The 72,089-nt window shown below is 40.0% G+C and overlaps 1 protein-coding gene across 10 annotated transcripts; it reads left to right on the forward strand.

Annotated features, from left to right (window-relative positions):
* The first annotated feature begins 11,883 nt into the window (after positions 1 to 11,883).
* LOC18436991 (2-oxoglutarate (2OG) and Fe(II)-dependent oxygenase superfamily protein) lies at positions 11,884 to 49,012 on the forward strand. 10 transcript variants are annotated; one of them, XM_020668955.2, is made up of 10 exons: positions 12,266 to 12,398; positions 13,249 to 13,329; positions 20,684 to 20,731; positions 25,650 to 25,831; positions 25,941 to 26,091; positions 26,215 to 26,301; positions 36,728 to 36,852; positions 46,622 to 46,740; positions 48,481 to 48,592; positions 48,678 to 49,012. In XM_020668955.2, exons 2-10 carry the CDS (start codon positions 13,317 to 13,319, stop codon positions 48,708 to 48,710), a joined length of 870 nt encoding a protein of 289 aa, XP_020524614.1. In that variant the 5' UTR covers positions 12,266 to 12,398; positions 13,249 to 13,316; the 3' UTR covers positions 48,711 to 49,012. The 10 variants fall into 10 exon arrangements, 8 of the variants coding, with proteins under 8 accessions (XP_088710400.1, XP_006847275.1, XP_088710397.1 ...); XR_016046250.1 differs by lacking the exon at positions 13,249 to 13,329 and having other exon boundaries at positions 11,884 to 12,398; positions 25,655 to 25,831; positions 25,934 to 26,091; XR_016046251.1 differs by lacking the exon at positions 13,249 to 13,329 and having other exon boundaries at positions 11,884 to 12,359; positions 25,655 to 25,831; positions 25,934 to 26,091.
* The last annotated feature ends 23,077 nt before the right edge of the window (positions 49,013 to 72,089 follow it).

Here is a 72,089-nt window from a genome sequence, read left to right on the forward strand (position 1 = left end):
AATATGATGTTTTTGGTCTGGTATTGTTTTGAATCCCAAAAAATAGGGTTGTATTTATAAGGTCTCTTTTCAGCATGATAGGAGCTGTATTTGATAATTGAGTTTCATCTTGATCATGTCAAATATCATCGGAATGTGATGAAAGCGTCCTTAGGGCATCCCAAACTATCCTTTTTCATGCTTGTTGAGGCCATTCCAGTGTTCTTTTCAAGGTTGCCCACTTTTAGGCTTATTTTGCAGTGTTCCCATAGTTTGGCAGTATCTTGGTACTGACAGGACTAGGTTGTTACTTGCTCTCTCCTTATACGAATCGAGAATAAAAGTACGTAAAAAATGATATATAACAGTATGCGAGTGTGTGATGTGAGTGTGAGGGTGAGAGTGTTACAATGTGTGGTGTAGGTGTGAGGGTGAGAGTGTGAGTGTGTGTGATTGTCAGTGTAAGTGTGTAAGTGAGAGTGTGGAGCCACAGGGAAAGATAGAGTTGTAGGGATGGAGCTGTAGAGATGAAGCTACAGGTGATGAAGCCGCAAGTGACGGAGCTGTAGGTGACAGAACTGCATGAATGGAGCCGTAGGTGATGGAGCTGTAGGGACGGAGCTGCAGGTAACGGAGTAGAAGGTAACGGCGCTGCAAGCAACGGAGTTGTAGAGACGGAGCTGCAGGTAATGGAGCCACAAGTGACAGAGCTATAGGAATGGAGCTGCAGAGACGGAGTTGCAGAGACGAAGCTACAGGGACAGAGCAGCAAGTAACAGAGCCACAACTGACGAAGTTGTAGGTAACGGAGCAACAGAGACGAAGCTATAGGGACAGAGCTACAGGTAATAGAGTCGTAGGTGACGAAGCTGCAGGAACGGAGCTGCAAGGACTGAGCAGCAAGCACGAAGATGCAAGTAACGGAGCCACATGTGACAGGGCCGATGGAGTCGCAAGTTTTGCTACAGGAACGGAGCTACAGAGATGGAACTGCATGGATGGAGTTGTAGGGATGGAGCTGCAGGGACGAAGCTGTATAGACGGAGCTGCAGGTACAGAGCTGTAGGTAATGGAGGTATAGGTGATGGAGCCGCAAGTAATGGAGCCATAGGTGATGGAGCTGCAGGTGACAAAGTCGCAGGTTTTGCTACAGCTCCGTGCACAGCGAAGGAGTGCAAAGAGAGAGAGAAAGAAAAAGGAAAGACTGAGGGAAAAGGAGAGAGAGTGGGCTTAGGGTGTGACCTAGTTTAGGTGCACCACCTTTGAACCCCTTTACTTGCACATGAGAGAGAGGGAGGCTAACTATAGGTCAAGATTAGGTTGTAGGGACTATGGTGTAGGCTAGGGTGTATGGGATTGAGGGTTGTAAATCCTAAGGTGGTTGTAACTTTGGGGTTCTAAGAAGTGGGAAGTCCAATGGCAATTACCCAAGGTGGTAAATTTTTCCCTCTCTTCTCTCTTAAAGTTGGAAGTTACTCACAATCAAAGGCTTGAAAGGGCAAAAACCCAATTTTTATTACACTTCCCAACTTAGATTTACAAATGACTTAAGCTCACTTACATAGAGGAAACACAAAACAAGGGTGAAATGCTCAAAACTAAGCTAAATTGTGAAAAATTATAACTTAATGGATTTAAAATAAAATCGTGTTTTTGGACAAAATTATTAAAATGCCCCTTATTTCTTTTTAGCAAATGACAAAATCATCCCTCTGTAAGGGGTCTCTTGTCATTGCTAGACTTCGGGAGTTTTTTTTAATGCTTACAACAGTGATTCGGGCGATCGATTGTCGCAGAATCGATGCTTTATTTATCACAAACATTTTGATGCCCTTTGATCGTCTTGAAATGGAATTTTTCATGAAAGGGCAAAAATCTAGCCAAGTCCATAAACTTCGACCACCAATCTGGTGCGATCCACGATAGTTCAAGTCCTCATTTTGATCACAAATTAAAGGGGACATTGTCACCATCATTTTGCACCAAAGTTTGTCCGATTTGGTTTTCGTTTGAACATTTTCCAAATTCAAGAGGTCATCAAAAAATGGGATTCCGACGACCAGGAAACTCTTACCATCTTCAGCCTTGAAATTTGTACTATCTAACTAAACATAAATATACAAAACTTGTAGCCCTTCACGATGCGGTCACAACAGATCTGATTTCGTGTCGATTCGACTTACAGATCTCAAGTTATTACTTCGCGAAATATGGGATGTATTCTTTTAAAATTCTGATTTTTATGGTTTCAGGCTGATCTTCTCTCTAGAAAATTTCTCGTCTCAAGCCACGTCATGATGCTTGTCATATATCAAAATGACCAGGTCGGCCAAACCCAGCTTGTGTCCGAATTTGAGCTTATTTCGATTCCAAATGAATGAGTTATGAGAATTTGAAAATCATCCCGAGAGGTGAAAACATAGTTTCCATAAATGGAAACTAGTTCACCGAGGCTACACTTAAATAGTGTAAAGCCCACCATTTTATGATAATTTACACCCAAAATGGTCCGATTGAGCCCTAATTTGGTCCCTGAGGGTTCGACATTTCGGATCTAATGACAATGGTTTGATACTGTTTTGAGGCTCCAAAATAGTGTTGTAGTTATAAGATCCCTTTTTAGCATGATATGAACTAGATTTGAGAAATGAGTTTCATCCTGATCATATCAAAACTTATTAGAATTCCATGAAAATTTATGATCATCCTTCAGTCATCCCAAACTACTATTTTCATGCTCTTTGAAGCCATTCCAATACTTTTTTAGAGGTTGCCCAATTTTAGGCTTATTTAGCAGTGTTCCCCTGATCTGGCAGTGTCTTGAGTACCGACAAGACCAGCTTGTTACTGACTCTCTCCTTATGAAACTCGGGGATACAAGTAAGTTAAAAATTACATATAATAGTCTTCTATAAAAGTGATGAAATTTCTTTTGCAGCTTTTGGTAGCCACATTCATAGGATCACATATGTCACTATGAATAATTTCTAAAACGTTAATAGCTCTTTTTTCCCAGTGGTTATTTTCCTTGTTAGTTTTCTTGCATACAAGACTCGCAAATTTTCTATAAATCACCCTTATAATTTTGAAGAATACTATCCTTTTTCAATCTTTCCATTCTTTTGTAATTAATGTGTCCTAAGTTCTAACCTCATATCTCATAGGGTAGCATCAAAACATTAGGGGACGAGACATAAGCAACGTTCTCTTTCATTTAAATAGAAAATAAATCATTCACAATATGTCCAGCCATAACAACATTATTACCCATCTTGACTACCACCTTCTCTCCAACAAAAGTGGTAACAAATCCTGCTTGAGCCATCTTGGGAACAAAACTAAACACTTCATCATATCAGGAGTTTAAAGTTCTTGCTTTAGGATCAAGACGTTTCTACTCTTCACTTTAAGCTCACAATCTTCCACTCCATACACATCGGTATTTTAGTTTCTTGCCATATACATATATTGCTCTCTTAACCCCATGGGAGTAAAAGAGTGAAAGCCTTCTCTGGTATTTGTGACATGAGCTGTAGCTCCCAAGTCAAGGCATCAAGAAGCTCCCTTGGGGTTGGCTAGCAAAGTCTCAAAGTCCACACAAGAAAATTCCTTGTTGGTCTCACTAAATTTGTTGAACCGACAATGCTTGGCTATGTGACCCACCTTCTTACAAATAAAACAAGTCATAGTCTCTCTCGTTCTCTTTTATTTCCAAAATCTCTCTTTTTGTTATCTCCTATATTTCCAAAATTATTTCTATCCTTTCATTTCTTAGGTTTAAAATATGGTGAAAGTTTTATCATGTATACGGCTTCCCTTGGAGTTGATGTTGTTGCATGATTTTAGTTCCTCCTTTCTTCTTCTCCTTTGATTGTCGTGATGAGCTCCTCCAACTTTAGGGCTTTTCTTCTATCTGAGAGGGAGGACACAAAAGTTTCCCATGAATTAGGAAGTGAATTCATGAGATGAATCACTTGCATGGGTTCAATAGGTTTCATGCCTGTGTCCTTCATCTCTCGAACTAATACATGAAAGGTATGCACATGATTTGAGAATTAGGTCCCTCAGCCATCTTTAAATCATTGTACTTTTTCATAGCCATGGCTTGTTTCATGGGAGAAAGATCTGCATACTCTCTCTCAAGCCTATCATAGATTCCACTTACAGTAAAAATTGACTCATACTCGGAAGCATACGAGTAGGTCATAACACATAAAAAGATGTGCTTACATCTCAAGTTCCTTCTCTTCCAAGTAGCATACTCATATTTGACTGCTTGAGATGAGTCATTGCTTAGACGATGAGGACGACGCTCACAGAGCATCTCATGCAAGTGTTCCTCATAAAAGGACATATCCAAATTTTTTTTTCCAAGAGGCATAATTGGTCCCATCAAACCTTTCAGTTTTTAAGATCTTCAAGATGAAGGTATGGGCAACCATATCATTTATTCCCAAGCTTGATCTAGGTTCAATAAAAAGAAAAGACTCGTAATGGAAACAACTAACTCGCTCTGATACCAATGAAGACAGACCAACATGATATTGCAGGGGTATTTATATATATATATATATATTTATTTATTTATTCTTTTCACCCCTTTTTGTTTCGGCAAATATCACTTATAAGTGGTCTTGTTATAATAATTCTTGCTTTAAAAAAATAAAAGTAAAACCAACAAATCCAAGATCTTAAATCGTGATGTCATTAAACTAATTTTCTTTAAACAAAGAAAAATAATCACTACTTCTCAAGCTTGGGAATGTAAAAACAATATAATTAAAAGGCAAGAAATAAAAGAAGAATACCGAAGATTACCTCACCCAATTTATTACACCCCACACCGAGTCACCACCATCCGATGGAGCAGGATCAACGATCAAACCTTAATCTCAATGGGAAGGCAAGTTTCACTGCAAACCTTTTAATGGAACCGTGAACTCCTCTTGGTCACAAAATTCGATCTTAGGTACAAACCCACAAAACCTATTTCAAGCAAGATGGCATCTACTTGCTACTGCCCAACCCTTTTCAACAAAGCAAGATGAGAGACAGAGACATGGTGCAGAAAGTGGGGCATGCTCCTTTTCATGATCTAGAGAGAGAGACCCTTTGACATGCCCCTCCTTTTCTATTAAGAGAGAGAAAAAAAAATATTTTAGAGAGAAGAGAGAAATTGGTATGCAGAGAATTATTGGCAAGGGGTCCTCTTTTTATAGTGCTAAAAATAAGATAAGGGTTTTCTATGGTTTACCTCTTCTTGTGGATTGCATATGAACCGTTGATCATGGGTGACTTGTGGGGTGAGAGATTTAAGCCCTCCATTCCATAAATGGGTCACCAGCATGCTATGGAATGTGTTGGAACCTTTATCCCTCTTTTCCTTTGACCATTATCCCATCAATAGAAATTAAATAAGATAACATTAATCATAATATTGTGCTTTATCCAAAATATACAAAAGCCTTATCAAACTTTTAAAAGATTCATTCAAATCTTCTTCAAGACAAAAACACTTGTCCAAATCTCATAATAACTTTGCCTTCAAGCCAAAGTTATCACTCTTATCAACTCATCCCATAAAATAGGAAATCTCCTAAAAGTGGACCGTGCCACTCACGGGGATAGGAAGCCGCAAAAAATTAGGGTGTGCCACCTATGTGGTGGCTTTGTTGGCGCCCACCAATTTAGGGCATGGTGGGCCCTGTGCAAAATAGGCCCCCAATGTTATTTTTTAATATTTAAAAATTAATAAATGGATTTTAGAATTATTTCCAATATTTACAATATTAAAAAATCAATATCTCTATTTTTATAAATCCAAATTTTATAAATAAAATATTCAAAGGTATATAAAAATTTAAATAATAATTTTAAAATCATATTATCATATAATAAACATAATTAAATTCATTAGATGGGATAAAGATCCATATGGTCTAAGAATAAACAATCTGGGGCACTCCACCTTCAATCATGGACTACGGTCCACACTTGTTTTATCAACCGACCCAGTGTTTTCCATGACTCACAGTCCATGCAAGGGCTCATTAGTGGGTCACCAAGGTCTGGTTAATGAGTTAAGGGGTTGTAATCCCAGTTTGTAGATTTCAGGTTCTCCCTTAGAGATATGTCAATGTCATCTAGACCTGATGCGACCATTGCTTCTATGACTTATAGGGGCATCTCTCGCATATGCATAAGATTCACCCTAAAAAGTGGTTTGTTTTTCCAAAACATCTATCATTATGGATGTTGTGTAATGGTACATAGAAGAGGCTTTAGCCCCCATCTCTGAAGGTCACCATCACACACAAGGGTCACACAGTCCCTCGGCTCACTCATCCGGGTATACTCAGACCTCATAAAGGGATGGCCTATTAGAACCCTTATGGGATAGTTTTATATGCACAGGTAACATAGGTTTTTCTCAACCGATTGGCCTAGACCGTCAAGCACAGTTCGGTATCAACAAATGTTATTTGGTTAGTATGATCCACGAGGGATCACACTCCCACTGAGTTCATGTTCCATTATATCAAATGTTTTTCATTACAAGCACTAATAGGGCCTTTAATGGCCACACTCACCCAACAATGATGAATTCTTTAAAAATCAAATCTACATGGAGCTAGGGTTTCAACTACAATCTTGATGGAGCTTTAATGGAGATTTTCTCACACTAAATTCTCGCATCTTTTCTCTTGACTTTCTCTTAGTGAAGTTTCCTCTCATGAAGTAGGAGGAAGAGTGGCTTGAGAATGGTGTGCCACTCACGAGAGAGTTTCTCACTCTAAAAACTCAAGAAGGTGGAGAGAGAGAGAGAGAGATGAGGGGCATCCCACTCTATGGAGGAAGAGTGGGATATATGGAGGCGTACACTCTTTGGAGTGTTTCTCACTAAAAGCTTCCAAATGGAAGCGAGTGTGATGAAAATAGTTGGGCATGCCTCTTGGAGAGAGAGTGAAAAACTTAAGTTACATCTTAAAATGGGCAATTGAGGGACTATTTATAGGCTTAGTGTAGAGATGCATCTAGATGAATTAATCTTAGCCACTGCAACCAATCATCTATGATATAAAGATAGGCTTGATCCTAGCCACCTATCTTTCATCATGTGATCTTGATGAATGGATTAACACTTTTATCCTCCATATTAAGTATAACTCATTCCAAATTTCCCATAATTAACATTAATCACCAAAATCAACTTTGCTTTCATAAAATCCATGCTCAATTTACATAATCAAATAAAAAACCATAGCTAGGGGTTTGTCCTTATGTATTTTGACACATTTTTTAGAAACAATGTTAAAATTGAATTTTCCCTTCACTTTGGTGAGCCAGTTCAACCAATTACATAGTGCCATATAAAATAAGTGGTTATATGCACAATTATACATGTCCTTAAGTTTTAAACAATAATATCTAACCTTGTGCCCTTTATAGAAGAATTTGCACATGTGCACACAGCCATAAATCTCACACACAAACTATTTGCCAAAATCCAAAATTTGAATTTCCATAAAACCATAAAAAGTCCCATTACAAAACTTTATTATAATAAATCCACAAATGACAAGGGAGCCCCCCATTAGGGCTGATGCCACCCCACGTCAACTCCATGTGGGGCTAATATGGATAACCAATGGTTTAAAAAACGGATCGGTGACCCGGATCGGGCTTCCAAAAAACCGATCCGGATCGGCGAATCGACGATCCGGATCGGCGAATCGACGATCCGGATCGGCGAATCGACGATCCGGATCGGGAATCGGGTGAATCGGTCAGAATAAAGCTTAAAAAAAATTCGAAAAATTTATTAAAATTCATTATAAATATTGTTTTTTAGGAATTCAATAAAAAATGAGGGTACTCTATTAAGAATTTTCATGTTTTTGAATGAATATACGAATATTGATATGTTCTTTCCCTGCATGAACCGCCATTCAGCATTTAATTTACAGTATTTCGTGCTCATCCCTACATGCTGTTGGGACTCGATATGGGAATAATATGGCTGGGATAGGGTGGCCTCAGAATCATCATCTCTCTCATTTTCTCTTTGAATAATATGGATTAAAAAAAAAAAAAAACAAATTTTCAAAAAACTCGATCATGGATTAAAAAAAAAATCACAAATTTTCAAAAAATTCTAGCATGGATTACAAAAAAAAATTCGATCATGGATTAAAAAAAAAAATCACAAATTTTCAAAAAATTCAATCATGGATTACATAAAATTCGATCATGGATTACATAAAATTCGATCATGGATTACAAAAAAAAACAAACAAAAAAAAACAAAAAATTCAATCGTGGATTACAAAAAAAGAAAAAAATAGTTCGATCATGGATTACAAAAAATTCAATCATGGATTACAAAAAACTCTATCATGGGTTACAAAAAAAGCAAAAAACAAAAAATTCAATCATGGATTACAAAAAAAAAAACAAACATTTCGATCATGGATTACAAAAAAAAAACAAACATTTCGATCATGTATTACAAAACATTCGATCATGGATTACAAAAAATTCTATCATGGGTTACAAAAAAAAAAAAAAAACAAAAAAATCGATCATGGATTAAAAGAAAAGAAAACAAACATTTCGATCATGGATTACAAAAAATTCTATTATGGGTTACAAAAAACCAAAAAATTCGATCATGGATTACAAAAAAACAAAAACAATTCGATCATGGATTACAAAAAAATCGATCAAGTATTACAAAAAAATCTATCATGGAGTACAACAACAACAAAAAAAAAAAAAAAAAAAAAAAAAAATCCGTACGGGACTCGCCGATTCACTGTTCGGACTCGCCGATTCCGTACAGTGAATCGGCGATTCACTGTACAGAATCGCCCGGTTCTCTTTAGAACCGGGCGATTTTCGATTTTTTAGGCGATCCGGTCCCCTTTTCACGAGTTCCGAGTCGAACCGGGCGAATCCGATTCGACTCGGCGTTTTTTAAAACACTGTGGATAACCATTACCCATTTGGGTGTCATGAGACACATTATGATTAGTGGCTGGATTCAAACTCTTGCCTAAGCAAGGGGCATTAAGAGGAGTGTTATGTTCATCTAGTTTATCACAAGTGCTCACACACAGAATGATTCCTGATACATCTATTGTGCATCTCGGATTCGACACGCATATTTCAGATTCAACACATGTCATGTGTGGGTCCCCCAAGTATGCCCTCAATTGTTATTTCTTGAAAAAATATATAGAATTTCTCATTTTTTGCTCAAAAGATTGAAATAAATTTTTAAAAACTCCAAAAAATTCACAAAAATATTTTTCATTGAAGTAATACATCTTGGTACCATTTTGAAAATATTATAAGGGAATTTATGATCCTATGGCGCTCAATTTGGTATCATAACACTACACTCAACTAGGCTAGAATCGACAATCACCTTCTCAGTATGATCCAACAAAGCTATGACCTACAATACTAATCAATGACTCGTTTGTGGCTTATCAAAATCAATCCAATATGTGGCTAGGGACTCTTAGGTTGTAGTGGACTATAAGTTCACCCCCAAGGATATGCATTCAAAGGAATGCGGGGGTCCTTTTTCGAAACATGTGCATATCTATCCCAAGTGGATCAACATGGTAGAGTGGCTTCCCTTTTGCGCTTCTATATGCACATGCTATGAGAAAGCTTAATGTCAGGTATTTAGGTTTATGCCCTCTCTAAGTTTTGACTTTCTCAAACATGGCTAAAACATAGAAAATACTCAAGTTCATATCATCATTAGTCATTCACATGCACAATGCCCTGGCATCACATAGTCTTGAAGCGTAAATTAAAACTGGCCCTTACTAGAGATAACTCTCAACCCTCATGGAGGCTCTCATAGACACTCATGACTCTTGGGGTTATGCCACTCTTGGTCCCAGTTCACCAAGATCTAATAATCATATCGGTCTCATATGCTCCCAGTATGGTCAAGAGCAATAATATGTCAAGGTTTTGAGGCCTTGAAAGGCTATAATTCCAACACCCAAAGCTTCTCCTTTTATCCCATGATGAAAACATAGAACTTAAAATACTCCAATAATAAGATTTACAATATAGAAGAAAAATTCAAAGTCTTCCTTAGACTCTTTTTGAGCCAAGCCCAATAAGTATGCAAAGTGACTTTCAATTTTCGTTTGAATCTTGTGGCCCCATTTGGACAGCTCAATGACTCTATTAAAGAAGAGTCATTCTGAAATAAGTGGAAACATGGGTTCTTCATAGAGTTGTAATCATAACGAGTGTGGAGATAGATATACTATTTCCGTAATTTGGCTACAACACGAGCCTGGAAAAATATGTGCCTGGAGTTTCAATTCTCGTTTTTGGATAAATTTTTTTTATCTCTGCATTTTGACTTGTTCATGCATGACTAAATGGATAAAAAGTGACCATCACTTAAAATGCCCCATGGATATAAAATTATCATCACTTAAAAATGCAGCCAAAACATTGTTTGAGGCGGCATCCAAACGAGGCCTAACGATTGTTGCATGGAAGAACATTATATGCAGCCTCGAGAAAGCTTCCACCTCATTTTTCTTGTAAAAAAAAAGAACATTATATGCAACAAGGAATGTTTGGTGTCCACCTGACGTGGATGCTCGAAGGTACACAAGCATCCTTTCCATGCCCAATATTGAATCAAGGCTAATTTGAGGGCTATACATTAATTGGTTTTTTATTTTTATTTAAATTTAATTTACAAAAAAAATTAAGGTCCACTAAAAAAAATATAAGAAAAATAATTGAAATAGAAGATTAACCACAATGGCCATTGAAACATTTAGGGATTAGTGGTTAAAACGTTTTGTTTGAAATATTGTTGTTTTATTCTACGGCCTATAACATAAAATTTCATGTAAAACTAATTCACAACAATAAAAAATAAAACAAATTTGTGGCCCTCGATTATATCGAGAGTGATCCAAACTATTGTGCACCCCTGTAGCATCTCAACATAAGCTACGACAACATATTTCCTTTTGATAACCTTTGATATGAGGGTGCAATTTCATAAACTCATTTGAAAACAGTTCGAGTTATAAATCTCTGTGATGACTTTAATATCCAGTTTCACTTCTAATTATAAAATTTGCAGCTAAAAAAAGATACAGATCTTGCCGATATGTGAACATTTGAAATAGACGATCTAAATAATGTATTACAATATTATATACTACTTTTACGACTTAAAATCTTAATTTATTTTTTATAACCTTAATGATCACGATTGAGATGATTAATTTGAAAGCCTTCCAATACGTGACCTACAATTTTGGGTGAGTTTTAAAGTGAGGCTTGACACTATTGTTTTTTGGGAAAAGTTTATATAAGGTTGCAACCTTAAAATGTAGAATCACATATGCATTTAAAAAATCTATCTGAAATGTTGATTTAATGTTGAAAAAACCTCTAATCGATTATCTCAACATTGAGATGTATGAATATGAAAAAAAAAGTTTTTGAGTATCGAAAATAGTGCATCTTGCAACGTAATATCTAGACAGTCCATTTTCAAGATTTTAATATACTTATATATCTACTTGATTTTAATTATTTTTGGAATTTTAAATTTTCTAAAGTATGGAAATAAATTTTGAGATAATACTACGAATTTTTTACAACAAAATTATATGTTATGATAAAATTTTAGGGTGCGCCTTAATTGGATTGTTTAAGGTTGCAGCTTTATAGAAACCGCACCCTTGTTTTTTTTGTAAGGCCGAGATCTTATTTCAAGTTTTACTTTGACCGTTAATTCGATGGCGTTTTTTGTGCATCACACTGCGGTTCTCTCTCTATATCGCACGTTTACGTTGTGGCCTTTTTCCCGCCAAGCTAAACCCTAGCATGGAATGAGATAGAGAAACCCTAACCGGTCGAGGAAAACCCAAATAGTAGAGCTCGGAGCTCCCCTCACCCTACAAGTTCTGTCTGCACTAATTTGTACAGTACCAAGAGTAAGATCAACACAAACCCTAGACGAAACTCTGTGTGCAGCGAGAGTGAGGAAAAGGGAAATGACAAGGGAGGAACGCTTGGGGGAGAAGAGGGGGGAGGAGGAGTCGAGGAGGAGGAGGAGCAGCACCCCGCCAGAGGAGGATCCCTTGGGTGACGATAATGACAACGAGGCCCTGCTGGTGGCATCGGTGGAGAATGAGAGGAGGCTAGCGAGGCGACTCCGGCTCAGCCCCAATCCCGAGCATGTGCCGGAGAGCTATGAGGGGATGCGGCAACAACTTGAGTTCCATCCGTCTGTATTCAGAGCTCTGGAGCGCCACCTCCCCACCTGCATGCTCAGGGTCCCCAGGGATGCTAAGCTCGACTTCATGCGCAAGGTCTTGTTCCGGTACCTTCCCAATGGGGATTTTGCAAGGGTATTATGTCTGTTCCCTCCCTATACCCCATGATGACTCCATACTCTCTCTCTCCCCTGTTCCCTCTCTTTTGGTTATTGAGTCTGGCTAAACCCAGTCCACTAAATGGAAATAAATGTATGATCTTTCAATTTAACATTGGCTCACTAGGAATTTAGAATGCGTAGTTCTGTCATGATTTGTCATGAAATAGGGCTTACTAGCAATTTGAATGCATAGATATATCACAATGTAAATGATAAGAACTGTTGCATGGTTCAATGCCTTCATGCATGCACATATGCACTTATATGTGTGAATGTACAAATAGGAGACGTTCCTACATCTTGACAGCCTGTAAAGGCCTGCTTTCACCCAAAATTAGTTGTTACGTCATTTCACAATTCCCTATGAATCTTTGCTTGACTGTGCATCTTTCCTTTTCGTAATTCAATATTGATCTTCTCATCCTGAGGGAGCACTTATTTATGACATCACTACACCTATTACCTTTTATTTCTGGATACTCTCAATGGAGCTAAAGCTTATGCCAATGCCTTGGCTAGAAGGTGTCTTTCTGGTTGCTTCTCTTTTAAGATATGTCTAATCTTTCATTGATTGTTTTCTCTTCTCTTCTTGCCCATGTCTATGACTCAACTTTTCTGCCCCTTTTGGTGCAACTCGACGCATAAACCTTCCTAGCTATGTTATTTGTTATCTATTGGAAAACAAAAGTGCATTGTGCCCATAACATGTCTGAGGTGGATGTTTGGCGTCATTTTGAAGATTTTAAGCTGGAGGTGGTGTTTATGTGCCTCATCTGATAACAACATGAACCTTCCATTGTTGAATTACTCTTGAAAATTGACAGCTTAGGTATCTTGGTTATGGTGGTGCCGATTGCAACAACATTTCCCAAGTTTGAGTCCCACAGCTTCAATGCTTAGAAAAGGTGAAGACCTCTGTATCTTGATTATGGGTTCTTAACCTTTATAGCAGTTTATTTATTACGAATTGTCTTTGACACATCACTTTGGGTGTGCACTTTATCCTGTCCAGGTCTGCAAATGGAGATCATGAAAGCTTTAGATGTTTGAACTTATTTAATTGTCTTTGACCCATCACCTTGGGATTGGAGGTGTCTCCATTTTGCTGGGCCAGGAAGTTTGAACTTATTTAATTGTTGGCAATTTAAGTTTTTTTTTTGAATAAGTTGACAATTGTATTGATTTAAAAAATGAGTGCAACAAAGATCATATATAAAAAATAGGCAACCCAAAATTTCGGTGCCCTGTACAAAAACCACCATGGGCCCAAAAAAATGCTCTACATCAGATTCACAAGAGAACAAAAAATTGCATTGGCTTCTTTAAAAACATGGCTCCAGGTAACCCTCATAGAGCTGGAAATTTGAGAGATTTCATCAAAGATGTGATCAAGTCTCCAGGGCCATGTAGCTGCTCCCAAGACCCAAGTAATTATGTTGCTGGAGTCACCTTCTACTATCAATTTAGTATTCCAGCTTGGGTCAAATCTTTGGAGCCCTTCAAGCAAAACCTTGGCCTCTGCCGTGGTGGAGTCCGTAACTCCAACAAGTAAGGAGAAGGAAAGGAGGGTAGAGCCCTCAGAATTTCTAATAATGCCCCCAATCCCCAAGGGGCTCTGGTTACCAAAAGTGCATCCATCAAAATTAAGTTTGGTTGCCCAGCTTTCTGTAGTCTCCACAGAGGGGAGCGGGAAATCCTCGGAGATCTCAGATAAAGGAGATCATGCCAATTGTGATGCAGTCTGCGGAAGATAAACTTCGAGGGGTATGTGGTTTCCGGCCCAGAAGGAGACAAAGGTGCGGTATTTGTCTATCAAAGAAGGGATGGAAGCTACTTCCCCCCTAAAGATTTTTCTATTCCTTTCTAGTCAAATAGTTCACAAAATAGTAACGATGGAGGCTCTCCAAAGGAATTAATCTAGAATTACTCCAAGGAGTATGCAAGTAGGTAGAAAAGACCTGAGGAGTGGATTGGGGAGTGACCCAATGCCACTTGAAGAGGTTGAGCACATTGGCTCAAAGGGCCGAGGCTACTTCACAGTGGATGAGGAAATGAGACTTTGTCTCTTCTATTGAACGACACATAGCGCATCTGTTTGGAAGAGTGGGCCTCTTCTTTGTAGTTGGTCAAGAGTTAAAGCCTTTTCATGGAGTGTAACCCAACTGAAAACTTGGATCTTTGGGGGGATGGAGGGGAACCATGGGTTTGCAGCTATAACGGGAACAATAGTGATGGGGGAGGGAATCAAGCTAATGGCTTGGTAGAATGCAGCAACTGAGAAGGTCCCTGAAGTGGCAGGAGGCCATATGATCCTATCTTCCCCAGACAGGGAAAGAAAAACCGAGTGTAATAGGTTTGAGACTTGAAGAGTCCTGAAAAGTGTCCAATCTCTTAATCATTGAGGGCCCTTTTAAAATTGGGATTCCAAGTTCTAGAAATTCCTAGAACGGGAAAAACAATCGGTCGCTGTAGAGTTGGGATTAAGGGCGAGCCCTAAGAGAGAGGGGAATTGCTCTTTAAGAGAGCTGCCGCCAACCTAATGTCATGCTAGAATGAAATACTATTGCCCAACCGTGGACGGTACCAGATCCATCACAAGAATAGGCTACAACAATGTTGGAGGTACCTCCAAAAGCTTGAGATATTGCTAGTAGACCTGATAGAGGGTAACCATGTGTGATCTTGGTAGTAGTATTTACGAGAGATGACCTCTCTCCAGTGGTGATTAAGTTGTGTGGCATAGTGTCGCCACCATTTTCCTAACAGGTTTAAATTGGTAGCTCTTAAGCTGTGAATGCCAAGACCACCTTGGGATTTGGGTAAACAACCTTTGCCTAAGAAATAAGGTGAAATTTATGGCCACCTTCACCCGACCACAAGAAATCCCTCGAGTTTTTCCAATCTCGCTAGAATTGATGCTTACATGAGGACGAGCGACATGAGGAAGAGTGGAATATTAGAGAGGGTAGCCTTGATGAGTATCAATCTACCAGTCGAGGATATAAATCTTCCTTTCCAAGCTACAAGCTTCCTCTCAAATTATCATTTATAAGGCTCTAAAAGGTTAAGTCATGGCAAATCGAGACAAAGAGGAAGCCCTAAATAGGTAGAAGGGATGTTGCCTACTGCACACCCCCATTGGTCGGCTAGGCTCTCGACCGAGGGATTGTCTAAAGCAACACCCATCATTTTAGATTTCTCCATATTGACTTTGAAGCTAGTGGCTAACTGGAAGCATTGAAGGAATAGAAGCAGGTAGTCAACTTGTTGCTAGTATGCGTTGCAAAAGACGAGAGTATCATCTTTGTATTGAAGGTGGGATATGGGAGGACCTGACCTTCCTATGTTGAAGCCAATAAGAAAGCTTGTTCGAGACATCCTTGACATGAAGGGACCGAACACATCAGCTACTATGGCAAAGAGGAAGGGCAACAAAGGATCACCTTGTCACAGGGCTTTAGAAGCCTGAAAATATTCCTCGGAGAAGTCGCTGATGAGCACGAAGAAAAATGGACTGGATATGCATTCTTGGATCCATTTTCTCCATCTAGCCTTAAAGCCCATTCTAAAGAGGGTCTCGATAATAATCTTCCGATCTACATGATCATACTCCTTCTCCTAGTCATGTTTGATGATAAGCATTGGGATATTTTGAAGGTGGCGAGAATGAATGCACTCATGGGCTATAACTGCCCCATCTAGGATCTGGTGATCCTTGACAATGATCCCTGGAGTTGGAGAATGGACCCAACCTAGGACTTGTCTTAGGCAGAAGGCGAGGACCTTGGCTAAAATTTTGTACGAACTGTTGATCAGACTTATGGGTCTGGAATCTTTTAGTTCTTCCACACCTTCTGTCTTGGGAACCAGCGCTATGAAAGTGGAATTCATTGTTCTGTGGATTATTCCTCTATAGTGGAACTCCTCTAAGAAGGCCATGACATCTGGTCTCATAGATTCCCAAAAGGCTTTAAAGAGGGCTATGGGGACGCTGTCGGGTCCTTAGGCTTGGTTGGAACTTAGATCATTGATTGCCCTTAGGACTTCCTCCTCGAAAAGTTCTAGTGAGTTGGTTGTTTCGGGGGGTAGGAAAGCAAAGGATAGGTCATCCATGTAGGTTTTTGGACTCCAGGGGGTGGAGAAAAGCTGGGAGAAATAACTAATGGCAGCCTGTTCATATTGGGGAGGTTGGCTCAGAATGCGCCCTCCCACCTTCAGATGGGTGATGGAGTTTTCTCTTCTTTAGCAATTAGCTATCTTGTGAAAGAAAGTAGGATTAAGTTACCTGGACTTGAGCCACTTGAGCATAGATCTCTGGGCTCAATAGATTTCCTCTTTCTTGAGGAGATTGTAATCTAGTTTAGCTTTAGACCTAAGCTCTTGTTTAGAGTGGTAGAGGTTTCGTGGTTCTTCGGTGGAGTCCCAAAATTGTATGGATTGAAGCAAAGTCTCTTCATGGGTTCGAAGGTTGCCAGGTAGCTGGGAACTCCACCACTTCAGGGAGGTCTTAAGGAGCTCAGTTTCTTCTATAGCCTGAAGTCAGCCCACCTGTGAGCTTGGGTAGCGAAGGAATCCCACTTCGAATGAGCCAGAGATGAGAAGTTGGCCTCCTCAAACCATGCAATCTTGAAGCGGAAGGGTTTAGGTCCCCTCTGAATTGCCTGAGTATAGAGTAAGATAGGACGGTTGTCTGAAGTAGGCTTGGGGAGAATGGAGGAGTGGGATCCGGGGAAGAGGTTGTCCCATTCAAGAGAAGTGAGGAACCTATCTAGTTTAAATAAGGTTGGATTGGGGGAGTGATTAGACTAAGTGTATACTGCTCCCTCTAACGGGATGTCATGAAGATGGTTTTGGGAAATGAGATCCGAGGATTGGACCATGGCAGGGGTTGTCCTATCATTGGAATTTCTCTCATGAGACCATCTGGTTACATTGAAATTACCTCTCAGGCACCAAGTGGATGGGCTCAAGGAAGCGACATGTTGAAGTTCTCCCCAAAAGTTGTCTGTTTGAATTGGATCCATGCACCACTGCGTTCTTCCACGAGACCATTTGTGATTCTAGAAAGAATTATTGGGACTGAAAATTGCCCTATGTACTGGTTAACAAGGGCGTGGATGGTTGGATCCCAGAGGACCCATATTCCACCGGAAGCTTCATGAGCTTCTACGGCCACCCATTGGCATGATCTGACACCCCAGGTTTTTCAAATGTAAGAAAGGTCCTAGAGGATCCATATTCCACCTGAAGCTCCATGGGTTTCTAGGGCCACCCATTGGCATGTTCTGACACCCCAGGTTTTTCAAATGTAAGAAAGGGAATGAGAGGGGAGCTTAGTTTCCACCAACCCAAAGAGGGAAGGGCAAAATTTGGTATTGAAGTCATGGAGACAGCTTTGATTGTTTGGGTTACCCAAGCCCCAAACATTCCAGATCAGAATCTTCATGATGAGGAAGGGGGGAGCTGGCCTTGCCGAGCGTCTAGATGGCTGTGGAGCCGAAGACGGAAGGAAGGCGGGTTGAGGGGTAGAGGATTTCCCCTTGTCATAGTTGACTCCGAAATGTAGATTGGTGAGCTCTCGCTGTCCTTTGCGAGTAGTTGCTGGAGCCTTGCCTTTGGCTTTGGCTTTGGCTTTCTTTGCAGCTTTGGTTTGGGCATCAGCCTTGATAAAGCCTTTCAATGCTTCTTTTAGCCCATCAAACGTAAGCCCCATCACTTTGAGTGCCTCGTCGTTATTACCTTGGGCACAATCGAAAGCGTTGACAAAATTAGAGTCGAGGTTGGGCAATGGTTGCTTGACAGCACCAGAATTCTGCTCGAGGAGGGCAAGGACAAGGGCAGTGCCACTGGTGAGGGGAAGGAAGGGGTCCTAGATGAAGAAGGGGCCAGAGAAGGGAGCCACTGGGAAACTTATGAGGGGGTAGAAAAGCTGGGGGTAAAGGGGTTGACGAGGGAGGAGTGGGAGAGAGAGTGATAGGGTGAAGGCGTGGGGGACAACATGGGATTAAGAGGGGTGGATGAAAGGCGGTGGAGGGTAAGAAGTGGTGGGGAAAAGGGAGGAGGAGGCTCTGATGAGGGAAGGATGGATGGGGTTAAGGGGAGAGTGGGTTGGAGGTTGAGAGATGGAGGGGAGAAGGCAGGGGGGAAGGTGGAGGCAGTGGCTGCATGTTGCTGAGAGGTACGGGCGGTGAAAGTTGGTAGGACGCTAGGATGGGATTATGTAGAGTGAGATCAGGGGAAGGGTTGGTGGAAGAAGAGGATAAGGGAGTAGGGTCAAATGGCTTGAAGTGTGGCGGCCTGCCATCTAACCCATTGGAAGGACCTTGAGACGACACGTGTAGGGCGTTCTCAAGAGGGGAAGGGGGAAAGGTCACATGGGGGGCGGGGGGGGTTGTATGAGGGGCATGTTTTACAGTTGGATCCAGCCGTTGAGTGAAGGGTCAAAGCTTGAATGGTAGCAATTGAGAGCAGGGGCAAAGGGTGAGTGGCAGCTGTATTGGACGGACGTGTGGCCTCTGGGGAAAAAGGAGGGAAGGAAGAGGCGTGTTGAGGAAGACAAGCCTCATGGATCAAGTGAGGAGGGGCACTCGCTGGCACATGATTGGACACTGAGGGGTTGATCACGTTGGCCAAGGATGACATGCTGGGGGCGAGGATGGGCGACACCAGTCTCGAGGGTTGTAGTGGATGGGGCTGGATCCCCATCCCTATTGTTGAAGCGATCTCCATAGGTGGCCCTATGATGAGCTTGTGGGCAGTTGGGAAGTGTCCTCGTTTGTGTCTACGACCATGATCACTCCGACTTCTGCGCTTACGGGATACTGTGGTCCAACCTTCCCAATTCACTGGAGGTTGGTGGACCCTAGGAGCAAGAAGCAAAGTTCTGTGGTCCAGGACATGGGGGGGGGAAGGGGGAACACAAGAAGCTAGGCTAGTGAGATGCAGAAGAATAGGCTGTCGACTTCCACCCATAGGAAACTAGGGATTAAGAAGGAGGGTTTCAACCAGAAGTTGAATGGAACCAAGAGGGAGAGAAGCTGAGGAGTTCCAGTGGATTGAGATGAAAGCCCCACAAGAATCGCAATCTTCTTAAATGTATAAACATGCCATGCTTGGACGGGAATGTGGGAGGCTCTCAACCAAATTTTCTGTGGCTTTTCTCCAATGTTGCAGGGAAAGAGAAACATCTCTGAACCGAATGGCATGGCTTGGGCTGTTAAGAACTCATAGAAGGTTCTCCTCTGAGGGGAAGGAAAATAGGATATCACCCGATGATAATCTCCGACAGGAGAGGTTAGGATTGCCTTAAGGGCTTTGCTCCATTTTTCAATGCTTGAAATGCCATTTTTGTGGGGTTTGAAATGATCCACGAGAGTTAGGCTTGTGGCCCTCTCGATATAAGCAGAATGTCTTCCCCCTACTGAAATGGAGAAAGGGGCAAGCAAGTGAGAGTGAGAAGGATGGAGAGAGGGCGTGGGGTGGGGATTGGGTTGGTGGGAGGCAAAGGATAGGCTCTAGGCGATGGGTTGTTTAGTATTATGATAAGATGAGCATAGTTCTCATAAAATGTAAGGAAGGAAGGAGGAGCGAGGGGAAGCAGATACTAGAGAGGGGCAGGGTGGGGAGCGAATGGGAGAGGGGCATAAGGATGCTGTTGGGTGGAGGGCAGATACGAAGAGTAAGGCGAATATCCCTGAGATGGTGCCATGCATACTTCCTTCATAGGAAATATTAGACTCTTCAATTTTCTTCACTTCCATTTTGCCCTGTTTCTGTAGTTGATATTGATCATTAAATTGGTGTTAAAGATTATTTTTATTTTATTTTATTTTACTTTTTAATTACATTGGTAATAGTTGGCACCATTGTCGTTAGATTATACTATGTTATCCTTTGATTATGTTGTCCCTTTTACACATGTATGGCTCTGGGCTATATATTGGAAACCATTAATTATTATCTTAAAGTAAGGGAATAGTAAGAACCATGCTCATATATCAAAACAAAAAACTAAATCAAGGGAGGCAAGTTGTGAGTTTCCTGTGATATTGTCTGATTCTCTATTTCTATGGGTTGTGATTTCTTGTTATGTTTGATTTTTATGTAATTGTTGTATTAAATTATTTGAATCATGGTAAACAAGATCATTTATCAAAAAAAGGGAGGTACTATTAGTCGTGATTCTTCTATAATATTGTTTGATTCACTATATCTATGGGTTGCAATTTACATTATTTACCACTTAATCATTTTCTTCAGGTGCAAAAAATGAAAGAATATCGGGAGAAGATCTTACAACATTATCAGGTTTGATATTCATACCATATTCTTATCATTCTTCAATAGACCCTGCATGCTACCGAATACTATCTAGTCACCATACTACTTTATCGTGCGTGTTGTAATTTTTAATTTTTGGAATAGTTCATACTAGTCTTATTGAAGCTAAATGGAGGTTTTTTGAGATCTGTCATTAAAAATGCTTTCTTTGATCCATTGTGATCATGTGTTCATCAACCAAATGGACATTGGACATAGGACCAATATTTTTAAATATGAACTTGACTGATAGTTCATCAACCACATGCTTAGTAAATGGTGTTGAGTTTGCTATGTTTTACAATTGCAAAATTGTGGCTTGTGATAGAGAAGTGACATCAACATCATCATCATATCATCTTAGCTCTATCCCAACATTTGAGGTCGGCTACACGAATCTTGTTCCTCCATTTTGCTCTACCAAGGGCCATACCCTTAGTAGGACCATAAGTCACTATGTCTTTTCTCACCACTTCCATCCATACCCCTTTATGCCTTTCCCTTGCCTTTTTAGATCCTTCTACTTACCAAATCGCAACTCCTAAAGGGTGATGTATTAGCCTTACGGGCCACATGGCCAGCCTACCCAAGTCTACTTTCCCTCATCATATCGCCTATTGAAGCCATACGTATGTTCCCTTGAATATATGCGTTCTGAATTCTATCCTTTCTTGTCTTGTCACTCATCCATCTTAACATCCTCATCTCAGCTGCATCTATCCCATGGGTATGTTGTTTATTGACCGCTCAACATTCCATTTCATAAAGTACGATTGGGCTTACAACTATCTTATCGAATTTCCTCTTTTAGTTTCATTGGTATGTAGTAGTCACATAAAACTCCGGATGCACATCTCCACTTCACCTACCTAGCTCTAGTTCTATGCGCGACATCTTCCTCAATCTTTCCATTCTCTTGGATTATCGACCTAAGATATTATGATAGCTGTGAGACCAGCTTTGCTCTATGGGGCGGAATATTGGGCGGACAAAAAAAATATACGCATAGAATGAGTGTTGCAGAGATGAGGATGTTAAGATGGGTGAGTGGCAAGACAAGAAGGGATAGAATTCGAAATGAATCCATTCTGAAAAATTTAGGTGTGGCACCAATAGGCGATAAGATGAAGAGAGTAGACTTAAGTCACCTGTTAGGAGGTGCCAGGTAGTTCAAGTGGAAAGATTGAAAAGCTCAAGGGGTTGGCCCTAAAGGACATGGTTCGAAGTAGTCCGAAAAGATATGGGGATTTATGGCCTCATTGAAGGTATAGCCTTTAATAGAGCAGAATGGAGGGCTAGGATAACCGACCCCAATTAATTGGGAAAAGGCTATAATGGTGAATAATGAGGTATGATAGAGAAGTGATCTAAGCCTCCCAAATGGGAAGCGCTGTTTTAAGCTGCACAGAAAACCAGATAATATTGTGTTAGTTGGTTAGCCAATGAAATTGATACAGTGTTGGCGGACAATTATGGTCAGTGATGTTCATTCTTCAATGCATTCTTCTTTTGGTTTTAATGCATGTATTTTCAAATTTTATTTCCAAACTATTCTTGATATTTTAGGATAGAGATTGAACATTTATTAGGTTTGAATTGTTGTTTTCTACATTTTTTGAACTGATCGTTGATGTGTTTATTGTACATATCATTTAGATAGGTGTTCTTCACCACAGTGAACAACATGTACTAGTTTTAATGAGCTGAAAGCAATACTCTAATCAATTTTCAACCATGGTCCTTTTGTTGGATCAATAGCTCCCAGAGTGGCCCATGAATATCCTATCTGCAATGTGTAGTTGATACCTTAGTGTTTTGTGAGGCTAACCCTCAAAAGATCAATTACTTATGGTTGTTCCTTAGATGTTTCGAGCTGCCCTTAGGGTTAAAGGTATACATGTCTAGAACTTAATTGCTAGCCATTGCCCTATCCTTGGGACCTCTTTAGGAGTTGGCTCTATGGATGGGGTCTGGTACAAAAGCACTTCTAAGTGAATACTTGGGTCTCCCCCTCTATGTCAGGGAGTCAGAAAGTGCACAGTGGGACGGGATTTAGAGAAGTTCGAGAGATGGCTAGCAGCCTGGAAATATTGGTTGCTCTCCTTTTCACGGCACATCATACATATCAAAGTAGCTCTCACGAGCATCCTCCTCGTCGAAGCATATGTGTTTCATGAGGCACTCCCTTGGGAGCAGTGCTGGCAACTTCCAGAAATACCATATTGTTAAGTGGGAGAAAGTTGCTGACTTAGATGGGTGCTGCTGGGCAAGGGACAGATGTTTGCCACCGACCGGGACCATCTATGGCACTCAAATTCCAAGAATCACTACCATATTGATCCTTTGCTATGGTTGCCATCTTGCACCTTCAACACTAGATCATCAGGGCATGAAAGGTAATCAACAGTATTTGTCAATGCTTTCTATGCACACTCATTTCCTTGTGAGAATTAGTGAATTGCTTAGGTTGAACAATTACAGTGCACTTGAAAGGTCCTTCCTAAGACTTTTTACAATCGCCACAGAATAGCAAACCGTAGATGCATAGTGTGGACTCTTCTGTTCTGATGCAACTTGAGCGAAGCAGAAGAAATTGAGTTTCTTAATTTAATGAAGACTCTAGATGCATGTTTCATGCAGTTCTGACAACAATAGACAACTTCTCTGTGTCCCACTTTTTACAAGGCATTCATCCCCTCAATCGTAGCCATAGCCACGACTAAGAAAGTGTGTTTCATCTTGGTGCCACCCAGTGTCCAAGCCTTAAGTTGGTTTGTGGTCCTGATTAAAGTACTAACCTTAGATTCCAAAATAGAGTTTCCCTCTCTCAAATTGTTGTTTGATGTGCAAAAAAGGGTGGAATATGTTAAACTACTTCTTCATCCTTTGTAAGTTCGCCTCATAACTATGGTTCTTCCTCCAGTTATTCAGCATGCCCTGGGTCACCCTGTCCTCCACCAATTGCCTCTTCTAAAGCTAACCTTTCTGCCTTTTGTTTAAATGTTTGTTATTTTGGCATGTAATAGTGCCTGCCATACTCTTGGCTTATAGGTCAAATGTAAATGAAGAACCTTCCAAGGCATTGAGCTCATAATGTCCATTTTTGTAGATCAAATCTAGTCAACAATTGCCTCATGGACCCTTTCCTGCAAGGAATTCTTTGGCTACTCATACCCTGAATTTGCTCGCCATTGGACCCATATTATTTGGGACAATCCTGCAAACATGGGCTGATCTTCTCTCTGGATCCCACCTGCTCAAAGCGTGATCTGACTAAACGTTGATTGATGCTTTGTTGGCAGCAAATGTGGGTGGAGTGTCCAAAAAATCACTTAGGCAAATCCCTTCTACCCTTTTTTGGTCTTGTAGGCTTGTCTGACTCTACAATGACTGAAATCCTCACTGGACTGAGGTTTTTTTATCATATCTGGGGTAATCAATTAGTTGTTCAAGATGATTTAGAAAATGTTATTACATGGGCCAAAAAGGGGTCCCCCTACCCTCGGCCATTGGAGGTTTGGAGCGTTTGTCACAATGTTTTCGAGTTATGCTCTTCTCTTTGGGATGTCCTTCTATACTCTTCTCTTTGGGGTGTCCTTTAAGCACATCTGCAGAGAAGCAGATTTTGTTGAAAAGATACTGTAGCCAAGATTGGAGCACACAATTCTACTCTCTCTGTATTAGCCACAATTTTGTACTATTTCTGATACAAGTTTACAAACACAAAACTTCAATACATTACCCTTTGTTGCCTTCCAAAGATAAGAGAAGGATGGTCAGTATATGCACAAGGAAGATCATGAATGGTAGGTCCAGTGGCAGGGGGCTACTGGGCTTGATTCTTGCCTGATGAAGGGTGGATTGTGAACATGGAAGGGGAGAGGTGATAAATAAAGCAAGGATCTTGGTAGGTGAAGTTCTGTATGCAATGAGCAGGTTATCAATATAAACTAGATTATTTTCAATTGTGTGAGTGACATTTTTTGTTAAACTTTTTAAAGATTAATTGTGGGGATTTGACCTCTTTACATAGAAATAATTTCACAATACCTGAGGCATAAATCCCATAACAAAAAATAATGAGTATGACGTTAAACTTAATTTTTATTGGAAGTAAAGGTAAGTTATTATGAAAAAATGATAAAATAGGAATAAAAGAATAAACTTTGAAGGCCATCATCATTCGGTGTTTTCCGTTCCTGTTTGTCTGGGTTCCATCAATGTCTACCAAGATTCTCCATAATATGTGAGGCCTATTTGGAGTGGAGTATATATCGGGGTGCATGTGTGCTTGCATGCGCATGCTTTGTGTGTGTGTGTGTGAGAGAGAGAGAGAGAGAGAGAGAGAGAGAGAGAGAGCACTTGGAATAAGGTTTTCCTTATTGCAGTGGGTTGAATTTTTCCATGGGCAGATATGAGTCACAGGCCTGCCATACAAGCACCATTTTTCACATTCCGGTGGGTGGCTAGATTGTGGAATAACACAATTTAGGGGTACTACCCTAAATCATGTCCTTTTATTTTCGATACGCAGATACTGTTAGGTTGCGTCAGTCACAGTTTCAGTTTGGAATTTGAGCTTGGCCCCATGAATACAAGATGGTTTAGATTGTGGGTTCCACTGCAAGTACCTCTATTGGCCATTGTACTGGGCTTCGTGCAGCTTTGTCTGATGATAGTTTTCAGATTTTCTGATAGTTTATGTAAACTAGCGTTTTAGATCATGAAAATGTACTTGTTTGGATAATCATAACTGATTTAAGAGGAAAAGTGTTGAAGCATGTTATCAAGCTTTTTTGTTACTTAGGATATTAAATGGTGACATTAGATTAGTTGATTTAGTGGTTATAAATTTATGCCATGTTTCTTGATTTTCTATTTATTTGTCGTTTTGTTTTTTGTTTAGTGCAGCCTCTGCATAAAGAGCTGTACGTTATGCACCCTACTGCTTTTTTTGTTCCGTCTTTTCTTAAAGCAATCCAAGAGAATACACTGGAGAGCTTTGGTGCTATTTTAACTGAACCATCACCAGGAATCTACACTTTTGATATGCTTCAGCCGCGATTCTGTAATTTGCTGTTAGCTGAGGTATCATTTGTCAATCTGTGCTTTTTAGGAAATGATAGAACTTGAATGCTCTTTAAAGCTTATGTGGGAAAGTTGAACTCATCTTTACATGAAACTTTGGAGTTCCTAGGTCGAAAATTTTGAAAAGTGGGTCCACCGAAACAAGTTCAGAATAATGCGACCAAACACAATGAACAAGTATGGAGTCGTTCTGGATGACTTCGGCTTGGAAGTTATGCTAGATAAACTGATGGATGACTTTGTGTGTCCCTTATCTAAAGGTAGCTTATATCATTTGGTATGATATTAAAAATATCTAGATTTTATGTGGTTTGCGATTAGAAATGTCATTTGTGAACTTTTGTCATCTCCTGGTTGATTTTTATGCCTCACATTTTTTCCAGTTTTCTTTCATGAAGTTGGGGGATCTACTCTTGATTCACATCATGGTTTCGTTGTTGAATATGGGCAAGATAGGGATGTTGACTTGGGTGCGTTGTTTCTCCTCTTGTTGTTGATATCCTATTTTCATTTGCAATTATGCTGTATGTAGCTAAGTTGACAAATCGATACAGTTTATTTGCATTTCATTGCATCCCTTACTGTTGTTTCTCATGGTTTGAGCTTAGGTTATTGTGGTATTATATTTTATTTTATCTTTTTGGTTAGATTATTATGTGCTTTTGTAATGTGTTAATAACGAAGGAAGAACATCACTAAAATAGTAAACCAACCTAAAAAAAATCATTAAGGTGGTCAAATCATACAATTTCACAGTAAAGTGGTTATTTTACACGATTCATTTCTCTCTGGTAAAATTTTGTTTGGATAAGACTGTAATTTCACCCTACTTAAGTGGCCTGAGCCAAATGACATGGATATCCATGCTTGTTCAGGTTTTCAAGTCCGGAACATGTTTAAATCTATCGTTCAGGGTTCCTTAAATGGAATAAGAAGGGTATTTACTTCATTTGGCTTAGGCCAAGGTGGCACAAGGCAAATGACCGATGAACCATTAGTTATTTAGGTTTAGGGACTCAGAGCTCATCTTTTTCATTGGCTATGCTTGTTTGGGGTTCCTAACCCTAAAGAACGAGGGTACTTTGTCATCATGCTCATACTACTAAGTGACCTGAGCAAATTGTCGATTATATTTCCACTTGTCCAGCAATTGAATTCTCACTTTTCCATTAGAAATGCTTGTTCCAGGTTCCCAAATTTGCCCAAGCAGGGCCACTTAAGCGCTGTGAAATTACTGAAACTGCTACTTGTTTAGGGTTTTGAATCCTGAAAGGGCAATTTGGGCAGTTTTAGACAATTTTTTTGAGGAAGTATGTAGTGATATCTATGTTGTTACCTAACAGAATACTAATCCATTAGATAGCTACCCACTTGTTGATAGCTACCTACTAGTAGTATCTACTGGGATAAAAGGATTGTGGCCATGTCTCTAGATTGAGGTTGTTCTCCCACTCCCTACCATCTGGATGTTCGTCTAGGATTTCCTTGAAAACAAAGTTGTCAGATTGTTATTTTAAAATCATTCACTGTTCTAATGTTAAATCGGATGATTTGATCACTGTAATGATTTTTAAGGTCTTCTCAATTAAAATCATTCACTGTTCTAATGTTAAATTGGATGATTTGATCACTGTAATGATTTTTAAGGTCTTTCTAAATAATTAACTAGTTATACGTTGCAGAATTCAAGGTTTAATATACAAAGTTGTGTATTTCTCTTTTTATCCAGTGATCCACATGGCTTGCAACTCTTTGCTGTAAAAGTTATTTGAAATTTTGGTTTTGTTGTCTTGGGCATGGTTGTTGTCATGGGCATGGTGCATGAGTTGGTCCAGTACACTCCATATCATGTGATTCAATGTTTTCATGATATCTTGGGTTTAACCTAGTAAATTGTAACTCTTTGAAAAAACAGAACTTGGGAGGTATACTCGTTTAAATGTTTTAGAATGGCTGATTCCAACATAAGGTGGAAGTCATGGGGGGAGAGTTGGAAACTGGGGTTGAAGGGTGGTGGTTTGTGTTGTTGTGTTTTGGATAGGTTGTCCTTAGTCCTTACTCTTGGTGAAGGTAATGGTTATTGTGCAATTTAAAGGTCCTGGATGTAGAGATGGGTCGGGTGGTGATGTTGGAGGGGTCTCAATTTATGCAGTTCCGAGACAGTTGAGAAAGGAGTTACAAGAAGATGGTGCTATTTCAATGGTCTAAACGGATGGAGAATTCTGGATCTGTGCTGAACTCTCTTCTTCTTCTTCGTGTTATTTTTAAGATGGAATCCGAGGGATCAGTTAGCTATTGATGTGTTTTGGTCTTGTTTACTCGGTTTATTATGAATCTTTGGAGTTACAGTGATTGTAGTGGATGGAAATAAGTGTGTCTGGAACTATGGATTTTTTCTTTTTCATTAGATTCAGTTGGGTCTTCTCGATTTTAGGAATGCTTTCTTTTCCATATTCGGACCTTGAAGGATCTAGTGCTCATTATTCTTTGGGGAAGCTATTGGGTTGTATGTGGTTGTGAAGCCCTCGCTTCTAAATTTGAAATGTCAGTAATGAGCTTTGACCTTCAAAGTAGGTTTTTCTTCAAGGTAGTTTATGTGAGCGTTTATCCATTTATAAGAGTGTGCGCATGGTGGTTGGTAAATTTGAACCCAATCGTAGTAGATTGTCAGGTTTATTGGATAATTCAACTCACAACCATGGGAGGGGTAATCTTGCAGCTTGTGAGGACCTTTTAGCTCGTGATCTTAAGGATTCTGACTATCTAGAATCTTTATTTTCATTAAGTTGTTTCCAAAATCAGCAGGTTATAGGTTGGAACTCGCCACTAATCTTCGCTACATGCTCAGATGAAGAACAAGATCTCTTGGGAGAGTCACCAGAGCTGATCTCTGACAAGGAAGGTTGTGATTCTATGTTTGATGGTGAGCTTGTCTTTGATAAAGAGGCAGTCTACGGTGAAGAACAAGATTTTGTAGGTGGTTTGATCTATGATGGAAAATGAGATATTGTGGGTGAACCAATTTTTGGTGAAGTACTTTGGGAAGAAGTTGAGGAAATTGGTAACCCTTCTCTATGGGATACTGAGGAGAGATTTTGAAAAGGTTGATGAAATCCTAGATGGTGAGGTGAATCAGGAAACCCTAGTGTCTATTTTGATGGGAACCTAGGGTTTGATGCAATCTTGATGGCTGTGGGTAATTCTATTTTTAGGAAGAAAAAGTCCCAAATGACGGGTATTCAAGATTTATTAGGACTCTTTACAGTTGCAAAGGTTGATGATGAGAAAGAAGGTTTGGAAGAGTCGGTCATTCTAAAGAGGAAGATAATTCTGATCGTGTTAGAATTCCATGAGCTAGAGAAAGAGAAAGATGATGATGGACCTCAAAGGAATCTTGAAATCTCTAAATTCATGTTGGCGAGGTTGCTATAGTAGGTGTTTATGAAGTGGTTGATGATGTTTTCCTTGATATTAAGATTCAGGCTGTAGATGAGGTGATTTTGGGTACTGCACATTTGGCAGAGCATAATTGTCATTTGTAACTCAGCATCACCAATGTTGGTACTCGTTGGAAAACTTAGTCGGAGCTCTATGTTGTATAGATTGTCTCTGTTGGCTTCCCCATTAATTTCATCAGAAAAAGCCTCTTTAAGCCTAAAAATTGAGTTTGAAGTTTCCTGCACGACTTTCAACGAGAGCTCAAGGATAGCTGTTTTTGATAAATTTGTACCAATTCCTTACTATAAATATCAAGATCAGTTTCTTGAAGATTTCTTCATACCACAAATAGTCTTTGGGCCTACAAAGTAGAAGAATGTTGAATAACAAGATGGCTTTGATGTTGGATTTATCTATCACACCTCAAAACTTGAGAACGTGTTTTCTCCAGCCAGGGGAGTCTAATGCAGGACGTGATGCCTCTTATTTTTGAATTTTTCTTATTAAATTTCAGAGATCTTTTTTTGGGGATTTTGTAAGGTTGTTTTTTAGGTTTTGTAATTTTTTTTTAAATTTTAGGGGTTTTAGGATTTAAGGGCTGTTTGAAAAAGTAGTTATGGTGTTCACAGATTATTTGTTTTATTATGGGTGAAAGTGTCAATATTTCTGTATGGAAGTTTTTTTTAATTAAGACATCTATTTCAATTAGAATTAGGATTTCTTGGGTTCTAAGTAAGGTCCTTTATTATAAATAAGTATTCTATAGGGGTTTATTATTCAAAGTTGCATATTATGTGTCTTTAAGAGTCCTGGTTAAAATAGAGAGCTAAGAAGCTCTCCTTTTAGGTCTTGCTCTTTAGTTTACATATCAATTGATTACTTGATTTTTTTTGCAAAATTTCTTCACTGCATTATGAAAATATTCTCTCGGCACTGATCTTGCATCCTTTTATTTCCTCAATTATTGTAGGTGGCAGTGTGACAGTGCAGTCAGTTTGGTTTTTCTGTTACATTTTTAAATCCCTTGATCCTATATGATATTGTTGAGTCAACATGTTACGAATCAGGTATTTAGATGTGGATCTCTGCAATATGTAGAGGTCGGGGGTCAAATTTTGATATGATCGAAGTTCATTATCGGGTAGCTAGGATTTTGAAAAGGCGAATTCCTGTGGCATTTTCAAGCAGTATTGATCAATCTGAATTCAGATATTGTGCAAATCATGCAAGAGTATTATTATTATTATTATTATTTTTGGGTTTTTGTTTTTAAAATAGTGCTGTCCTAATAGTTTGTTAGGAAAAGATGGAATGAAATACAATATACAGTTACTATTAGATGCAATTAAATACATTATATACAGTTATTCATCTCAAAAGAAAAATAAATTGTTAAGAAAAGGATTCTGATTTGCTTCTTGATCAATTTTTGCTTACATGGGAAACATGTGGTGGTTGTAGCAATGATAAGAAGAGATGTCTAGTTTGTAGGATGGAGGCTTGGAGGCTGGGTCGTTGCTAATTCATGAGATAGCTCGAGTGTGTAGTTATGGTGGGGAGAGAAGTGGAGTAGAGATTATGGTCTGTCTACCTGTCATCAAGTATCTCAATACCCTTCTAGAATTTCATGACCTTTTTAGGTCTTTCTTCATTTTTTTAATCAATCACATTGTTTTCTTCATGGTTTTTTTCTGAAATCTCTTCAGTAAATCTCTTGGAGAGTATTAAACTCTGTATTTGGCTGCCTATGAGGATGAGTTCTACTAAGTCTTATCATTTTCAATTAGGCTTGCTTATCACTAGGCTGTGTCCTACTCCAGGTGTAATTTTTGAGATATTGCAATGTGCCTCCCTAGCATTGTAGCATTGGCTAGAACGGAACTTTGCTCAATATTAGTATATATTTTCGGACATGTCTTATCTTGGTTATTTTGTATTTTAAGTTATATGTTATTGTGTTAAACCGTCATCTTTCATACTCTCTATCTCTTGAGGATTGGTCTGAATTTTCAATTCAAAGCCACCATTCAATGGGGAATTTGTCTAGAACTTCTTTCTTCTTGGTGCAACTGCGGTGTTCCTTCGGCATACAAAGTTCCTTTTCTTAGCCATTGATGGTTATGATTATTGGTGATTCTGGCTATATTCCTTGATGGTAATGCTTACTATTACTTGTGGCTATATCCTAAGCATGTATTGTCATCAATTGTAAACTTTGGTCTGAAGACTTGCTCAGCTAATTGGTGATCACATCTATACCAACTGTACCTTATTGGTGCCTTCCTGCTATTGATGTATATCTTGATGTTTGTCTGCCACTCTGCCACGTAAATTATTCTCTTGTTTATGCCTTTAGTTCTCTTAAGTCCTATGTTTGTGCTTGGAGATCCCCATCGTGCAGATGCTTGACTGTTCACATTGCTCCAGTGCCTACCTAAGACGTGTAAAGATATCTGCTGTTGGTACAGGTTATTGTTCTTGTGTTGTTGGTAGGGGTTATTGTTATTCATATCTCGATTACCATATACTTTCTTTTAACTAGCATCTCTTATTTGACAAAATACAATTGTGATCTTATGGATTTTTCTCTTCTTACAGTCAATCAGGTTTTCTCTATTCCTTTGAGTGCTTTATCTTCTGAAATAGTTGAGATTTTAAGATTAATTTTAACAGGAGTAACACAAAATTTATGAAAAAATTAAACAAAATGGATTCAAGATTACAAACAATTGTACCAAGAATTGGTCAGGCTCCTCGGTCTCGCACTCCCGGTCGGGTCGACCTGGTGGTGTGGTCGCGGGTTCAAGACGAACTTGGGACTTGAGATCGCTCTCTCAGGAACCGCGTAGAGAGGACGCGGGCAGGAATACCAACTAATGAGAGAGGAATTTGGGTCGTGCGGCGGGATTTACCTCACGTGGGCCCGTGATACGCTTTGACTAGCTCGCGTGGGCGCCATCTTAGTTCACGAAGAAAGCCCCCCAAGTCTGAGATTGGTTTGGGCTCGTCTCCCTTGGCCTCCTTTCTTCCTTCCTGCGACCACACACACACATAAGAATATCCAGACAAGTGGGTTAAGGGACCCGGGCTTGTCTAGGTGCGGGTGTATGCATACACGCACGTCTGAGAGGAAAAGTGCAAAGATGATGGAGACAAATGGTGGGAGGTGTCATCGGTTCCTTATCAATCTGGCAGCCTTACGACGCCTTCTTAGCAAGAAACCCATGACGTTTTGAGTACATGGAGGAAAGAGTAAAGATAGATGAAGATAAGGGAGAAGAGGGAGAGCTATAGAAGAAGAAAGGAAGATTAGAGAAGAGAGATAGGAGATAAAAGATGAAGAGGGAGAAAGAAAATCAAAGATAAAGAGAGAATAGAAAGTGAGAATGAGGAGTGAGAGGAGAAGAAGAGAATAGAGAGGATATAAAATAGAGAGAAGAGAGAATATGAGGGTAAAGGACAGATATGGACGTTGGTTTGTGCTGCCGTCCGGGGGAAGGGAGATAAATGAAGAAGAGATACAAGTGGTGGCTCATGCTGTATTCTGGGGTAGTGATAAAGGAGAGAGAGGAGGAGGTAACATGGTAGAGAGGAAGAGAAGGAAGGGGAAAGAGCGAGAAGGAAAGAACTAGGGGAAAAGGAGAAATGAAAGAGAAACATAGACGACAGTTTACGTTGCCATCCAGGGGAGAGAAGAGAGAGAAGGAAGAAGGCATAAAAGAGAAGAAGAGGGAATAGGTGAAAGAAAGGATGTGGACGATGGCTTGTACTGTTGTCTGGGGAAGGGATGAAAGAAGAGGAGGGGGAGAGAGGAGAGAGGAAGTGAGAAAGTAAGGAGAAGAGGAGAGGGGATAGAAGGGTAGATGGAGAAAAGGGAGATAGAGGAGGGGAAGAGAGAGAAAGAGGAGAAAGAAGAAAGAGGAAAGAGAGAAAAGAAGGGAGAGAAGAAAGAGAAAGAGAGGAGAGAGAAAGAGGGAAAGAGGAGAGAGAAGAAAGGGAAAGAGAGGATAGAAAAAGAGGAGAGAGGGAGGAATAGAGAGAAAGAGGAGAGCGATAGAAAAGAAAGGAGAGAGGAAGAAGGAAAGAGGAGAGAAGAGAAGAAAGGGAAAGAGAGGAGAGAGGGAAAGAGCAGAGAAGAAAAAGAGGAGAGAAAGAAGAGAAGGAAAGAGGAAAGAGGGAGGAAGAGAGGGAAACAGGAGAGAGAAAAAAGAGAAAGAGAGGAGAGAGAGGGGAAGGAGAGAGAAAAGAGAAAGCAGGAGAGAGGAGAAAGAGAAAGAGAGAAGAGGAAAGAGGGAACGAGAGAGAAAAAAGGGAAAGAAAAGAGGAGGGAAAGAGAGAAGAAAAGGAAGAATGAGGAGAGAAGAAAGAGAGAGGGGAGAGAGAAATAGGGAAAAGAGCGAGAGAAGAAAGAGAAAGAGAGGACAAGGAGAGAGAAGAAAGAGAGGAGAGAGGAAGGAGTGAAAGAGAAGAAGAGGAATAAGGGAACAAAGGGAGGGAAAAAAGGGAAAGAGAAGAGAGAGAGGAGAGGGAAAGAGAGAAGAAAAGGACGAATGAGGAGAGAGAAGAAAGAGAGAGGGGAGAGAGAAGAAGGGAAAAGAGGGAGAGAGAAAAAGAGAAAGAGAGAAGAAAGAGAGGGGAGAGAGAAAAGAAGAGGGAAAGAAGAGAGAGGAAGAATGCGAGATAGAAAGAGTGAGAGAGGAGAGAGAAGAAAGAGAAAGAGAGGAGAGAGAAAAGAAAGAGAAAGAGAGAAGAAGAGGAAGAGGGAGAGAAGAAAGAGAAAGAGAAAGAGAGAAGAAGAGGGAGAGGGAGAGAAGAAAGAGAAAGAGAGGAGAGTGAGAGGAGAGGAGAGGAGAGAGGGAAAGAGGGAAGCAAGAGAGAGAAGAAAGAGAAAGAGAGGAGAGAGGGCAAGAGGAGAGAGAGCGGGAAGGCGAAGCGACGGTTGAGGTTTGCCGTTTCAGGAAAAGGATCAGATTGCTGTTCGGTGGAGAGAAAGAAGAGGAGTGAGAAAAAGAAGAAAGGGAGAGTGGAGAGAAGAAAGAGGAAGGGAGGAGAGAGAGAGGAAGAGGGAAAAAGGAGAGAAAAAATGAAGAGAGAGACGAAAGACGAAGAGAGAAGGAGAGAATGAAGCGACGGTGGAGATCTGCCACTCTGGGAAAAAGCTTAAACTGCCATTCGGGAAGGAAAAGGAGAAGGAGAGGGAAAGCAAAGTGATGGTTGAGGCCTGCCACTTCGGGAAAAGGCTCAAACCGCCGTTCGGTGGAGAGAGAGAGAGAGAGAGAGAGGAGTGAGAAGGAGGAGGAGAGAGAAGAAAGAGGAGAGAGGAAGAATGAGGAGAGAAAGAGTGAGAGAGGAGAGAGGAGGAGAAAGAGAAAGAAGAAAGAGGAGAATGAGGGGCTTACATTTGGGAAGAGAGAAAGTTACATAGTGGGTCTTGGCTCGGCGGCTAAGACTAGGGGTTGTGGGCCAAAATATTCTCTCTCTAAAGAACAAAACGAAATTAACTGCAACGAGGGGGGATTCTTTACTAGAAGCAATCGAGAGTTACAATAAAAGATCAAGAGATGATCCTTGAGCTAAGAGCCTCTCTGAGAGATCAAAAGAAGAACCTTGAGTTATTACATGCTGGGTATTTATAGGCAACCATGGGAAACATGGATGGCTGCCCAAAAACTAACCTAATTGCTGAAAAATACATTTTTTGCTGAGTTAAATAAAGAGTAATGATCCTATGAGATCCTCCCACACTGTAGGACTCCAAAGGATCACCATTAAATTTAGCATAGATATCTAGAAAAGTTATCACATGGGTGTGGGACTTGATTTTCTTAGAGATCTGTGTCAAATTTAATAGTGATCCTTTGGGGTCCTACACACAAGTGTGTGGGAGGGTCTCATCGGATCATTACTCTTAAATAAATGCTAAAAGTGGGGGCAAAATAATGATTTTGCCCCTTGCCCGTAACAAGCTGAGCAATCCCAGATGAGTCCTTGCCATGGCCATGAGTTCCCGTGAACCTCTTGTGGCTGTCATGGGATCCTTCCGGCCAAAATAGTATCAGTAACTTGGAGAGCTCAGTGAGATGATCATTTCGATATAAGTTTGAAGCCATGAATCAAGGTCTTCGACGGCTAACTCTGAGCGGCAGAATAGTGAGGATCTTGAGGGTTTTGGATCCAAGATCTCTCTTGTTCACTGATTGTTTTCCTCGGTTTCTTTGTTGAAGATTGACGAGCAAGTCGTCCTGAACATTTTGCAACAAGAATGGCTCAATTTGGTGTCCGAATGATCCTTTTCTCAATTTGGGGATTTTGGCTGGAATTGGGATTCCGATAGCCGGAAATTGCCTTTTCTTTGTCCTTGAAATACGAAGAATCTGACCGTTCATCATGCGCAAGGTTTGGCCTGAATGGAGTTCTTGACCTTGGGGTCGTGATGCATCCGTTCTTAGGCCGATCAAGTTCGCAGGCGTCATGATCCGGTCATTTGATCAAAGGGACTTTCTTCTTCAAATTTCCGGCAACTTTTACTTTGTCCATGGTGATCTTCTTTCTTCGATTTCTCTCAGCTCAGGCTACGCCATATGTCAAAACAGTCGGGCCAACGAGATGAACATCTTCCCAAAGTTAGGGCTTATTTCGTCTCGGGATGAGGGAGATACGATCATGGAAAGTTCAGCCCGAAATTGGAAAGCACAATTTCCATAAGTGGAAGCTGGTTCTCCGAGGGTGCACCATGATTGCGTGTGACCTATCCATTTTTGGTAAGTCGGCCACAGGTTGGTCCAGGAGTGTCCGAATGGCCCGAAATTTGGTACCCGGGGGTTTTCGAACCTTCTGAATCCAACGAACGTGATCTGATAGTCGTTTGAAGCTCAGAAAATAGGGCTGTAGTTGCAGGGTCTCTTTTTAGTATGATAGAGGCAAAATTCGGAAAACGGATTTAGCATCTGATCCACCTTAATGTCGTCGGATTGTGACAAGACTTAGCGGGTTTTCTTAACTCTTAAGGGACCCTTAGCCATGTCTTGGGGCCATTCTGGGACCATCATGGATTACACTCAGCATAAGGGCTTATTGGCCTACTGCTTCCATAGTCCACAGGCATTCTGGGTTGCTGTGGTCTTGGGTTGCATACTGCTCTCTCTTTATGTGGATCGGGGATAACAAGTGTCGGAAAATACACTTCAACAAGGATAACATAAAGTTGTCTTTTACTTGTTTACTATTAGCGAGCTTATAGAAGAGGTGATTGTTGGGGTTGATTTACTGTTTCTTAGTTTTAAAATATATCTATCATGTATCTAGATGCTACTACTGTATTTAAATTTACACTTTCAGATTGACTGTTGCTTTAATGTCCCTTTTGTACAATTATTTATTAATTTTATTGTTTCTATAAATTTTGAATCATCAGCTGCCAGAAATGTTTTATAATATTCTGATAATCCTTTTGCATAGGTTTCCATGTGGATGATTCAGAAGTTACTTTGAATGTTTGCTTGGGAAAGCAATTTTCTGGCGGTGACTTATTTTTTCGAGGCATTCGTTGCGATAATCATGTCAATTCTGAACCATATCCTGAGGTAAATAGTAGGAATGTCATTGCTAGTGCAGAGTACTTATGATTCATTTCTTGTATTTTGTGCAATACATTTGTCATTTTTTTTAAGGACTAATCTAACTTGTGCAATTTGTTTTTCATAGTGCCAATGTGCCATAAATGTGGTACCTAAAATGATCATTTGTAAATTACCACCATGTGATTTGCTTCCATTGATGCTATTGTCAATGCTTGCTGTATTAGCATTAGTTTGTTGTCTGCTGCATACCACATATATACTTGATTACCTCAACTTAGGTCATATTGCCTGATTGGCAATGACATTTTGCAATCCAAAATGGAATTATTTATTGCTGTTACTATTTAGAACTTCTATTAATTTTACATCGACCTATATAAGTTGAGAGAAAAATACCCATGTGATGATAGTCTCTCTTTGGTTTTTTATGACAAAATAATAATGAGAAAAGGGTCAAAGACCAATGAGCTTATAGATTTAGTAGATGGTTGCCCCTTCCCATCTCTTGGCTAATGACAAATTGGTGAATTACCAGACTAATGATAGTGCATCTCTTTATGGCCCCAGCTAATCACGAGTGATACTACATCTATGGCAAACTAATGAATTACCTCCCACAATCTATGGGCATGCAAAAAAGGAGGAGATCCTAAGCTTTGTTAGAAGTTTTGTTGTTATTGCCTCCCTAGAATTGAAAAAATCAGTTGGACCCTTGCAGGTCTTAAGAAAGACTAAGGATGTCTCAAATTTGTCCAACGACTTTGTTCTTCCAAGAGGCACCCTCGTAATCGACTTCTATGAAACCTTCTGGTGGCTTGGCCTACAATTCCATCAGTTTCGTGCAGGGTGTGGAACCATCACCAACTATCTGCCCTTTAAAGGACTAGGTCCTGACCTCTGAAATTCGATACTCTTTGAGATGAAGGGTGTAAAACTTTATCAAAGGAGAGGAGAAGAGAAGATAGAGGAGAGGAAGAGTGGCGTGGAAGATAAGGCAGGTTGGGTCGTTCCACTCAACTGATGTGCAGACCCGTATAAATTGATATGTACTCTTCTACCCTCATGCATGAGAAACTATAATGAGGAACATGACATAAGGGCCCCCTGTGATACCTGGCCTCAATTACTATTGGAGCCCATCCGAAAATTTAGCCCCTAGAAATGAGCTTAGCATGCCATTTGATTTTCATTATATAAAAACTTCTCATTAGCAAATTAACTCCAAATCACAATCATTAATGAAACAAGTGAAACTTGTTTTGACATTTATTGGTGAACGATGTCTAAAGTAGGAAAAGGTTGAGCGTGAAGTCAAGTTCTCCAGCCACCTTGCTGCATCTCTCTCTACAAAACCAGCTTCCAAGTTCCAACCTACCCAGATCTCTCTCTCTCTATCGCCCAAGACAAACCCATCTCTCTTTTCCCCCTAGTTAGAACTTTCTCTCTATCCCCAAGAGAAACCTCTCTCTCTCTCTCTCTCTCTTTCTCTCTCTCTCTCACTCACTCCCTCCCTCCCTCCAAACTCCCAAAATCTCCATAGGGCCTGTTTGGGGACATGGATATTAAGGCATGGATTCCTAATATCTTGGTTATTGTCAAAATCCACCGTTTGGATTGTTTAATGACTAGGATTCTTAAAATCAGGAAAATCAAAATCACGGAATAAGACCTACTTTTCCATGATTTCATTTCCACACCAAAACCTCTTTTTTTGCATTTCCAAGGCCCATGGATTTCACTCATTAGCTCCCTCGACTCGAAACATAGGGAGCATTGGGTAGGTATGAACATTTTAGAAAGAGAAAGTACCAAAATTTTTTGAACAGAGAAACTATCTCAAAATTTTTAGAGAGAAAAACTATCTCAAATTTTAACTTTTAGAGAGAAAGTATGTTAAAATTTTACAGAGAGAAAGTATTCTAAAATTTTAGAGAGACAAAGTACCAAATTTTTTAGAGAGAAGCTATCTCAAAATTTTAGAGAGAGAAACTATCTCAAATTTTAACTTTTAGAGAGAGAAAGTATGTTAATTTTAGAGAGAGATAGTATGTTAAAATTTTAGAGAGACAGTACCAAAAATTTTTAGACAGATAAACTATCTCAAAATTTTAGAAAGAAAAACTATCTCAAAATTTAAGTTTTAGAGAGATATCAACAGTGGTGAACGCCAAGTGAGAAGGGCGGTGAGCCACACAACCTCACTGGCAGTAGAAGACATAGCCCGCGGCTTCAGCACTGGATTTAGAGACCTTGCTTCGCCTAAGCGAGTGCTTTGATGTGTGGCCTATGCAGAACATCATATTTTAGATAAAGTACATGCAAATTTTTAGAGAGAGAAACTATCTCAATTTTTTAGAGAGAAACTATTTCAAAATTTTTAGAGAGAGAAACAATCTCATATTTTAATTTTTAGAGAGAAAAAGCTATATCAAATTTTAGAGAGATTACCTAAAATATTTAGAATAGAAACTATCTCAAAATTTTTTAGAGAGATAAACCATATTAAATCTTAAGTTTTAGAGAGAGAAACTATTCTTAAAATTGTAGACAGAGAAAGTATTCTTAAACTTTTAGAGAGAAGCTATTATAAATTTTAGAAAGAGAAATGGTCAAAAAATTTAGAGAGAAATATCTCGTGTTTTAGAGAGAAACTATCTCGAATTTTTAGTTATAGAGAGAAACTATCTCTAAATTTGAGTTTTAGGGGGAAACTATCTCGAATTTTCAATTTTAGAAAGAGAAAATATATTAGAATTTTAGAAATAGAAATTATATCAAATTTTAGAGAGAAAAACTACCTAAAAAATTTTAGAGAGAGAAACTATCTCAAAAATTTTGGAGAGAGAAACTATTGCAAAATTTATGTTTTAGAGAGAAAAAGTATATTAAAATTTTCGAGAGATAAACTATATCAAATTTTAAATAGAGGAAGTACATGAGATTTTTAGAGAGAAACTATCTTAAAAACTTTAGAGAGAAAAACTATCTCAAAATTTAAGTTTTAGAGAGAGAAAGTATCTCAAATTTTAAAACTTTAGAGAGAGTATATCAAAGTTTAGAGAGGCACTATATAAAATTTTAAAGAGAAACTATTTCAAAATTTTAGAGAGAGAAACTATCTCAAACTTGAAGGTTTAGAGAGAGAGAGCATATTAAAATTTAAGAGAGTAACTATATCAAATTTTAAAGTGAGAAAGCACATAAATTCTTTTAGGAAAAGAGACTATCGCAAAATTTTTGGAGAGAAATTATCTCAAATTTAGCTTTTAGAAAGAGAGTATCTTAAAATTTGAGAGAAAAACTATATCATATTTTGCAGAGAGAAAATACTTAAAAATGTTTAGAGAGAGAAACTATCCCAAAATTATTGAAGAAGGAAACTATCTCAAGTTTTAAGTTTTAGAGAATCTTAAAATTTTAGAAAGAGAAACTATATTAAATTTTAGAGAGTAAAGCACCTAAAAATTTTAGAGAGAAATTATCTCGAAATATTTAGATAGACAATTTCAAATTTTAAATTTTGAATAGAAAGTATATTAAATTTTAGAGAAACAAACCATATCAAATTTTAGAAGGAGAAACTATCTCAACATTTTTATAGAGATGCTATCCCAAATTTTGAGTTTTAGAGAGAGAAAGTATATAAAAATTTTAGAGAAAGAAATTGTATCAAGTTTTGTTACCAATATGGACATAGAAGTGATTGCAAGGAATCCATGAATTTTGTATAGTTCATCCAAACAAGAGATTTGAGGAATCCATGACAAAATCCTTGATATTGAAAATCCGTAGATTTCCTTGGATTTCAAATATCTAAAATTCCTGATTTCCTCCTATCCAAACAGGCCCATAGAGTTCAAGCTCTCTCTCTCTCGCTTTCTTTCTTTCTCTCTCTCTCTCTCGCCCCCTGATCCCAAACTCCTAAGACCTCTCTCTAATCCCCAACCCCTAAAATCTCTCTAGAGTTCAAGCTCTCTCTCTTACTCTCTTTCTCTCTCTCTGTTTCTCTCTGTCTCTCTCTCTCATCCCAAACCCCCAAAATTGCCCTGGAGTTAAGCTTTCTCTCTCTAAGACAAATGTCTGGCCAATCCTTTTCAGCCATTAATAGATCAAGCTCCTTGCTTCTCCACCCTATTTTCTCTTCTCTATAGTTTCTGTTTTAGGAATCTCCACTTTTGACAATTAATGGACCTCAAGATCTCGGTTGTTCTTCCTAACTACTCTCTTTTCTCAAGGACCACAATGCCTTTCACGTGCTTTTGGATATTTCTAAATGATCATTTTGTGCTTATTGGGTCATATATTAGTGTTATTCCTTTGTATTAGGTCGTGTATTACTTTGATTGAGTCATGTATTGGTGCTTCATTAGGTTGTATTAGTGTCGTTGATACAACGATTTGTGCATGTTTATGAATGATCAATTGATCTATGACATGCTTGTCGTTATTGATGTTTGAACTTATGCTTGATATATTTGTGGATACATTTTCTAGATTTCAATATTTTTAAGCTTCTGACTAGTATTTTTGCACCTTGAATGGATTAATTTCAAATGAAATTTGTGTATGTCTTGAAAGGGGGCAAAAAAAAAAAAATAAAATAAAATAATTATATATATATATATATATAGAGGGAGAGGGAAAGAGAGAGGCCATTTGTATAGAATGCACATAGTTCACATAGTTTACGGTATAGTTATCCAAACCAAACCGGACTAGTTCCTTGTACTAGTTGGACCACTGCTAGGTGCCTTGGCTTATACAGTCTAAACCAAAAACCGGTTTTGGCAAAAAATTGGTCAAACCAATGTTTGATTGATTTAGCAGGTTGGACCAATTGGTTCTAACTGGTTAAACAAATTTTTTTATTATTTTTGTATATCTTATAATTTAAACTGTTATTATTATTTTCTTTCTATTTGTTCTGAATTTCTATTAAATGGGCATCTTATCAAATTTCATCATATATAAATATCCCAACCAAATGGAACTCTTCCCATTTATAGCTCAAACAAACCTATCAAACGCCATATACAACAAATAAGAATTCCTCAATCTGCAATTGGAGAAAATACAACTTGGAAATTTTTCAGATTTGGAAATCAAAATGGTACCTAAGTATTGGACATAAGTTTAGTGAATAACTGAATGTTGCATATATGGAAAAGACTGTCGAAAGTATAGCAGTAAGTTAGCGACATAAATGAAAAGCACCTTTCACAAAGGGGCCCCACCAAATACTAACCCAAAAGCACCTTTTACAAAGGCGCCCCCCACCAAATACAAACCAAAATGCCCTGCAGTTCCTTACAAAAGGAAATATATGTTGTGAAAAGGCTAAGTTCCAAATTTGAGCTCGATTGGTGGTCAAATGAATGAGATATGGCCATTATAGCTATGTAATGAGGGTGCACACTATTTCGACCTACTTTGACTAAGCACCCTTAAGAAAAAGGTGGCCAAATTGGCTAGAAATTTTGTGGAAAGAAAATTCAATAAGAAAACCATATCCTCCAATTGTCAGCCTGATCTGGGGTTCAGAAGTATCTATTCTAAGGTTCTCTTGGACAGACCACAAATGGACCATCAATCTTTTTCCAGAAGGACCATTGTAAGTCATATGGTCTAGCAAGCTATGGGAGTTGCAGCAGCTCACAAAATTTATTGGGCAAGTTGACAGAGCGATATCTTGCCATGATTAAAGGGGCTCAAAATTCAGTATGTTGTTCTTGTTACATGGCCTTGCTGTTCATATACATATCAAGGGGGTTCCTTGACTAAATCATGGCTAATTCGAGGGAAAACAGAACGGCGATTGAAATTATTGAAAAAGTTGCAGCCCCTATAACCTTTGATCATTCCTAGATCAATATCTCACGATCCGAGAAGTATTTTTGACTGAAATTTGACAGGGTGATTCTTGACTCAGCATTGCTCATACCGGTGTACAGACATTTAAAGATAAAAGTCGAATTGAGGGAGAAAGAGGGAAGTTGCTTGAAGATTTTGGCATTGCAGTCTCCAAAAATGGACAGAAATAAAGTAGTCATAACTCAGCCAAACAACAATCTCCTGAGCGAAAAATCACACAAAATGATGATCTCAAGATCCTTTACTGGAATTTGGTGGCTGATCGTCGAATGAAGTCAAACAAGGGTGCATTGAGGAGCCATGGAAGAAGCATAAAAAAATCTTGCCAAAAATGGAAAGTCAAGATACAATTGGGGCATAACTCGTCAAATTTAGCGGTATTTTCGCTCAAACTTGTCTCAAAATTATCACAACGAGATCTTCGGCAATTTCATGGAAGAAATTTAGGCCAACATAGTGGAAAAACCATCCCCAATTTGATGGGTTTTGGTGGTGGCTGGAGAGGGAAGCCTCCCAAAGGGAAAACCATTGAATATTCCAAATTTTCGGTGTTCTTTTTTGTCGTATTTAAGGGTAGATCGATTGAATTGACTTTTGGTAATCCTCCATGTTTAACCCCATTTTTAATTTTCCGCCCTCATGATCTGTCATCGTTCTATAAAGCCATGTACACCTCATTTTCATGGGTTGGAAAATTGAGATTAAGAGCCTCTTCCATGCTATCCAATTTACACTTGCATCTTCCTAAAATCCCCAAAGTACCCCTCAACTCCCAAAAGAGCATAAAACTCCCCAAGAACTTCTCACTCTTAGGCCTAACCCCTCGAAAGCCTCAAATTCAAGAAAGCCCAATTCCAGAAAAAAAAAAAAGAGACCCAAAAGCTTCCAAGTACCCCAAACTTAGAACCTTTCACTTATGGTTCTCAACCTCATAGCGGTTGAGGGTCAGGCAGGTCTTGAGTATACTCTGGTTGCTCTGGGAAACTAGGTTCTTCGACTGGCTTGAGGGTCGCCCTCACCCCGTTTGATACTGTCGCCCATCCTAAAGAACAGGGGCATCCCTGGTATCCTATAAACCAGAGGTCTAAGAGGGCCGGCTATACCGGACCCAAGAGTAAACGTCTCCACATTGTACTTGCTTTATTTTAAGCGCTAAAAAGATTTTCGTTTTAATTGTTTGCCTTTGGTTACTGGTTTTGGGCTATTGAGTCATCTAACGTGTAGACATGAGCACCTTTTAAAGTGCCACAGTTTCATTTTTGCAAATTGTTATGAACCACTTGCCAATAAGTAGGATCACACCTCATAGAGGTAAGGGATTGCATCTGGTTTTCGCAATGTTCAAGTCATCATATGATGTATGAGGTAAAGGCATAACATGTGGAAGCTGCATTTGGCTTGCATGTAGTGCCTTCAAATATAAGTTACATATCATGAGAAGGAACCTTAGGTCATACTAGTAGGTAGCTATTTGTGGCCTAATTCTAGGTGTTTAACTCAAAGCTTATTGTAGTGACTATGAGAATGCTCAATTCATTCCATTGTTATCTTAAGAGTGACCAAGATATTACAAGACAATATTCCTTGTACAAAGCTAAAAATGAAAACATTGAAGACCTAAGCATATGTGCTACATTATTATTATTATTATTATCATTATTATTATCATCATCATTATCATTGCCATTATTATTATTATTACTTTTTTTTTTTTTGTGGGTGGGCGTATTTTTGTTTTTTTTTTTTTTTGGGGGGGGGGGGGGGGGATTGTTGGGGTGGGAGTTTCTACATCGCCATTCATTTTGGTCCCAAGTGTTATACTTACTAGTCCAAGTTAAACCTACTTCTGAGGCCTATCACATATATGGACCAACAATGCAAGTAACAAATCACTCTAGCCTATTTTATTGCTCTAGGAACACATATTCTCTAGATGCTCTTCATGAGTCTGGGTAAGAGGTTTCCACTGACCTAGCATCATTATACTGCTTATAGTGATTTGGGCTACCTAGTGGCAAGCTATGCGCATGTCACCCTCAAACGGGTGGCCTATGGCCATTATATCAGCACACGCTTGCCCTGGGGAGGTCAGATGCATATGCTGAAGGCGGCGATGTAGAACACACAGTATATGTGATAATTTGTTTTTCAGTAACTACCGAGTATTCTCATGAATTCCACTTACAATCCAAAAAAAATAAAACAAATCTATTACAAATCTATTACAAATCCTCACTTGCTACCTTCGATCAAACTCTTCCACTCATAAACAATTAGAAAGTTACAAGAAGAAAAATAAGCAAGAACATGGAAAGCCGTTACCGTTAAAAGATGCTTTGGATCACCTCCAAAGTACTTAATACACTCCATTTTGGATTGCCTAAAAGATGGAAACCCATGTGGGTTAGACCTATTTTTTTGTGCCAAAAAGAATTTTTAATCCCCACTAGGTATTTTTGAATTGACTCGTTAAGGTTTTAATGTTGAAAATCCTATTTATTTTTTTATTAAAGTTTGCGTTGCACAAATAAAATCTGTAATGCACTTTAAAAACTCATTTTTGTGATTAATGAATTTTTTAAACATAGATAAGCATAATTAAAAGAGGTGGATCCATCGCGTTTGGAATATGTGAAATTACTTAGGCACTCCACCTATGCTAGTTCTCATAGTCCACAGTCTCTCTTCTCAAACCATTTATAGTTTATTGCAGAGGCTCATGTTTGGTCCTTCAAAGCTGGCTAATAAATAGAGGGAACATGGGCCTAGTGTGTGGATTACAGGTTCCCCCCCAAAGGATAAGTCATTTTTAGACGTGTAGACTATCACAATGGTGCAGTGGGTATCTCTTCGGCACATGTACATGTCTTATCCCAATGGGTCGCTTCCCATAGATGTGGCTATCATATGTAAATGTCAAGTGGTGGTAATGTTGAGGATTTGACCCTTGCCTACAAGCCGTCAACCACATACAGAAGATTGGCAACTTCCTGGCTAACCACTCGGGGCTCTCTCCGACCTCAACAAGGGCTTATCCTGCAAACTGCACAATTGTGCCTTATAACCAGGGATAAAAGGTTTTGGACTCCACTTTGGGCGTAAATCATCCAACCGGGGTGAGTTGATGTGCACTACGAAGCATGTCTCTTCGTTCTCACATGGAGAACATTCTCATTGGAGTACCTAGTCATAGTTTTTATATGCTCTCAAGGCCTTTAAAGGAAACATGCCCCAATTTGCACTTGTCATAGCTGTTAGGTGGTTTCTTTTATTTGAGAAAGGTTAACTTAAAACCATCATGTGACCATAGCTGTTTGGTAGTTTAAATCCTCATGTGACCATTGTAGGTTAGGGTGCGCAACCTAGTGTCAGGTGCTGCATCACCATCGATAGGGTGAAGTTCTCAAGTGAGAAGAGCAAGGGGATTGAGTTATTAGTCAAGGGAAGGTACTTGGGAGAGAGCGGGGCTAGTTGGTAACTACTTTCTGGAAGTTCGAGTAGCTTGCAAGTAAATCGATATAGGATGTCAGAAACTCTTGACGGGGAAGGCCTATTAGGCGCCCTGCACGTTGCTTCCATTGCTAACCTCTTTCCCACAAATTTCCGTCATCTGATTTGGCTCATCATGATGCAAGTCATTTATACTTTTCAAGTATGATTCTTTTTTGGATTCATTGGTTCTCTCTTTTCATTACATTCTGGTTAACTACTCTAAACCGTAATTGATTCTCATGGAAGTACTTTTGAATTTAGAACTATTGTTTGCCACACTTTATGAACTTGCCTTTGCATTCTGTACTTTTCTTTGTTTTTATCTTTATGATTGTTTTGACCCTGTCATCGCTTGCTCAAGTTGTTTCCTTTTGGTCTTGAGGATATAATGGACGCTTCTCTTCTTCAGGAAATTTATGACTATCCTCACATTCCTGGACAAGCTGTACTTCATAGAGGTCGTCATCGACATGGAGCCAAAGCCACAACATCTGGACATCGAGTCAATATGTTATTATGGTGTAGGAGGTAACTTTTGACCTTGACCAAGAATCCATTGTTATATGGGTAGGCGAATAATTTCCCACACATTGTAAGAAGTTTCCCATGTAACCAATTTGACTTCAGGAAATGATCCATTTTGCACTTAGTCAATGTTTTTGATCTCTGCTCCGACCATGGAAATTGGGCCCTGGCCTGGCTGAGTTACTAAGTGGAGTTCATGTTGACTCGTCTGAGTTTGCTTTGAGCCAATAAAGGGAAAAAAATAGAAAGAAAATGCAAAAAATCATGAAAACTTCGTAAAAATCTGGAAGAAACAAATAGAATAATAAACATTTGAGAAAGTATATAAAAGATGATAAAAAGTTTTGAAAAGGTTAAAAAAAAGTAAGAACTTGTTCTTGGAAATAGAAAAATTAGAAAAAATCCTTTCATTTCTTCATTTTTTTTTATGGTTAATTTGGGAGAAGTGGCATATAATATCAGGTGATTCAAAACAAGTGAGTCCCCATATTTGAACTCCATCTATCAAAGTGAATGAACAAATTTTGTTAAATTCTAAACCAGTTTGGGATTGTCAACTGTCATCTAGGTGCCCATTAATAATTGTTTAGATCTTGTATAACATTTGGCCTTTGTGAATAGTTCATTTTTTCATTTTAGACATTTTGTTTCCAATTTATGTGAAGGTCTATAGTTCGTTAGTTGTGAAGGTTTGATGCTCGTAACATTCTAAGCATCTTCTCCGAGTTGTCTAATTCAAATGACTTCAAAATTTCTCATGAAACCATCATATTGTCAGACTATTGATTTCTTTAAGAATTCATACTTTTCACTGTGTATGCATTATTTGGGGATTTGATTTTGTTGGATTTTTTAAAGTAAATGGTTGAGAAAGTTGCAACAAGTGAAAATGTCACTGAATAACCATTCTTTTTTGTTTAATTGTTTGTCCCTCTTTTTTTTACTCAGTAACCATTTTGTTTATTATGTATGCATTCATGCATGACACCATACCAATGAGGGTGATCAGTATCTGCTTTGACTTTGCTATGGCACTTGTAGCCCCTCAAACTGTCAGTGACTGGTTTAAATGAAGGGAAAGGTTTTTATACTTCCCCTACAGCATAGAAGATCTATGCTTCCCCTTCCATCCAGCTGTCCAATTTTGATCAAGAGAGCCACTCACTGTTTGATCTTAGATCCGACTCTCAAAGTATTTTATTTTTAATTTTTTTTATACTATTTGTATGAATATAAAATTTGGTACGTGCCATCTTCTTATTGGGGCACACCTATAACAAATATTAAAAATAATTTTTCGATAAACATAATGACCAAAATACCCCTTGAAAGTTTCAGGGATATTTTGTTCATTTTATTTTATTGGAAATATTTGTTCTATATTTTTCGCTAGTGCGAGCTTAATAGAGGATTGGATGTCCAAAATTTGGTGTCAAAATAGTTTATAGAAAAAATTAAAAATAAAATAGTATAGAGATGTGACATTGTGATTGGGGCAATGTTAATCCCCATTCAGAATGGACGGTTGGATAAGGGGAAGTGTATAAGTTTTATGCTGTAGGGGAAGCTTAGGAAGCTTGCCCTTGAATAAATCTTTCCTGATGTGACTTAGGGTTTCTTTTGTTCTCCTGAAACTTTTTTCACTCCTAAATCAAACCACCTGTTCATGTATTGTGTTTTGATAAAAGTAAACCACCATGTGTTGTGTTTTGATAAAAGTTTGTGCTCCACCACTCTTTACAGCTCTGTTTTCAGAGAGCTGAAGAAGTATCAGAAAGACTTTTCCAGCTGGTGTGGGAAATGCTTGCGTGAAAAGCAACAACGGCAGCGGGAGCTAGTTGCAGCAAGGAGAATGGTATGAACTCCATAAAATGCTTAGTCAAATTTTCGTACACTGTAAATTATCAACAAAGTATTTATGTGAGGTCTGACATTGGCAGGAATTCATGAGGGAGACGGAATCGGTGGTTTGAGCACACAAATTGAGAGTATTCGTGGCGGGAAGGGAATCAATGATTTGAGCCTTCACGTGGGCTCATTTGTAGCTTAATTTTGTACAGTATGCTAGTGCTTTTTGTTGCCGAGGAGCTTCTTACCCCGTAGTTCTTAATGAAATGTGCATGGCCCTTTCTCTTCGTTATGAATGAAATTATTAACTATATCTTGAGTCATTGTGCCGGAGATGTATTACTGCAGGTGTATTGATATCGCCAGGTGTCACCCAGTTTGGGGTATTATTTATTTCGTTGAAGTGAATTATACTCTCGTGTGATAATTGTTCTTAGCAGTGTTTGAAAACTCCATCTGGACTCGGAAACGGCCCAAGGGCGGTAAACTGGCAGGTTAGACCGGCCTAACGGGTCAAGTCATGGCCAATTAAAAGTGTTAAAAAAATACAAAAAAAACAAAAAAATAAAAAAAAATGTACAAGTATGTTTAAAGCATGATGAGATAAAGCACATTCAAATGAAGTTGAAAATTAGTGGAAAACATGAATTTTTAAAAATCGATTTGTGTCTTGCATGCATTTTCCCACCAATGAGGGTGATCAATATCTCTTTTTATACTGCAAAGATGGGTAAATGTAAAAATACGTATTCATGGCTGCCACACTTTTCAATCTTTGTCAAAATAATAAAGAATATTTAAAAATGAATTACAACAAATCTTTTAGTTTAAAGATTTTATAAACAAATATTATTATTATTTTTTTAATATACCTGGCCAGATCACTCAAATCGGCTAAAACCAAAACCGGCTGGTTTCGATTTAACTAGCCGGTATTGCATTTGGTTCTTAAGGCTTCAAAATAATGACGTTGCTTGGATGGTTTTGTTCATAAGTTTTAGGTTATTAGCAGTTTACTATCTATTCTTAGCATGAAAACTAGTGTTCTAAAAATCACCTAGCCAGGCTTGATCCAATGTGTGCTGTCGTCCAGGTCCTCGCACATTTGAGTTTTGTGCTAAGTTCATTGTGGTTCTTACCTGTTTTTTTATTTTCTGTTCTTTTTTTTTGTGTACAAAATTGGAGAACCGACGAGCGAGCTCCGGTTATTCCCATTAGTCCCAATTTTGAAAGATATACAGCCTCAATGTGATGTTGTAGGGTATTTTTGACGTACTATCCCCAATGCACATTAAGAGGAGGCGGTTGCAACCCAGGACCGCAAGTACTAAAAATGCTTATAGACTAAGAAGCCTCTGTAGAAATAAGTTTTATTTTTTATTTTGAAGAGCATTTGAAATGGTGTCATCTTGCACCCATAAGGTGTATAAGAGCAGCATTTGAAATCCCAACGTCCGTCTCAAAATTTCGCCCCAACCTGACAAAGGCGCGATGGAAAAAGAAATTTCGCCCCAACCTGACAAAGGCGCGATGGAAAAAGATGAAGGTTCAGTGTGGAGTGCTGCATTCTAATGTGCACGAGCTACCCTATAATTAGAGCTCTATTAGGGTGATGTCGGATGATCACCAGACCACTGCAGACAGTTTCAGAAGGTCCCAAATCTTTCTAGGTCTTACTTTCTTAAAAAAGGAAGGTTGTTTACTATTCATGTGCAAATAGCAAAACCAATTACTAAAAAAAGTAAAAAGCTGATGCGCTCTCCCAAAAATGAGAAAGTTGGCTTGTATTCCATTGACCCCGAAGATGATCTAGCTCAAATTTTAGTATATTGTTCCCTCGTCGAGAGGAAGTTTTTGATACATGGCACGCATGGAGCTGAACATCGAGTCGAGGAAAATCTTAGAGAGAAGGTTTCTCAGAGAACACATTATGCAGATTTTTATGCGTGACCATTCTTCACTTCGACAGACATATCTCGAAGAGTCGAAGTCGAGCTGACCTAAAAACATAAGCATTTTGATTGTGACTTGAAGGGCTTCGATTTGAGGTAAAATATGCCCGAGATGAGGATTGAGAAGGCATCGTTCGAAGCTTGTACGAAGGCACAACTTTTGGATTGTTGGAAAACCGTTTTTTCAACGACTCCCAAAATCATAAAATGGTCAATCGGAGTCCAAATTGCGTGGTTCTTGATGCAAAATGACCGCAACGACTTTCTCTTCGATTGGCTACAGAAAAGAAGAATCATTGATAAGTCGTACGTTTTATATATATATATATATATATATATATATATATATATATATATATATATTTGTATCAATCATAAGTGGTACGTTACCGCTCAAAATTAAAAAAAAAAAAAAATTTGAATGAATGATATGTCGTACTTTACAATTAAAAATATATATTTATTTTTGAATCAATGATATGTCGGACTTTACCGTTCAAAAAAAAAAAAAAAATTGAAACAATGATAAGTCGTTTGTTATCGTTCAAAAAAGAAAATATTTTTGTTCAATGATATGTCGGACATTACCGTTAAAAAAAAAAAAAAAAATTGAAACAATGATAAGTCGTTCATTACTGTTAAAAAAAATATATTTTTGAATAAATGATAAGTCGTATGTTACCGTTAAAAATTTCTTTTTTATTGAAACAACACGTGCACTCAACTCAACGTATGTGAATCGTGCGCAAACCGAGCCGATTTTAGGATAACTTTTAAATTGAATGAGAATAATATTATTACCAATTATAATTCACTATAATTGGTATTAATTATATATTTAAAATAATAATTTACCTAATTATAATATACCTGGATATATTACATATAATATATGTAATTTTTAAATATTACTAATTGAAATCGCATGTTATTATTTGTATTCCATGAGTTATAATTCGTTAATATATGTATTATTGGTCAATATTATTAATATTTTATAATACATATACTAAACGAACTATTAATATTCATAATATTATATTATTATAATATATTGTTAAACCAATATGTATAGTAACTAAAATATGCTATAATAAAATTTATATACAATTTGGCTTTAAAATTATAATTATAATAATAATTTATAAGTTTATGTTTTATATAACCGGCTATCATTATAATCATTAATAGTAATCTTTACGTAATTGTATGGGCAATTATTAATAATTATTATATTTAATTATATACTATGTTGATAATCATATATTTATAATTATATAATATCAATTATGTCACTTAAATAACATTAATGTTATATGAATGTAAAACGGCAGAATGTTATACTAATTTATTACGCATACAAATTAATTTTTAATACCTACATAATTGATACAATTGTAAACCGTTTGTGCGCAAATACCTAGGGGCCGTTTAGGTACTTGAAAATTTATCACAAGAAACATATTATAAGGAAATATGAGAATTGGGTACACTTCAACCGTAACAAAATGGAAATAAATTATACAACATTTTCCAAAAATACGTGAAATCAATTACCCTTGGAATAGCTGTGAAATCCATCACCTGTGAGCTGTGAAATCCATTACGTGCTTAATGTGTCTTGTACCTAAAAAAAATCACCTGTGAGCTGTGAAATCCATTATGTGCTGTGTCTTCTACCTAAAAAAATCCTCTATTTTCTTCCATTCTCCTTCTCTTCTATGCCCATCCATTCTCCCCCATTCTCCATCTCTCCTAAACACTTCCATTTCTACTTTCTCTCTCTAAATTTCATTTATAAGTGGTCCATTCGCCCATCCATTCTCTCCCATTTTTCCTCTCTCTGAACACATGCATTTTTACTTTCTCTCTCTAAATTCCACTTATAAGTGGTCAATTCTCCCTCCATTCTCTTTCTTACGTGCATTCATTTCTACTTTCTCTCTAAACTCTACTTACAAGTGTTTGTACTTACTACGTATATCCATTTCTACACTATCGTACATCAATTTCTACATCCATCTATCTCCAATTTGGGTTATAGCAAGCCATCAACACTCGTATAAAATAAATAATAATATAAATAATAATTGGTAATCAATGAGAAAGTATACTACACAAACATAATAAAAAATTTTACACAACATAATCCTCATAAGAGATTAGTAAAAGCCCAATTGCAATAAGATACATCTTTAGTCTCCTCCAATGCCTTTCTACTGTAATTACCAAACCTTCTAGTTTACTAATCAAATTCCTTCCCATTTTTTAACTACTATAAAGATTTTGAATTTGGTATCATAAATTTATTGTTTATTTGAAATTATATAGAGATACATTTGAAAGACTTTTATAAAAAATAAATAAAAATAAGGTTTATCATAAGAAAATCATGTTCTTCCAATCATATTATTCCAATGACTTATCATGTTGAAACCAAAGTCTAGTCATGTTAGAAGACATGTGATTCCATGTAAGTGCCGAAGGCAAGCAAAATAAGTAGGAAATGGTATCATGATGACTTTAGAATAGTACAAGCTATTATTATAAATTTTTTTTGGAATGGTGATGATGTTATTATTAAAAACTCTTTTTGAAATGGTGTGATGATGACTTTAATACCGCATTTGAATGGAATTTTGTGACAAAAAAAAAAAAGAAGAGATGAGAGTTTATAGGCAAGTGCTGGTAAAATATTAATAATGCATTTCCCATATTTCTTACAGACATAGCCAAACAATAGCAATGTATTTCTTAGGTTGCTTTCAAATACTACCTAAATAGTAACAATCCATTTGCAGGGGATGTAATATGCAGTAATGTATTACGTCAGTAATATATTTCACAGACAATATATTTTCAGGTATCCAAACGACCCCCTATTGTTGTAATAGCTACTAATTATTGATACCTATAGATTATAAATACGAATTTTGCGTGCTAGTTACTATATGAGGAGTTATATTAATAAATTCCGAGGGAGAACGGTTTATAATCGTAATAAAAGTGGCATATAACATACGTATTAACATGCACACCGTTTATAAGTATACGTAAAATGGTGGAATATATATTTCCTTGTAATTGTAATAATATACAATTTAATACAATTATAATCAAGTATATGTAAAATGGTATTAAAACGGTATTATTAATATACCGATTAACTATAATATAATGCACAAATAATATAGTTTATAATTTAAATGATTATCACTATAATAAAGATATAATGATAATTTATATTAATCAATATAACATACCAATTTATATTGACATATAATTTGTATGTTAATAGAAATATATATTACAATAATACTATTAACACATTTATTTTACTATTACATGTATAATTATCACCATAATGTCTATATTTAAGTTATAATATGATGATATTACTATTTATAACTCACCATAATATTATTACCAATTATAATTCACTATAATTGATATTAATTATATACTTAAAATCATAATTTACCTAATTATAATATATCTGGATATATTATATAACACATATAACTGGATATATTATATAACACATTTACGTAATTACTTGTAATTACCATTGGTCGTTTGAATCATAGTAATTATTAGTTATAATACGAGCCCCACTTGGGCAACATGCTTGTTAGCCCGTTCAAATACTAAAGGCCACTGAATTGAACGCGAATTGAACGCGTATATTGCGTGTAACCATTGGTAGTGGGGCACTTGTGACAACTTACTCATATCAACGTGTTTACAATTACATTTATACATGGACCATAAGGGTAATCACGGTATTATATTTCTAAATTATAAATATAATTAATGTTATATTTAATAACATTAATTATAAGGTTGAATATAATATCCATAAATTAAATTATCACCTAATCCTACAAATGGCATGACTAACGTTATACGTACCATAATCATCGTTGTTTTCGATTAGTATATAAATATCTACACTATAAATATTATTGCATAATTGTTATATATTATTGTGATTATAAATATATTTGATTATATAATTAAATACAATATACCTATACTATAATTACCTTAAATATGGGTTAATACAACACAAATATAATTGAGCTGATTATAATTATATATAATTATGTAATTATAAATCTAATGAAATATACGTTATTATAGTAATTATGTACTTGATAGTAATTAACTATAATTATTATATATACACAACGGTATTTCGTAAATATAACTAGAATGGAATGGCCAAATCGATTACGAATTTGTAGTTTATATTATTAACACATGTATTAAGAATTTGAAATACAGTATGCGGTGGCTATGTAGTTTAAAGTTATACAGCTAGGACTAGGCAGTTTTAGGTCGTACAACTAGACCTCCGCTACAGTTTAAGGTCATATAGTTTGGACTATGACTATGCAATTTAAAGTCATGCAGCACGGACCATGGCAATGCAGTTTAAGGTCATGTAGCAAGGACCATTGTGTGGGTCACTATGTAGGTGAAGCTTCATGGAGAATAGGTCTGTGGATAGCAATCTGACTCCTTAAGGATAAAGATAGTTGAGGCTATATACAAGCAGAGAGATTTAGATGAAGATGGTGGCCCTATAAGGAGTGGTAAGCAGAAACAGACTTCACAGGGGATTAAGAGGGTAAGTGTGACTTCTTGGGGATGATGAGTAATGGTATGATGTAACTCTATTGAGAATGATAAGCCAGAGTACAGATGCAACCCCACTGGGGGTTGAAAGGATAAGAATATCCCTAACTCCTTGAGGGTAGTGTAGGATGTGACTCCTATTGGGGTGTCGGCGTGAAATAGACCCACTGGGGATTGAAGGGGTCAACATGACTCCCTTTTTCTTTTGCATACACCTAACTCCACTGGGGATGTTGATGGAATACACCTGGCGAAGGGGTGTGTCCATTTCACAGTTTAAAGTAATGCGTGTGGACTATTTGTCGTGTTGTTTGTCGTTTGACGTGCGTTATAATTTTAAGGTCTTGTAGCTCGGACCATGGCTATGCAGTTTAAAGTCATGTGGCTAGGACCATGCAGCTTAAGGTCATGTAACTAGATCTCCACTAAGTTTAAAGTCATATAGTTTGGACCATGCAATTTAAGGTCATGCAACTAGACCGTAGTTGTGGTAAGAGAAAGTGACTCTCTTGGGAATCGAGCCATAAATGGAGACTTGACACGTGAAGAGTGAGATTGGGAAGTAGGGAATGAACTTCATGGGGATGCAGGACGAAGGTCCAGATGGGAGTGTCATGGAATGCGCACGATGTTAAGTTTTGGATGGCATTAGGCTTTGAGTGAAGCACATGACGTTAACCACTTAGTGAGGTGCACGGTGCTAAATCCTTGACGAATCACGCGGTGATGACCCTTGAAGAAGCACGCGGTGATGCTCTTGACGAAGCACGTGGCGATGGCTCTTGAGGAAGGAGTATGACGATAGCCCTTAATGAAGCGCGTGACGATGACCGTTGACGAAGGCGCACAATGATAGCCCTTGATGAAGCACATGGTGATAACTCCTTTCGGATCTCGGGCTTGATTTGCCCCGGCCTGGTCTTATTGTCGTTTGAAGATGAGGACTGCAACGTCTTTTTTAACTTGTGAGGGGCAGTTTGTGAGGGGCAGTAAAATAAGGGGAAAACTCTATTTTACTGTTTTACAGAAGGGTAAAAAAGTTGAAGAGAGTTTTTAGAGAGAGAGAGAGAGAGCCGGAGCTTTCGTCAAGAGTTTCATGGCTAGAGTTTTCTAGCCAAAATCTGTAATACCCAGGCCTTTAGGAGCTTTCTGACGAGCTTGAGCAGGTCGGGGCCTTCGCAACATGCTATTGAGTGTTTTTAGAGAGTGCTGAGGCTCTACTGAGCAGGGAACGGGGCTTCTCAGAGCCTTAGCTGGATTTGTAGTGGTGCTTTGCCAGAGTTTTGGTGCTTTTCCGATAGTCTCGAGGTTGAAGGGGAGGTTGCACGAGAAGTCAGAAGAATTTGATGATTTTCTGGCTATCGGAAGAGAAGAAGGAGGAGCAATAGTGGGCTCACTGGAAGCACAGTAAAATTTCAGTGAGTTGTGGTGAGAGCTGCAGAAGAGCAAAAAATGAGAGAAGAGAAACCCACAGGGTCTCAGGGGAACTTTCCGGGGATTCCGGTGGTTATTTCGATTTTCCCCGCTGTCGGATAGGGGAAAGAACAGGGTTAGACGGGGATTTCTGACATACGGAGGAGTGTTTGGCTAAACTCGAAATCTTGCGGGGGAGGCGAAAGATCATGAGAAGGTGGACCGTCGGTGAGGAGTGACGGTTGGGGAAATGATTACGCATGCCATTGAGTTGCGCGTGGCGATGATCATGGATGGTGATGCCTTGTGGGGGTCAAGAGTGATGGAAAATGAGAAGGCCCGGTCATTGTGGTTCGTTGGAAGCCAAGTCCTCCAACACAACAGTGAAGTACATGTTGTTTTGGAGGAAGGGAATCCATCATGGGCTAGCTCCTTGTCAGAGAGGTCTGCTTTGTATGTCAGATCGATTGAAGCTGACTCGAAAATGGTTGGCTTCATCTTTTGGCCTGTAACCATCCTCGTTGAGAGCAACTGGCAGATGAATTGAAGCTGACTTCCAAGTGGTTTTACTTCTTCTTCATGATGAGGGCGTTTCTTTTTGGCCTGTAACCGTCCTCTTGTCCTCAGATGCAAGAGCTTTGTACTGCGGGGTTTTGGCTTGTAATCGTCCTCTTATCCTCAGATGCAAGAGCTTTGTAACCTCCCTAATAGTGGGCTTTTGATTGTAGCTTGTATCCTTCTCTAATGCAATGAAAGAAATGAACTTCTTTTGAGCCATCTTAATATTCTTCTCTTCCATTTCCTTCTCTTTAGTGCATGCACCACATTTTAGGGACATATCAGGGATAATACTTCTTTAAGGATCGCCCATTGATAGGGGGCATCGCCTCTCCTCCATGTGAGCTTGCCAGTATATAGGCCCCATTTGGTGTGACCTTTTTTACTATGAATGGACCTTCCCACTTGCGTTAGAACTTTCCTTTGCGGTGCCCATGCATGACAATCGGTCTCTTGATTGCTAAGACTAGATCTCCTCTGGCAAATGAGCGAACCTTGAAAAATTTGTCAAATTCTCTCTTCATTCTCCCCTGATTGAGCTTGAAGTTCTGCTGGGCCTCTAGTCTCTTTTCATCAAGGGCATCCAACTCCTGATAACAGAGCTTGACCCTCTCATCTTATGTTAGCCAGTGATGTATGGGGACACGGAGTGAATGTATTTGAACTTTGAGGGGTAAAACCGCCTCACCTCCATAGACCAGGGCATAAGGGGTAGAGTTTCTAGCATTGTGAGTGGTGGTGTGATAGACCGAAAGAGCTTTAGGCAACTTCTCATGCCAATTCTTCCTTGACTTCGAAATTGACTTTTGGAGCACCCCGCACAAGGTTTTGTTGAATGCCTCAGCTAAACTGTTGGCTCAAGGGTAGTACATGGTCAAGTATTTCCACTCAAAGCCGAACTGGTTGACTAGTCGATCAACGTGATGGCTTCTAAACTGAGGGCCATTATCAGAGATTATTCGGTTTGGAACCCCGAACTGGTATATGATGCGGTGGCGCACGAAGTTGGCCACAGTGGTCCTTAGAACTTGCTTGAGAGGGACTGCTTCAGCCCACTTGGAAGAGTAATCTGTCACTGCTAGAATGAAGGCATGACCCAAGGCAAAAGGAGGGTCGATGGCTCCTACAATATCCATTCCCCATTGGGAAAAGGGCCATGATGTCACTGTAGAATGGAGAGGCTCCGGGGGTTGATGAATGAGGCTTGAGTGCATTTAGCACACCTGACATCTTTTAGCATAGTTTTGGGCGTCAGCCACCATTGAAGGCCAATAATAGCCGAGTCTGCATATGCGCTCATAGAGCTTAGGGTCGGACTGATGCAGCCTGCAGATACCCGAATGCACTTCTTTGAGTACTTTGCTTGCTTCTTGTGTATCGACGCATATGAGGAGAATTTCGTCAAATGATTGACGAAAGAGAACATCCCCATCGAGAAGGGTGTACTTGGTAGACATGTGCCGTATGACATTGCATTTCGCTCGATCCTGAGGCAGCCTTCCATGCTTTATGAAGTCCATGATAGGATCCCTCCAATCTTCTACTTGCTCTACCTTTGCACACATTGGGTCGAAGAATTCAGGCTCCTACTTCTCAGCTTTGGGTTCTTTTCCTCGGGACATTTCCTGTTCTGCCTTAATGACATCTTTGGTAGTGAGGAGTGCTCCGAATGGATAAGGTGGGCATTCGGGGAAGACATCTCTCTCTTCATCCACATAAACTTCGGTTCTCAAGTTGACATGTCTCTATTTTGTTACCCAAACAGGCGTCGGCCCTGATGAAGACAGTTGAATGGTGGCTCCGAGCTTTGAAAGCTCATCGGCTTGCAAGTTTAGCCTTCTAGGGATATGACTCAGGGATAAATCATCGAACTAGGCCATATAAGATTTGGCCGTGTCATGATAAGGCTTGAGAGTATCTTTCCTTACGTTATAAATCCCCTTAAGCTGCTGGATGACCAGCTCAAAGTAACCGAAGATGTTTAGCATGCTCTATCAGATTAGAATGCTTCGTCAAATTACATCTCTCACGGCGGAGTTAAAACCGTGTAGAAAACTTCTTCATTCGGGAGCATACCACGGTACCTCATGATGAACCCTAAGAATTTTCCTGAGCATATGCCGAAGGCGCATTTCAAGCATCTTGAGCTGGTGACGCTACAGCCATTCAAATACCTTTTTAAGGTCTTGGACGTGAGTGTCTTTTGTTTTAGATTTCACCACCAAATCATATACATAGCACTCGACCTCCTTGTGGATCGTATCCTTGAAGATGGTCGTCATGGTTCGCTGGTACGTGGCACTGACATTCTTTAACCCGAAAGGCATCACAGTGTAGCAAAAGACACCTTTTGGGTCAAGAATGCAGTGGCCTTCTCATCTTCTGGTGCCATCCTGATTTGATTATATAACTAGAGTATCCATTCATGAAAGAGAAGATTTGACAATGAGCCATTGAATTAACAAGCATCTCAGTGAACGGCAGGGGGAAGTCGTCCTTGGGGCAGGCGGTGCTCAAGTCAAGAAAATCAATACAGACCTTGATTTGGCCATTTTTCTTCTTGATTGGGACAACATTTTCCAGCCATCTTGGGTATTTTACTTCACGTATGAATCCAGCATGCTTGAGCTTATTCACCTCAGTGTCGATCTGCATCTCGAGGTCGGGCCTGAACCTTCTTGATTTCTGTTTCATGGGTTTGACGGTTGGATCAATATCGAGACGATGGACAGCGATTTGAGGGTCTAGACCATGCATCTCATGATAATGCCAGGTGAAGACATCTCGGTTTGCTCTGAGGAGGGAAATATAACTTTCTTTCTCTTCCTGGGACAGTTTTGTCGAGATTAAAGTTAGCCTTAGGTCGACGTCATCCCCTTATTTTATCTCTTCGAACTCGTCGGCTGTGGCCTGACCACCTACTTCCCACTCTTTCGGAGATTCTTTCAATTCTTTGTCAGGGGATTCACAAGGTTTTTCATTAACCTCGAGTGTAGAGACACATGATCTTGACATTTCTGCTTCTAGGAAGGACCCAGTGTGAGAGACGATTTCTGGTCCCTGGGGTCACTCGGTACTTGCCCCGAACTGAGTGATGCTTCTTGAACTTGAATCATGTGACAGGCCTTGTGGGAATAGGAGCTTGAAGATGGCTTGGTTTTGTCTTGGGTTGGCAGGGCATCAGCGACCGTCAATAATTACTGCCTGGGCTAGCATCTTTCTTAGGGGCTTCTACTGCGACCTGCTGAGGCTGGTGCCTCTGAGCTCTCTGTTTAAAGTGTCGAAGTCTGGGCACTGCTGAGCTGTATCTGTGGAAGAAATAGAAGAGGAGGGATAAGAAGAAGAGTTAGAATGTTTCGGGCTACTTTTTACGTCGTCACATGAATTGAATGTGTGTAGGGGGTATTTTAGGTCTTGCCCCAGCTTTGACCGTTGGGGGTTGCTTTTAGCATCGTCACCCACATTGGACAACTCTTGAGCTATTGATTACTTAGGGACGTCCATCTGATTGGATGACAGGACAAGGTGAGCTGCGTCTGGGATGAAGTCCTGTAAGGTTGGCAGTGGAGGAAGGGGCCTGAGGAATTCTTCCTCAACTGGTGGTTGAGGGATGTGGTTCCTTCGATGAGCTGACCTAGGTGCTCATCTCCTTCTGGTTCCCTGAGGAAGTGTTTGGAGTGCTCTATCAGGCTGGTGAGTAGCCCCAGCTTGGTGGACTGCCTCACGCTTCAAGGACTTGAGCCTACTTCAACCATGGTAGACTTCCTAAGGTTGAGAAGTCGATGGCTTTGAAAGGTCCAGCGTATGCTCATAGGGGACCTGTAGTGGGGCTTCCTCTCAAACGAGAGCGATGTCTTGGAAGCACTTTGGGAGGACAACATAAACAATGTGGCTTCCTAGACTTTCTTCGCGACTATGGCTTCGAACCCAGAACATTCCTTCAACTCATGGCCCCTTACTAGGTGATATGGGCATCAGAGGTTTTTCGTGACCTGGGAAAGATACCTTAGCTGCTTGGCGGGCTTGGGAGTGATGAGACCCTGTTGAAGCATCACCTCGAAGAGGGCTTGCAGAGGATCTAGCTTAGCGCTTCTCGGGGCTTGCATCGGAAGTTCTTCTTGCACTGGTGGAAGAGGCTCTTGAAGGTGTCCTTTTGTGTTACCATGAGCTTCTTGGCTTTTCTGCATTTTCTTTGCCTAGAGCTCATGGAAGCCAGTGCATTCACTCAAGTCGTGGCCTCGTATCAGGTGATACAAGCACCAGAAGTTCTTAGTTCCTGGAGGCAGGAACTTGGGCTGCCTTGTCAGCTTTGACATGATGTGTCGCTCTTCGAGCATTATGGAAAATAGTTCACGGAGGATAGTGGGTGCCCCATCATCTTCTTGGATTGTCACTATGTGAGAAACCTCAGTTGCCCTGAATGCTTGCTTTAACTCTTCAAGCTTTATCGGACCCTTGTTAATAAGGGCTTTGATAATATCATTGAGCTTATAGCAGTCCTCAGTGGGGTGGCCTACTTTCCCGTGATAGGTGCAGTACCTCTCATTTGTCTCCTGCCCAGCCAGCTCTACGGTGTTGACCTCCGGTAGCTGGATCATGTTTGCTCCAGTAGCAGTCAAAGCAGTGCAGGAGCCCACTCATCGAAGGGAAACAACTTATTCTGATGTTTGATCTAGAAGTCACTTCGATTTATATTTTTAGGGGGTAGGACCTTAGTGTAGGACTGCTACTTGCCCCCGGCCTGAGACGTTTGTGCCTTGGAGAGGTCCAAGGTTTGAGGGGTGGCTTTGTTAGTGTCAATCACGGTGACGGCTGCACTGTTCACTGCTTTTTGCTGGTTGCCAGACTGTTGAAGCGAGAATTCGAGCCGCAGGGTTGCTAATCAGATCCGCCATGGTGCTTGGACAGACCCTCAATACGAACTGCTTTAGAGATGAGCTCTGACATGGAGGGTGGATTGGAGGCCTCGACATGCAAGGCGATCTCGGGAAATATGTTTCGTATGTAGGTCTAGACATCTTCTTTTTCAGTTATGGGATGAGAGGTTGCCAGCTCTCTCCATTGGGCGATGAACTTGTAATTGGCTCACCAGGGTCTTGAGTCAGAATGAGGAGCTCGATGGTCTCTATGTTCCTCTGGACTTCGTAGAAGTGTTGGTAAAACAACTGCTCCATGTATGCACCGAGTTTGGAGCTAGCCGAGCATACCACTGGAAGGCTGGCCTTTTGAGAGTTTCAGCGAACTGACGGAGGAGGAGTCGCCTGTCAGTTGCTATCTTTCGACTGGCCACCTGGAAGTTAGCAGCATGCTGGTGCGGAGACGTAGTACCATCGAATAGGGGGAGCTTCCCTTTCTGATAGTTCTGGGGAAACGACACTTGGTCGGTGTACAAGGGGTACGGCTTTTGGTAAAGCGATGCCTCTTGCATGCTCGGGACCTTATTCTTGAGACTGTGGACCACCATGGCATCTATGTCAGTTTGGCAAACCCCGCGGGAAGCAGAGCTATCCTGGGAGACCAGTTGGGTAGTTTGCCTGGGGACTGTGTCCTCCCTAGAAGGAGAAGCGATCTCATGGTGAGAGGAAGGGGACCTAGAGGCTTCTAGACATTCCATCTTTTTGAGGATGGACTGCATCATTACCTCGAACCTGTTCATCCACTCTTCTTGGGTGTCGTTCGGCTCTCGATCACTATGACACTGACCGTTTCTTCTAGAGGGTCAGAACCAAGCGGAGTAGTGGACGGTCAGGGTTGGCGAGTCGTGTGTGGCGAGTCGTGTGTGGTAAGTCGGTTTGATTGGTTCTTCTGGAGGGTCAGAACCAATCGTGTGAGGACCGATTCCTAACAGTCTTGGGACCGTGGCTTCTAGGCAGTGATCAACGGATTGTGAGGCAGAAGGTCACCAAAGGTGGTAATCTCAACTACCTTAAGGGCTACTTTGGTCAGGATCTGCAGACCTTTCTTCTGTTTAATCTTGAGGCTACTATGGACCTCACTCCAGAACTGATCCTAAGATTTAGACTGCCTCGCTTTCTTGAGCAGGCGAGGGCCATGTTGATTAGCTAGAGCAAAGAATGGGTGACAGAGGCAACCTAGGTCGTTGCCTTGGAGGGTGCAGATTTCTATCTGACATCAGGCCATTGCCCCGGATTCCCTTGTGAGGTCAGAGTGGGTGCCTGACCTAAGGTGGCTGACTCAAGATAGTACTCTAAGGGAAAGCCTTTGAGTACCAGGTCTCGAGGTGCTTGCGTGTTGAAGGAAGAGTGATAGAAGAAGGAACTGGCTTCTGACTCCGCCTGAGTCGGGGTCGAGAAGGAACTTACATAGTCATTGCGTGTGCACCTTTAGGGTTAGCCGTCTGGGTGAATTGAGGGTCATCCCGGGTTTGCTCAACTGGTTCGACCTTAAGAGGTCGAGATTCATGAGCTTGTGTCTGTGAGGGACGGGGTAGGAACCTATCTCTCACAGGGTGAAGCTGTGTTGCTGGGAGGAAGGATGAAGTGGTCGACCCTCATGTGCTCGAGCTGGCATAGAGCTGGCATTGCCCCAAGCTATGGGATGCAAATGTATGATGTATGCAGGGTTTAGTCCGAGAAGGCCTAGCCCTGAACGCGAGCTCAAGGCAGTATGAAAGTTGCCCTGAGGTGTGGCTCAAGTGGTTGGACCATGAGTCTTTAGGTGTGTGCACGAGGTGGAGGCCGTAGGGTCTCTGCCTCAGTTTGCCGAGCCTCTACGTATAGAGGTTCGAAGCAGTGAAGGAATATGGGCGGTTGCCTTACATCGAACCTAAGGAGCGACGGAAACCTACTTGCCTTTCATGAAAGTGGACAAGGCAGCCTTCCGGCGTACCCTAACATTATGACTGGCAAGGGACTTGCTAATAGCAGGATGCATGCTATGTGCAGCAGCAGATCTGCTACCAATGCAACGAGCCTTGGTGGAGGGTCTACCATAGCGAGGAAGGGGGGAGTCAGGGACTTTAAAGTCCCTTCTCCCACCAACCCAAAAAAGAACTTGGGAGCCGGACTGTGAGTCCCGACTCAAAAGGAGTGTAGGGAAGGAAGCTTGAGCAGTTCGCGTCCCTGGGACAGTCATGAGTGCGAGGATAAGAAAGTCCCCGACTTCAATGAACGGGTTGAATAACCTAGGTGCCATAAAAAGCAATGCAGAAAGTAAAGGATGATACTAATCAAATAAGAGTGAACCAACGAAGGGATAATAAGTCCCCAATGGAGTCGCCAAGCTGGTTCGGTGCCTCAATCTCACCTCCTCGGATCTAGGTGATTGGGTGACACGTGACTTGAGATCGCTCTCTCAGGAACCTTGTTCAAGAACAAGGGTACGTATCCAACTAGTGAAAGAGGAATTTTGAATGCGAGGTGGGGACCAACCTCTCCTGAGTCCGTGACTTACTTGGGGTGACTTGCGCGGACGCCCTCCTAAATCACTATAAAAAGCCCCCCAGCTGCTTCAGCTGGTTTGAAATCGCCTCCCTTGACCTGCAATCTCCTTATTTTCTGCACAACACTATTATGGTTAATTTGCAAGATAAGTGGGCCAAAAGACCCACCCTTATCTTAGGGCAACGCACATTCGTATGGATAAGAATGTGAGAAGTTAGGGTGATGAAGTGGAAGCTTTAAATGAGAGGAGAAAAGAAGAGGGTACTCGACAAGGGGACGAGGCTAGCATGATAGCTGAACCAGTGCAATGATCGACTCGGAGTGGTAGCAAGACGGGCACGGTACTTTGAATCGACACGATGACAATACTACTTGAAACCAAGGTCAACATGACTGTTCTAATCTGGTGTGGCAGCAAGATGGACATAGTACTTGGGACCAACACGACAGTGATATTGTTGGATAGCCTGACCGCTATGGAAACACTAGACTGAGTCCACCCTTGGTCAAGTAAGAAGAGAATGAAGAAAATGCACGAGACGTTGAAGAGATGGGGTCTCGATGGTGCTTAGCGTCACCACCCATAACCGTGGAGTAGCAGTGTCACAACCCATGGATGGTGCTAGATACTACTTCTCACGGTTAGAGGGTGAGCAGTGAACTACTGGCGACATTAGGCATCGTCGTTGAGGCCAACAAGTAGGAAGCACACCCTTGTGCGGGCGGCGACAAACTCCTGTAAAGCGCTCGACAATAGCCATTTGTGAGGCGCAACGACAATTCTTGTCAGGGCACACGATGATAGGCGTGGGACACAAGAAGAGCTTATGGACGGCGATAGGCACTGAGTGCACGAAGAAGGCTTGTGGATGGCGATAAGCACTGAGTGCATGAAGAAGGTTTGCGGACGGCGATAGGCACTAAGCGAACGAAGAAGGCTTATGGACGGTGATAGGCTCGAGCGCACGAAGGAAACTCATGGACGATGATAGGCTCCGAGTGCACGAAGAAGGCTTGTGGACGACGATAGGCACCGAGCACGCGAAGGAAGCTCGCGGATGGTAATAAGCACCAAGCACGCGAAGGAAGCTGATGGACTAGGGTAGGTGTTGCCGCGACCTCTCGTGGGCGGTGATGGGCATCGCCGTCTGTGATAGGCGCGCAACAGGGGGAGACCACTCGAGCGATGATAAGTTTCATCGTTTGTGCTCTTCATTGAGATGTCAAGGACACATCTACGGATGGTGATGAATAATGTCGTCTGCAAGCCTCGCTAAGAGATAGAGATGGACGAATAGAAGGGGGAAAAGGAGCTCGCGCATGGCACTGCCATCGCCATGCGTGACCGGTGAAACCACAGGAGGAGAAAAAGAAAAGAAAGAGGCATGCACAACATTACCACTGTCGTGCATGGCCTTTGAGGGAGGACTAGACGAAGAAGAAGAAGAAAAAAAGAAAAGCACATAGAGAAGATTTACCTTGAGCCTAAGGGTACCTGTCCAAAAATTTCTCTCTCCTTACTTTCTCTCCAAATGTGATGCAAAAATGAGAAGGAAAGGGAATTCTATTAAGTAAAAATTCTGTTTGGTGAAGGGTTCAAGACTCTGCGTACAATGATGGTACATGGTATATACAGAATTATGCCCAAACATGGGTGGATCGATCAAAATTAAACCTAATTGCTAGAAATTAAGATTTAATTAAATTAAAAGAAATTAAAAAATAGGGTGCAAAATGATAGATTTGCCCCTTCCTAACAATTTGTTGAATTTCAAGATAGTCTCTGTGTTGCCCTAGAATGTGCATGATTTTTCATGCATGATCCGGGGTTGTTCTGATGCCCGTTTGATCGAAAGGTGGTTGTTTCCTTATAGGGCTCGGCATGACGATCGATTTGATACCAACTTCGAGCCATGGATCGTGTTTTTAAGCCACGATGATGTGACTTGAAATTTGGATGAATCTTGAAAATCGATAGTGTGCTTGTTCCTCGATTTCTTTTGTGATTTCTTCGTTGGATCACATTGAGCATGCTGTCACGATCGCGGGGCAATAAATGCAGCTCGATTCCTTGTCCGGACAAAGATTTTGTAACTTTGGAGTTTTGGTCGGAATCTAGAATTTCAACGACGAAATTTGCAGTCACTTCATCAGCTTCGTGTGTGGAATCCGAACGGTCATCACGTACGGGGTTCGGACTAGAGGTAGCTCTAGACCTTACGCATGCGATGGAATTAGTTTCACTCCGATAGGGCTTGCGAGAGGTATGATTTGGGCACACAAGCAAGGCATGATGCTGTTGATTTTGCTGCACTTTCTTCACGGATCAACAACTTCTCTCTAGCTTTTCTTCGTGCTCGGATGAAGCACAGGGTGTGCCACATATCGAAATACTTGTCTTGACGAGACGAACGCGCTCACAAATTTGAGCACGATTCAACTTAAGATAGGTGAGATATGAGCATCGAAATTCACTGCTCATGACTGGCCCTTTAATGGAGTTGAGGTACTGGGTGGCCGCAAGGGAATAACGTGCGGATCCTCCTGTTTCACTCTTTTGCCTATAACTCCTGGGATGTCTGTTTAAGCTAAAATTTGACCCTTGGGGATTTTTAACCGTGCCAGATAGAATGGTGGCGGTCCCACAACAATTTGACACACCAAAAATATAGTTCTAGTTATAGGGGTTCGTTTCAAGGTGCGAGAGTCTAATTCTTCTGGAACTGTTTCAAGTCTGCACTACGTTAGACATTTCAGAATGTGACAAAACTTAGAAGGATACTTTTGAGAGTTCTTATGAAGATCTTGACCATCTCTGAGGCTATTTTGATACTGTCAGATTTCCACTGTTTGTTAGGCTTTACTGATTAGGGATCAAGGTGTTGAAAAATGTCTTCAAATAGTGGCGAGTGAGCGCTCGGTGAGAGAGCACACGGTGATAGAGCGTACAGCAATGGACCGCATGACGATAGAGTGCGCGATGATAAAGTGCGCGGCGAGTGAGCGCGTGGCGAGAGAGCACGCGGTGACAGAGCGTGCGGCGATAGAGCATGCTGCGATGGAGCGCGGGACAATGGAGCACGCACCGATGGGGCGCGCGGCAATAGAGATCGTGATGATGGAGCGCACGACGATAGAGCATGCGGTGATGGAGAACACAGTGATAGAGCGTGCGGCAATAAAGCGCGCAGATATAGAGTGCGGGGCGACAGAGTGCACGACGAGAGAGCGCATGGAGATTGAGCGCGCGACGAGAGAGCACGTGGCGACGTCTTTGGCTTTGGCGTGCATGAAGGACGTCTGCCACCTGTCGTGTTCTAGTTGCCACTTGCCCAACCTTGGAACCATGTGGATAGCCACCCAACCTCTTGAGTACTTAAGCTTCTCCCTCAGCCTCACCCACGCCACGCATTCTTCCTTCATCTCTCTCCCTCTCTCTCTCTCTCTCTCTCTCTCTCTCTCTCTCTCTCTCTAGGGAAAACGTTTGGGGAAGACTTGGAGAGAAACCATTGATGGAGTGGGTATGAGCTGTGAAAGAAGAGTTTTTGAGAAGGCATCACTTACTGTTCATGTAAGTGGATCCATCAACATTGCATTGTGGTCATAAGGATGCATATAGTATATGTTTATGAGATGAGTAATGAAAGTGCATGTAGTGTGGTAATCTCTTATCCCTCGTTCACTAAAATTTGGGGTTTTTGTTTTATGATGAATGTGGATGCTAAAAATGAATGTATAGTTTAGAAATTCTGAAGGAAATGCATGTTTGTGTGTGTATACTGTGAAAGAATAGTTATTAGGATGTTTTTCTCTAAAAAAAAAACTGAAGGTTATGGATCATGTTTATGAAGCATGTTATATACTTCTGTGAAATTCTAGAAACAAGTATATTCTTGAAAGAGGATTTGAATAGTAAAATGAGGTCCGATTGACCCCAAATCACTGCTATTAGAAATATATGTGAGTCTAGTACTATCGTGTTTACCCGCTGCTGAATTTTTTTACAAAAATGAAGTTATAGTCCAAAAGGTATGAGCATGATACTATTGACTGTTTTTCCTGGATTTTTCATGCCACTAGTTTTAACGAACCAAAGGAAGTCCGTTTCCTGTCAAACCACCACCATTTGAAAGATCTTTGAGTAGGATAAAAGTTACATGTAGAAATTATTTTGAAATTCCTCTTAGAATGAAAGTTGTGTCTTTTTATGAAGAGATGACACTGTGGACAATTTAGATAAAAACCAGAACTATAACTTTCCTTGGCATGGAAATTTGAACAATCAAATGGAGTCCAAATGCTTTCAAATTAGCCTTGTTAGAAAGATATATATCTTGGCTTGAACTTTTATTTTTTAAATTGTCTCAAATTCTTCACAGTTTAAGAGTCAAAGTGATGCAAAGCAGGGTATCCTGCTGTTCCATGTACGCAGCAGGGTATTGCAAATAAACGCTCATCCTCTTGAACTCTCAAGAGGGTCAATGAGGCCCAATTGTATTTGAACCTCCCGTGTTTGAAGGATAGGTGCGTCTAGTAAAAAATTTCTTTTGGAACCATCTTCAAATTCTTAATGAATCAGAAGTTAGGACCTAAATTGTGAGGGCACGACATTGCCTACAATTGCAGGAATTTGAACTGTAAGCTTAAACTGGAATATAGTTACTGCCACTATGATACTGCCTTTACAACACTATTAAAATGTGATATTGCTATCGTCATGTTGAGATACTAATATTTTCATAATGAGACATTGATACTACGATTCTGACCCATACCAAATGGGGCACCCATTGGTAGCGAACACTGTTATATTGTAGTGATATTGATATTGTAAGTCATTAGTGGTGGATTTTTTCATACTGTGACACCCTGTGATACTGCTGTAATGTGTTATACATTGTGAGATTGACCACTACGCAATGGAGCAACCCATTGGTAGTGTGATATGAGATTGTTTTTGAGGCTTGTGATATAAGGCACTGCGCAACGGGTCATCTGTTGATAGTGTAATATGTTATGATGTGAACATATGTGTGCACGTTAATATGCTAGTTATGTGATATGTGAATGGGCACCTACTGTGTAAATAATGGTGTTGGCAGCTGTGAACTTTCCTTAACTATCCATGTTAGGACGGGAGTCAAGATGTGAATGTGACTATTTGGATGGGTCGTGCCCCCCTAAATCTTTATGAGCACAACGCATTGGGTCACCCAATGGTAGTTTAACACTCTCTCACCAGTAGGGCATAAGGAGAGGTTCGTGTCTTGCAAGGCCACTGCCTATCGAAAACTCCAAAGCTCGTTGGGGATATGTGTGTGCATGAGGGCATTACGAGGTGGGACACCCACTTGTCATTGTCCTCCCTCCTGAATGAGGGTAGAGGTTTCAAGCTACAAGATTGGCTTAGCCTGAGTAATAGAACTTCTATTTCAAGATTAGGCCTCTCTAACTTCTGCAACTGTGATTTGTTATCCTTACTGTTTTGCTTAAAGTGTAGCGGCTTCTAATTTATACATTGTGTATTAAACTGCTTTTCTTATTATATTGTTATAATACTAAAAGGCTTTCTAAAGGGATTTATCTTGATGTTCTTTGAATAAGTGTACACTGCTTACTGTTATCACTGTTTAAATAATTGGGATGCAATGGTGTAGATCTACTTACTGGGCTATCAACTCATTACATCTTATTTGCATGATTGTAGAGTGAAGGGTGTTAGTATCCATGCTGGAGGCAAGTAAGCCGTGTTTGGGTAGCTGAAGCTTGAAGTTTGAGGAGGTGAAGAGCCGTCTTTTGAAGATTTTCATTGTAAATTTTACGTGGACTACCACTGTGATGTAGACTTTATTTGTGTATTTGTTGGGCCAGTAGTGCCTTGAAGAAAAATTGTAAGAACTTTTGGATATCAGTGTGAATGGTTTGGCTGTACTTTTGGATGTAATACTTATCTTTGTGTAAGTTTTAGTTTTCTTTCGTGGTTTGCTCAGGATTTCACTTTTTATATGTGCTGAGCCACTCTTATCTGAGTGGTGTGCGCCACCTCCTGTTGTGATCCCGCTCCCTGCCATCGCTGGCTTGTACGATTTAGGGTCTAGGGGCGGGGTCATGACAATTTATGGTATCAGAGCATCCAGGATAGGACTCTTGGCCTAGGACTCTGTAGGATGGATCTTTGGTAGGCTAGTTACTGGATGTTGTGTTTTAGGTTGAAGATGTCGAAGACTCGTGTTAACAACGTGAGTTTAAGCAATGGGAATACCAAAGCCTTCAGTGAATTCTTCCAAACTTTGGTGGTATGACACAAAATGATGAGAGATTCTATGCTGGCCCTGTCTACCCCGGCCCTTGACCAGAATGATAGCAGTTTGATAGAAAGGTTCAGGAGACTTGCACCTCCAAACTTAGTGGGGCATGGGGGAGTAGAGAAGGTTGAGAGATAGAGAAAATAGATAGAAAAGACCTTTGAAGTTTTAAATTGTACAGACGAGCAGAAGGTTAGGCTGGGTACATTTATGCTCGAAGGAGAAGCTGAACACTAGTGGAGCTCAGTAAAGCAGTCGTGGGAAAGGACAGGAATTGTAACTACTTGGGAGAATTTGCTAGAAGTATTTTATGAGAAGTTTTTTCGCGACTCCATAAGGGAAAGGAAAGAGGTAGAATTTATAGAGCTGCAATAGGAAAAGATGTCCGTAGAGTAATATGTAGCGAAATTTATTGAACTCTCCATATATGTGCCACATATTATTAACTCTGAGGCACAAAAGGCCAGTAAGTTGAGGGGCCTTCGGCCCGATATAAGGGGGAGGATTATTTCAGCAAACCTTAAGACCTACTCTCCGCTGGTGGACTTAACCCTAAAGATAGAGAGATATTATGAAGACTTTTGAGCTAGAAGAGAAGGGAGATTGGGTGTTGCATAGCTCGAAAGTTTGAAGACGAAAGCACGACCGCCTCTCAGGAAAGAGTTGAAGGGGAGAAATAGTCAGGGCGGTGTCAAGATTCCAAGGGCTTTTTCAAATGATGTAAGGATCAGCTGACACCTTGTCTTCTCTCACTGTGGTCTGGGCAACCATACAACAACAGAGTGTTTCAGGAAGATTAGGGCCTGCTTTCGGTGTGGCAAGCCAGGCTATCTTGTAAAAGACTACCCTGTCAAAGGATCAGAGGATTGATCGAGGGCTCAAGGGCGGGTGTTCACCTTGACAGAGCAAGAGGCTCAGGCATCAATCTATGTTATTCGAGGTACGCTTTATGTATGTGGATTTGAAGCAAGAGTTTTAATTGATCTTGGATCTTCCCATTCATTTGTTGCACTACACTTTGCATGTTACCTGAATGTTAAGCCTGCACAACTTGATTGGACTTTGATAATATGTATGCTGTTGGGTGGGTCAATAAAAATTGATATAGTATATAAGTAGTGTGGGGTTGATATTGAAGCACATTTGTTGCCTATAAATTTGATACTTCTAAATGTTCAAGACTTTGATGTTATCTTGAGTATGGACTGGTAGTCCACCCACTATGCCACCGT

This window comes from Amborella trichopoda, chromosome 12, assembly GCF_054954075.1.
Source record: "Amborella trichopoda isolate Santa Cruz 75 chromosome 12, AtrichopodaSantaCruz75HAP2 v2.0, whole genome shotgun sequence".
NCBI classification, from domain to species: Eukaryota; Viridiplantae; Streptophyta; class Magnoliopsida; order Amborellales; family Amborellaceae; genus Amborella; species Amborella trichopoda.

Coding starts and splice junctions, on each gene's coding strand:
- LOC18436991 (XM_006847212.4), top strand. CDS start 12,042: ATGACAAGGGAGGAACGCTTGGGGGAGAAGAGGGGGGAGGAGGAGTCG. Junction 12,399..20,683: donor CCAATGGGGATTTTGCAAGG/GTATTATGTCTG, acceptor CATTTTCTTCAG/GTGCAAAAAATGAAAGAATA. Junction 46,741..48,480: donor ATGTTATTATGGTGTAGGAG/GTAACTTTTGAC, acceptor CACTCTTTACAG/CTCTGTTTTCAGAGAGCTGA.